The sequence below is a fragment of the Zea mays genome, chromosome 3 (assembly GCF_902167145.1).
Source record: "Zea mays cultivar B73 chromosome 3, Zm-B73-REFERENCE-NAM-5.0, whole genome shotgun sequence".
NCBI lineage: Eukaryota > Viridiplantae > Streptophyta > Magnoliopsida > Poales > Poaceae > Zea > Zea mays.
Window position 1 is genome coordinate 155,765,247 of NC_050098.1, and position 72,089 is coordinate 155,837,335.

The window sequence follows — 72,089 nt, forward strand, 5'->3', positions numbered from 1 at the left end:
CAAAGTTGTAGATCTTTTGTAGTAGAACAACTTTGCTATAGATGTTTGGGCTTGGTACCATAGAAGATTTGGAGAAATCTGGACCTGAACTTGCTCTGTCAGGTCGGCTGATGGTGACTCCCATGGTACAATGCCTGAACAAGATCAGAAAACCAACGCATCTCACCGCCGACGATCCCCCACCGTGATTCGTGCCCTCGTCGGCGTGATTCGCGATTGGATCAACTGGATAACACTTGAAGTCGTGTAAAGATCATCATCGTGGATAAGTTCCGGCCAGTAAAGTATTCCGGCCACCGTACAGAGCTCGTCGCGGTGGAACCCGATAAGCACGCCGGTGACTGCCGCCTTCCGGCCTTGTGCCACGTGTCTAGGCATTTCCACCACATCGCCGTGACCTGCTCTCGCTCTCTGTTGATCACCGGAGTGACTGCCATGGTAATAGGACACCAATCCAGTGCGCCAGTAAGCTCCCCTCCTCCGACCGCCACGCGTCTTCGCTAAATTCACCAGCCACCTTACTTCTCTCTTATAAATTGAGTGTGTCATCGGCTCCGCAAGGTAGTCAAGCAACCCACACACCAACTTGTGCCTTGAATTGTCCCCTAGAGAACTTCAATTTGGGATTACCCCCAAATCGGTCAAGAACACCGTAGAACCAAGGTTGCTGTGGTCAGCGCGATACAGGTCCTCTCATCTTCTCTACTCTCTTGTTTGAGTGTTCTCGTGAACCCGTGATGCTCGTCGATTAACCTGATTGAACTAGACCGCCGCCAATCGCCAGGAACACATGGTCCTTTGGTTCATCCGCGCGGTCACCGTGGCCAGACCAAATTAGATCGCCATTCTTGAAATTAAGTTGGGGGAAATGCTCGGGGGGGGGGGGGGGGACTCAATTCAGTGTCAGTCACTCGGGAGCACCAGTCTTGGCTCCCTCCGGCCAGTCTAGCTCGCCGGAGCTTGGCTCCCTGTGCGGTGCGCCGTCGAGGATTTCAGCGTGTAAAGAAAAGAAGGGTGGAGGGCTTAAGTGAAAAGGTCAGCGACACAAGAAATAGTAGCCAGGATTCTTAATGGAATAATGAATCATTGAGGGCTTTTTTGCAAATCATCAACGCGGGCGCAGACGCGCGCGCTTTCCTGTGCAGGCTGGGCCGCTCGGGCTGCTTTCGGCCCAGTACTGTTTCAGCTTTTCCTTTTTATTTTTTAGTGAAACTTTGGAAATCTGTAGAAAATTGAAGAAAAATCCTAAAAATGTCAAACCAATTTTCTTAGATTCCTAATTTTCCATAGTATTTAATAAAAATAGAATCATGATTTTTAGATCAAATGGGGAATTTTGGAGCATTTAAAATAACCTAAAACATTGTTCCTGGATTTTTTATAAAATAGATGATAATTCAAAAAATCCCCAAACTTTTTATATGAACTCTAAACATTATTTAGAAGCATTAGGTAGAGTTTGATTTGATTTGGACCTTGTTTGATGACTAGAACCCAAAACCCTACCCCCTACCCTTTGAATTCCTTTACTGACTCCGGAAACCCTAGTTTCTCGGAGAACCGTGAAGGAAAATTGTATTCAAGACCTTAGATAATAAACTCTTATTATCTTTGCATTCTCATGAACATTACATGGGCATTCATTATTATGTATGGTTAACTTTAGAAAACGAAGAAGAAGTTGAAGTAGAAGGAGAGAAGACTTCACCACCACCTCAGGAACATCAGGCCGACAGCTGTTTTTATTTTGACATCTGTGGAACTGAGCCTGAATCACCTGTAAACCAAGGCAAGCCCCGGTGCATTTGCCACCTCCTTGACTCTTTTAAAATCTTTCTCACTTGCTTGATGCATTAGGTGATAGGAGTTGATTGATAAAACAATTCCTGCATTACCTTCCTTGAATTTGATTACCTTCCTTTGAATCCCTATTTTATAAAAAGTTTTTACTATGCTTAGTCTTGCTTTAGCAAAGAAAAAGGTTTTGTTTTTAGAAAAGATGATGTGGCAAAGTGGGAGGGATGTTTTTGAAAATAAAATTTGATGGTGGATCCATCATGGCCATGATGGGTTCAACATCGGAAAAGATGTACCTTTGCCAAGTACCAAACTTTGGGATTGGAAATGATTAAGCTAAGACTGGGCGGGTGACTTGCACGAGAAGGAGAGTCTCGGTGTAGTGTCTCTGTCTGAGTCGATTAAGGACTGTCTCGATGTAGGCTTGATGGCCGAGGACCCTTTAACTGGTCACATGCCTCGTCATGGGTAAGCTTTGCCTCGGGCAGACTAAGGCCAGAATAAGATACCACGCAATGGGAGTGGAGAGATGGCGAGAGTAGCGTGTACCCTCCGTGGCAAGAGGCTGGACGGTGGTGTATCTGTGCTCTCGGTTGGCGTGAACCTAATCTGGTCTTAAGAACCCCGATGGCGAGTTGACAGATGCAAGGGTTAAGTGCTACATATGTCGTGTGATTGGAGATCCTCAGCTGAGTATAATCGATTCGGATCGCCGTACCTTCGCGGTTATGAAGACTTGGTCACTGACTTACACGTAGAACTCCAGTAAAGATGAAGGGTTGTTAAGAAATTGGCTAGTGCAGGTCAAGTGATTGAACTAGGGTAGAAAGAACTTTAGTTGCAGGTAGTTTCACTTAACTTGACAAATAAAACTAGACTTTTAAGGATCCACTTTTAGTAAGCATTTCTGCAAACAGAGTCATTGATCATCGATAAGCCTTACCTTGACACCTTTAAAGCCAGCATCCCCTTGAGAGTCTTTTCTCAAGGTTTTATTCCCTGTTGTTTTTAGGTGAAGAAGCGACAAACTTTTGTTGCTTCTGTTCTAAGGTGGTACCGAAGGAAGAACATCAGGAGTGAAACGGCGGGAGGAAAGGATCCTCCATAAAAAATTTTTGTTTGAAACTTATTGGGAGGGGTTTTTGCCTCCCTTGGTTCTGTAATAATAATAATACTCTGCACTTGTTTAATTATATCCTGGTCTGTAATATTATAACTCTATCTTACTTTTAAATAAAGGTAAGTTTATGTAACTACTTCTGCATTTCCGTATCTATGATGATTTGTAATGTCTGTGTGACGGGTGAAACACTCTTGGGAAAGGTAAGAACAGCAGATACCGAACTTGTCAAGTGATTCAGGGGCACCTGTAGGGTTGTCTGAGGTCTGTTGGACAAGGACAACTGTAGGTGGGCCTAATGACTTGGGAGGTTCCGTCACAAATCGCATCAAAGACCCTGTTCAGTCTTTTCTTCCCCCGGCCTCCGAAGGCTGCGGACAAAGCATTATCTTCGGCCTTGGAGTAGGCTCCAAGTAGCTCATCACTAGTAGCTTCAATACACTTCAGCCAGTCGTCGTTTGGCTCATCAAACTTCTCCCTAAATCTGAAGGTATGCTTCAGTCGGACCAGACCACCATCACTAGAATCGGCGGTGGTCTCCTTCGGCATTTCCTAGCTTTCCACAAGTGGCCATACCCTGAAGGATATATGCTCTTGAATTAAATCCCTTGTGCTAATGAAGGCACAAACAGTACTAAAAGCCCTTTGACATGCTTCAATAGCATCATCAATTTCCACCTTCGGCCTTCGGAGGCCGAAGCGAGACCAGATGGGGCGCTGGATGATTTATTTGATGTCTTCCCTTGCCTTTAAATCATTTTTAACATAAAACCACTCCGCCATCCAGGCTCCGGGCCATCTCTTCCGGAATGTTGGCACCGGGTGGCTTGCGTTGGGGAGAGCGATAAATCCATAACAACTGAAGTTGTTGTGGTACTGTTCTTTGCCAGTAGCCTTCGTCTCATATAAAAGCTCGTGCATACTGCAGAAGCACTTCACGCTTGGCTCTAGCCCCTGACTTCTTACAGCCCAGACAAAAATCCCCATCCTAATTATAGCTTCGGGAGTGATCTAATGAAGGAAGATCTGGTATATCTTCAGCACTTCAACCACAAACTTGATTAAAGGGAACCGAAGACCAGCCTTAAAAAAGCTTCGGTAGATAACAACTTCATTTTCGGACGTTGTTGTCTCCGCCAGCTCTCACGATAGATATGTCACAAAAGTACCTTCCTCTCATGTTGTCAAGGTGACTCTGTTTAATAGTCGATTTTCCGAAGACAGTATGGCTTGGTCACCAAGGCCGATCTTCATAATCTTCGTCTCCACTTTCCACATCATAGCTATCATTGTCATCAGTATCTTTAGACAAACCTTCTAGTATCTCTTTAGTAATTTTCTTTGTGTTTGTTTTTGACATAGACTCAATAAACCCGGCGATAAAAGGATCCACAGTTTTCTTTTCTTCAAACAACTTCGTCTCCACAGTCGTCTTCTTTTCCTCAGTCATTTTTCCCCAGACATGGTGAAAACACGTCTTTAAACCGAAGCTCGAAAAGCTTGAAAATCAGGCGAGAGCTAGTGAGCAAGAGCTAATAAGTTTGAGAAAATAACGCGAATGCTAGAAATGACGTATCAAATGTTGCTGATGTGGGTTCATATTTATACGCCCAGTGCGTTGCAACTTGAAGGGCCCCATCTGTCATTGACTATTGCTATTCTACCAAAGGGAAGGTGTTTTTTCGGACCTTTGGCTTAAGGCCTTCGTTCGTGTCGCAGTCTAAATTCGTTGTTATAACAAATTAATACTGCGAGGGGCTACTGTTGGGGACCTTCGTCTTCCGAAGGTCCTCAAAAACACGATTTAACAATGTTTCCCAAGTGTAGTATGTGTACAGGTACCTTCGGACTCAGAATGAAACAGTATACTATATGAAAAGCATGGTCGAGACGAAGGATGACGCAGCTCCGAAGCTACGCGCAAGGGAGCTTCGGCTCAGCGGAAGGAAAAGGAATCGACTTAAAGGGGAAAAGGCCATCTAGTCCTCGTCGAATTGTCCTTACGTCAATAGTAAACATAAAGGGCGTGATTGTAATTTTACACAGGCTGCGCCCTGTGCCTATAAATAGATGAACAGTACCCCCGTACTGTTCACGCTGACTTGTATTCATTCGTGCGTCACGCTTGGACTTTTGCCTTCTGTCAAGCCGAAGGTATAAATGTAATTCAATATTGTTCTTATTTATCCATGATGATATAATAAAGATATATTAATGATGTCGTATGATTATTCATTTTATTTCTCATGTTTCATATGCTTCTTCTTTTATTAACATATACTGTGATGATGAAAGTACGCCATTCATGACCTTCGATCGAAGATCGTTATATCCTAAGGGAGATAATGCTTCAGAGGACGAAGGCCAATAACCTTTAACATTTTGTGTTGCCTTGTTCTTAACTCATAGTGTTGGGGACTTGCTCTCAAATGCTATAAATTGAGAACAAGGCAACACCAAAATAAGTTATTTGTTAATGCCCTTCGTCCTTCGAAGCATTATTTCCCCAAGGATATAATGATCTTCGGACGAAGGTCGTGAAGGACACACCTTCATCATCTCATCATACATATATGTATTAATATTAGCAACGAATGGAGCATGTAAAGCATAAGAAACAATGTAAACAATAACATTATCATATATATATATTTCTCAGTACATAATTGTAAGTTAACATAAGGACAATATTGAATAACATTTGGTACCTTCGGATTGACAAAAAACAAAGGTACGAGCGTGACGCAAAAGCAAATGCCAAGTTAGCGGGAACAGTATGGGGGTACTGTTCATCTATTTATAGGCACAAGACGCAGCCTGTGAGAAATTACATTCATGCCCTTTACATTTATTATTAACTTATGTACAATTCTATGAGGACTAGATAGCCTTTTCCCCTTTAAGTTGGTTCCTTTTTTCGCCATTTAGCCGAAGCTTTTTTGCACATAGCTTCAGGATTGACTCGACCTTCGTCCTGATCATGCTTTCCATATTATGTATGCTTTTGACCCGAGTCCGAAGGTACCTGTTTACATGTCACACTTGGAAAATATTGTTAAATCACATTTTTGAGGACCTTCGGAGGACGAAGGCCCCCAACAGTAGCCCCTCGCAATATTAATTTGTTTAGAATAACGAATTCAGATTGCGACATGGACGAAGGCCCTAAGCCGAAGGTCCGAAAAAACACCTTTTCTTTGCTAGAATAGCAACAGTCAATGATAGACGGGGCCCTCCAACTTGGAGCGTGCTGGGCGTATAAATAGGATCTCACACCGCCTGCATTTTGATACACTGCTTGTGCCATTTGCCTTATTTTCTCAATTTGTTAACTTGTGCTTACTAGCGCTTGATAGCTCTCAAGCTTTTTAGCTTCGGTTTGAAGGACACGTTTTCATCAGTTCGGAAGATAAGATGTCTTAAGACAAGAAGACAGTTGCTGAGACGAAGCTAACCGAAGAGGAGAAGCTTCTTGAGGAGAAGACTGCTGGATTTGTTGAGTCAATAGCGAAAACGAATACAGAGAAGATTACTAAAGAAATTCTGGAAGGCTTGTCTGAAGATACTGATGATAGTGACAGCTATATGTGGAGAGTGGGGGCGAAGACTCTGAAGATCGGCCCTGGTGACCAAGTCATGCAGTCTTTGGGAAATCAACTAACAAACAGAATCATCTTGATAATATGAGAGGAAGGTATTCCCGAGATATGTCTATTGTGAGGGCTGACGCAGACAGAGCCGTTTCTGCTCCCGAAGAAAATGAAGTTGTAATCTATCGAAGCTTCTTCAAAGCTGGACTTCGGTTTCCGTTGAGCAGATTTGTGGTTGAAGTTTTGAAGACGTGTCAGATTTTCCTTCATCAGATCACTCCCGAAGCAGTTATTAGAATGGGGATCTTCGTCTGGGCTGTGAGGATCAAGGTCTAGAGCCAAGTGCAAAATGTTTTTGCAGCATGCACGAACTTTCGTACGAGACGAAGCCCTGGGGTAAAGAACAATATCATAACAATTTTGGGTGCTATAGTTTCGTTGCTCGCTCTGGGGCCAGCTACCCGGTGCCAACGTTTCGGAAGAGGTGGCCTGGGGCCTAGATGGAAGAGTGGTTTTACGTGAAAAATGATTTGAAGGCAAGAGAAGATATTAAAGAAATCATCATGCAACCCATTTGGTCCCGCTTCGGCCTCCGAAAGCCGAAGGTAGAAATTGATGAGGCAGACGAAGCATGCCGAAGGGCCTTCAGCACAGTTTGCTCTTTTATTAGGATAAGAGACTTAGTTCAAGAACATGTAGCCTACAGGATATGGCCACTGATAGACAATTGGGAAATGCCAAAAGAATCCATCACTAACCCTAGCGAAGGTGGTCTGGTTCGATTGAAATATACCTTCAGGTTTGGAGACCAGTTTATTGAACCAGATGATGACTGGCTGAAGTGTGTTGAAAATACTAGTGATGAGCTACTTGGAGCATACTCCAAGTCTGAAGATAATGCACTATCTGCGGCCTTCGGGAGCCGAAAAAAGAAAAGATTAAATAGGGTTTTTGATGCTATTGGATTTGTGTACCCTCTCTATCGCTACCCGCCATGGGGGCAGAAAAGAAAGGGTGCAACTTCTGAAAAGGTTGCTGCTTCGGCTGCTCCAAGCGAGCCTGCGCCGAAGAGAAAAAAGTTGAAGGTCCTTACCCACCGACCGCGCTACATCGAACCGGCCACAGTGCCTGAGTTTGGCGGGGAAACTTCTACGGTTGCTGAAGCAAAAGAACCTGCTCCTCCCACATAGATTAAAGAGTCGGTTGTAATGCTGAAGGCGCCTTCGTCTAAGCTTATTGAAACAAGGGTTAACGAAGATAAGGCTAAAAAATCAAAAACTGAAGAAGCAACAAAGATGCTCGAGATTCTAAGTCCTTCAGCAGAAGCAACAGTGCTGAAGGCAGAAAAAAGTTCTGCGATAACCCCTAGAAGGAAAAGGATGGTAAATGTATTAGACATTTTGGAGAAAACAAACTCTAAACGCCCTTCTTCCATAAAGAAGGTTGCCGAAAGTGCCGAGGCGCAGGCTGAAGCTAATACTAGGCAGATGAAAGATAAAACTGCAACAATTGAGGCTGGAACCAAGGCCGAATCCACAGTGCCAGTTGAGACGAAGCTTGCCACAGCCAAGCAAGGGGACGAAGAAGTACCTCCAAATACTGATATAGCTTTTGAGAGAAATATGGCCAAAGAAGCCGAATCCCTTGCTCCCGAAGCACCTTCCAAATATCTTGATTATATCATTCGACATGTTTCGGGAAAAAGATTATCTAAGGAAGAAATTTTTGAAGCTAAACACTATGCCCGAGAACTGAAGTACCCAAAAGGGGCCCTAGTGTTTAATGGTACGGATGAAGATGACTTCTTGTATTGCCTCCCAGACAACAAAGAATTATCCGTCTGCCGGGAGATAGCCAGAAGTATGGGTTTTCCGAAGCTCGAAGTTGGCCTCTGTACCATGACGAAGGACGATCTTGCGGATAGCCTTGCATACAATAATCTGAAGATACAAAATGTGAATTTTGAAGTTTATGAATTTTGAATTAGTCTTTTGTTCTTATGTTAATCCATTCATTATTTTGTATAGAGCTTAATACTTAGAAACGCCTTAAGGGCACAAAAGAATGCTGAAGATGAGAGCTGCACTATTGCTCTCAACAACCTTCGAACATAGGTTATCAAGCTGAGAAACGAAGCCTTGGAAAAAGACAAAATTCTACTTACATTGGTGGACAAAGCAAAGGGGGATGAAGCTAACTTCGAGCTCAATCTGGAAACCAAAGGAATGAGATTGAAAACCTTCAAAAACAACTGGCTGAAGCCAAATTAAAATGCGCTGTTGCCGAAGCTGAACGAGATGCCAGTGATTACTGGAAAAATTATTTTGAAAAGACAGTTGCAGAACTCCGTGCATCAAAAGAAAAATGTTTTGAGAAATATGTGGAATGCGTTAAAAAGATAAAAACTAGCTTCGCCAACGTGGGCGTGTACTTGAGTAAAGACAACTTCATAAGGGGCGATCCAGAGGGTGTAATTGAGTGGATCAGTGGTGAGGCCGAAGCCTTTGAAGAGATTTTGAGTGATCGTGGGGACGTCTGTGCCTTCTCTGGCGCGAGAGGAGTTGCAGCTATTCTGGAGAAGGCAGGGTGCGAACATGTTAAAATTTTGGCCTAGGCCGAAGCTGCCTTCTCTATCGACGATACGAAGGACCCCTCGGCCGAAGCAAGCTCAATAGGTGGAAATTTTTTTACTGATATCTGGGAAAATGGTGGCCAAGGGATGGCCCATGAAATAATGAAAAAGAGCGAAAAAGACATCCATGACACTCGAGAAGCAGCGAAAGCAGCTGAAAAAGTTGCGGAACTTGAAAGACGAATAGGTATTACTCAACGTCTTTTAACTTTATTGTTGTTTATTTTTGTGACTTCGAATTAATTCATGTCTTCTACCGCAGCTGCACTATCTCCTCCCCTAGAGCCATTCGACCCAATGTATGACCCAAAGACAAAGAAAACAATAGAGATTATTAATATGGCCGAAGCTATTGTAGACGAAGTTGTTACCAAATTGCTGACCGAAGCTGCAGATAAAGTTTTGAAGGAAGAAGAGTAGCTATTGTAAAAACATTTCTAGAATATTATTGTAACATTTGCTGAACTATGCTTGTAATATTTGGTACTTGAATGTAATATATGAATTGTTTGTAATTCAGTTCTTTGCGATGCATGAAACTTTATGTACATACCGTTTTTGAGCCTTCGGCGAAAAAACACCTTTCCTTCTTTTCATGCTTCGTAAAGAAGAGCCTTTATGCTTCGTAAAAATCATCCGTACTTTGTAAAACATCAATGCTTCGAAAAGCTTTTTACGCATCAGAACTGATGAAGTTGTGATTTTCAGCATTGCCCGAAGATCGGCCTTGTTTTCAATTCATATCATTGTTGTGATATGATGTATGATGTGATGCTATGCGATATGATGCAATGAATGATGCTAATGTATCGTGCAAATGAATGCCCAAACACACACATCCGAAGCTTCTTCCATAACCTTCATTCCCTAAGGAATGACTGAAATCTCTTTGTCGTTTACTTTTCGGCTGCACCGTTTATTTTTCGGTGTAAGTTCTGCATTTTCTAAGGAACGTCTTTTGAACTTCTTCGCCTTCTATTTCGGCGGTATTCGCGTTGACTTTTCATGCTTCGCCTTATATTTAGGTGGTATTTGGCTCTGCATTCCCTAAGGAACGACTTTTGAGCAGAAAACTTACGCTGCGCTCCCTTAGGAATGGCTTTTTGAAGCATCGACAAACTTACGATGCATTCTTTAAAAACGACTTTTTGTAGCTTCAGTGAAACTTTTACTGCGATTTTTAGCACTGCATTCCCAAAGGAATATCTCTTTGTAGCTTCGGCATTTTCATGAGTCTGTGACGAAGGTATATTTCATTTTGACATAAACGAAGCTAGTACAGAGAATCAAAAAATAGCAAGAAAACTAGGTTTACATTAATTGTTCCTTATTAAAAAGAAAACGACAACGAATGTAAAACTGTGCCAAAGGTAGGATATCTCTCAATATATGTGTTTTGATTCCAGCACAGTGCTGTTAACTGTGCGAGCTTCAGACCCCTCCCTGAAATCTCGCTGCTGATGGGTCTGTTGGCTCCCTTCTAGCTGCTGACCTCGTGAGTAGGCAGGCTGTAGTGGCGGTGAAGGTGGAAGCTGTGGCCAAGAAACTTGCGGCTGACTAGCCGAAGCAACAGAAGTTGCGGGATGATTACCCACATATTCTGGTATGTAGGGTGAATGACACGAAGCAGTGTGCAAGACCTGCTTCGGTTGATTTTTCTGGGCTTCGGCTTCTGCAATTTCCTTTTGCTTTTGGATGGTGATTTGACACGTTCTTGTATTGTGGCCCTTGTCTTCACCACAAAATAGGCAGTAGATTTTCCTGGGCTGGTCCCCATATCTTCCTTCGAAGCCCCTGGCGCCTCTGCCTCTTGGAGCTGGCGACCGAAAAGAGCTTTGTTGCTGTCCCGAAGCTTGCGAAGAATACTTCGATCTCTGCTGTTGAATTCCTCTATCATCACTCTGGATGGAATTGTGAATGGACCTGACATGCCTCGGGTGGATTCTTCCTTCGAAGCCCCTGGTCATTTTAGAGAAACTATATGCTTCCTCCCTTCTTTGGCGGAAGTCATTGTCGGCCCAGATGTACTCATCCATCTTCTGAAGCAGCTTCTCCAGAGTCTGTGGAGGCTTTCTAGCGAAATACTGAGCAGTAGGTCCTGGACGAAGCCCCTTAATCATGGCTTCAACAACAATTTCATTAGGCACTATAGGTGCTTGTGCCCTGAGACGCAAGAACCTTGGGACATATGCCTGGAGGTAGTCCTCATCATCTTGCGTGCACTGAAACAAGGCCTGAGCTTTGACTGGCTTCGTCTAGAAGCCTTGGAAACTTGTCACCAGCATATCCTTGAGCTTCTGCCACAAAGTAATGGTCCCTGGCCAAAGAGAAGAATACCATGTTTGGGCCACATTCCGAACTGCCATGACGAAGGACTTCGCCATGACAGCTGCATTGCCTCCATATGAAGATATAGTTGCTTCATAACTCATCAAAAACTGCTTTGGATTTGAATGACCATCATCCATGGGAAGCTGAGGTGGCTTGTATGATGGGGGCCATGGGATAGCCTGCAGTTCTGCTGCCAAGGGAGAAGCATCATCAAAAGTAAAGGTATCATGATTAAAATCATCATACCATCCATCGTTGTTGAACAAGCCTTCTTGATGAAGCTCCCTGTGTAGGGGCCTTCGATCTTGTTCGTATTGAACAAGATGGCGTAGTTCTTCGGTGGCTTTGTCGATCTGCCTCTGAAGATGAGCCAGTCGGGTCATCTTCTCCTTCTTCCTTTGCACTTGCTGGTGGATTATCTCCATGTTTCTGATTTCTTGGTCCAACTCCTCCTCCTAGAGTGTTGGACTAGTGGCCTTCCTCTTCTGGCTTCGGGCCTCTCGAAGAGAAAGAGTCTCCTGGTTTTTGGGCCGAGTGGCTGCAGTGCGGCAGCCCCTGTCGCTGAAGCTTTCTTCGGTGGCATGACGAAGGTCAGTGCTTGCCGAAGGTGGTCGAAAAGAGGGTTCACCGGAGGTGGGCGCCAATGTTGGGGACTTGCTCTCAAATGCTATAAATTGAGAACAAGGCAACACCAAAACAAGTTATTTGTTAATGCCCTTCGTCCTTCGAAGCATTATTTCCCCAAGGATATAATGATCTTCGGATGAAGGTCATGAAGGACATACCTTCATCATCTCATCATACATATATGTATTAATATTAGCAATGAATGGAGCATGTAAAGCATAAAAAACAATGTAAACAATAACTTTATCATATATATATTTCTCAGTACATAATTGTAAGTTAACATAAGGACAATATTGAATAACATTTGGTACCTTCGAATTGACAGAAAACAAAGGTACGAGCGTGACGCAAAAGCAAATGCCAAGTCAGCATGAACAGTATGAGGGTACTGTTCATCTATTTATAGGCACAGGACGTAGCCTGTGAGAAATTATATTCATGCCCTTTACATTTATTATTAACTTATGTACAATTCTATGAGGACTAGATAGCCTTTTCCCCTTTAAGTCGGTTCCTTTTTTCGCCATTTAGCCGAAGCTTTTTTGCACATAGCTTCGAGATTGACTCGACCTTCGTCCCGATCATGCTTTCCATATTATGTATGCTTTTGACCCGAGTCCGAAGGTACCTGTTTACATGTCACACTTGGAAAATATTGTTAAATCACATTTTTGAGGACCTTCGGAGGATGAAGGCCCCCAACACATAGCATTTGAGAACAAGTCCCCAACAACTTATGTTTGTGAAAAACTTATGTTTTAGAGTTGTGTGATACTTATGTTGGTGAACCTTGGTATGAACATAGACATGTATGTGAAAAACTTGTGAGATTTGTGTTTTTTTGTGAAATATGTGGTCTTTATCATGTATGTGATGATTATGTGATAATTGTGATGTATATGTGATCATTATGTGATATATCTTTTGTTTGTTTGATGGAATAGAAAAAACAAATAAAAAGGGGGTATAATGGTCACTTTGACGAGTGTAACACTCATCAAAGAGATTCTTTACCGAGTGTCAAGGTCATAGCACTCGATAAAGAACGCACACCTGAACACCGGTAAAGCCTCTTTGCCGAGTGATATGGCCTTGGCACTCGGCAAAGAAGCAAGCTTTGCCGAGTGCTTACAAATGCACTCGGTAAAGGAACTGACAAAGGGGCCTGCGGGTGATCTATTTGTCGAGTGCTAGTTCAGCGGGAACTCGGGAAAGATAGAGCCTTTGCCGAGTGCCACATAATACGCTCGGCAAAGGATGTGGTAAAGGGGCCCATAGGAATCTTCTTTGCCAAGTGTCTGTACAGTGGACACTCGACACAGGCTTCGTCGCCATTACCTGGCGTCGTGACAGCGACTTTTCTTTGCCGAGTACTGGGTGATACTCGGTAAAGACTTTGCCAAGTGCACGATAAAAAGTACTCGACAAAGAAGTCGTAGCTGATGTACAGTTCGCCGAGTTTTTTTTGCCGAGTGTCAGACTTCGCAAAGTCTTTAACGATTGTTTTCGAGTCTTTACCGAGTGCTTGAGATACTCGACAAAGAAGCTGATTCTAATAGTGACTCGCGACCATGGGTCGCCGCAGCTTCCCCTACCACAAGCTCAAGAAGCTCCTCCCCGCTGTCGCCCCCTCTCCTCCCCGTCCTCCTGCCACGATGGCAGGCTCTGCTACCGCCGCCGCCATTAAGGACTCATACCGGTCCTACTACTTTGCGGTGGCGAGGCGGCGGAGCAGGCGCCTGAGGAGGGCGAGAGTCTGGGGTGCCCTGGCGCGCGCGTTGTGGCAGAGGGCGGCGGCGGCCGGGGCCCTGGTGCGCGCGTCGGGCGCCAGGGTGGCGTGCTGGCTGAGGAACGCTCGGCCCTACGTCGGTGACCTCTTCGTCGGGAACTACATGTTCCTGCAGGTGGCGCCGTCGCCGATGACGATCACGGGCGGCGGCACCGTGGTGCCCTTCGCGCAGTACAACTACGGCTGTAAGGCCAGGGCCGTGCATCTGCACCGCTACCCTACTGGGGCGGTGCTCTACGAGACATAGCGACGTGCCACTACAGCTCCGTTGTTCAGCCAACGATGGATGACTTCGTCGCTGGCCTGTGTTGTGTTGAAATATGGGTAAATAAATGTTGTTATTCAGTTTGGATTTGGAATTTTGTCTTTTTGGCGAAATTTTCCTTCGCAATTGCTTGTTTCCCGTCCTGTCTCACTTTGTTGACCCATCAAAACAGCCATGCCATGTCCTGAGATATGTTCGGAACATGCGTTCTACTAGCATGCAAGTCGGCTGTCAGAGGAGGTAGCAATTGAATGAATCGGTAAGTCTTTGTTTGTGTACAAGCGAGATCTGATTCATGGTACAAACTGATGCTGCTGTGCTGCTGCGACGAATCTCCAAGAATGCGAGTGAGCTGAACAGAGAGGAGAGAAAACAATGTGGGCTGCCTAGCTGCATCGCGTTAAATGACCTTTGAACTGAGCTGGGAGACACTTTGTTCAGGGTTCACCCTTCTAATCGTGTTCCGTTGATTAAGGAGGTTGAACCGTATTCTGGAAGGGGCCTTGATTTTGAATAGGGGATATTGACATGTTTGTTTTGGCTTCTCAGCAGCTTCTGGCCACCAGAATCTGCTGCTGACTGTCAAACACCTAATGTTTTAAATAGCTTTTATAAGAATCATTTTGGTAATAACAATATAAAATTATGTGAACAAAAAATCGGTCGAGTCGTTACGAAAATAGAAATCCTTCACTTTCTAGATCCTAAATCGTATAAACATCTTCATCTCCATCCACACGTAATTCGTACGATACTCAGATTCTCTCCACAGCAAAATTCTCAGAAAAGCTCATCAGACAAAAGCTAAAACAAACAGGCTCGAAGGGTACTGCGTAAGTCCATATGTCCATGGTGGCTACACAGGAGATAAAGCACACTACATTAGATTTGAGGCTGGTCACCATTTACGGCAAAAAGATTTTGGAGTTTTAATATATAACACGTACTATTATTTAAGCTGCAAGTTATATGCTTATCAAAGAACAAGCAGGAAGCAATCCAAATACTTAACATTTGACAAATCATATGAACGAGAAGAACAGAAGTTAACAAATCGTATGTTCTGAACAAGGATCGGCGGAGAGAATTTATGAAGAAAGAAACTTGAAAGCAGGGTACCATTAGAAGAGTGCTGCTCTTGGTATAACCATTGAGCGTTTCCTACGATATTGTTGCAAAATGTAAACAAGGCTAAAAGAACAACAGAAGACACCTGATAGCCAAAGCCATTGTATTGAGGCAAATATCCCATCTGTAATAAAGCTCCAAATACCGAAGACTGCTGCATTGGACTTCCATTGCGCATATTAGATGGCTGTAGTTGAGCTTTTTATGCTTTCTGAGCCTTCCTTTCCTTTCTTGTATCGACCCATTTGACAACCAATGGCACAGTAGAACCCTACAAAATGTATCAGAGCTTGTTGGAATATGTAGAAAGAAATGGGTTTCCTAAAGAAATTCAGAAAATTCATATAGTAACTGTCAAATGGGCTATCTGAAAATACAAAAGGGAGATTTAATCCATATTTATCTACAAATTGAATCATAATAATAATAATATAATAGTTAAACGGTCATAAAATTCAGCCTTTACCCAATCCCACCCACATCACTATTTTGTGCTTAGTCTCAAATTGAAAGGGAAATGAAGTTTCAGGCAAAGGAAGCTCTTCCACTCCGTTCGGTATCAACATCCTTTGTTCCAACTCATGTTCTTAATTGCTATATCTTTTTGTCATATTATTAAAAGGGCGAGGAATTATTTGCCCCTATTTTTTTTCCTTAATGCCAAAGGGTGAAAAATTATTCGGCCAAAGCAAAAGGACCGCATCACCTCCTTGTTTTTAAAATTTTTAGTCTTCCAAATTGGTACCTTTTTTATTTGTGAAAACCCTCTTGAAAGCTAAGAGGAGAAAAACTTTTCTATGCCAAAGGGGAGATTTTTTTACTCAGGGGAGCAATTATTTGGCCAAGGCAAAAACATTTGAAAAACGGAGAGAACTTTTCAAACTTAAGAAATGCTTGAGAAAATGCAAATTATAATTCTTTGGGCCAAAAGCAAAAGACTTTTAAAAGGGTCTTATAAAAAGATTGCAAAATCAAAATTCAAGTGGTGCAAATGTGGTATAAAATGTTAATCATTTCAAAACAATTCATATTCACTTAGAAATGCTTCTAACCTAGCATCTTATGAACACTTGAAAGATTGCAAACGAGTTACAATTTACATGTTTCCTATTTTGCTTTGGTTGGTATCAATCACCAAAAAGGGGAAGATTGAAAGGGAAATGGCCCTAAATCCATTTCTATATTTGTTTTGGTGCTTGCTGACCATCACAACCATATGGAATAACCAGCTTGCTAAGTTCTTGGTTCACAGGTTCATAAGATCATCAACAAAGGTTCTAAGTCCATAACAAGCTAAGTTCTAGCCAAAAAGGGGTGAACTTTAGAGAAGACAAACTATCAGTAGTTCACCAATTTGGATAAGTTCTAAACACCCCTTAGCACATATTTGAACCAACCAAAGAAGATAGAAAGCTTAGGATTTAAGTTTCACACTTTTGGAGCCAAGTTGAGCCAAAACGGAATACAAGATAAATAATTCAAAACAACCAAGATCTGTTTCTTAGACTAGTTGGCTAGTCACTAGAAATATATGTCTAAGTCATGTTAACACCCTCAAGTGCAGCCAGATAAATTTGAACAAGAATTGGACAAGCTTACAAAGATTGGGCTAAACTGTGGAGCACCAGACCGGTCTAGTGGTGCACTGAATCGTTTACACGGAGAGCATGATATGAAACACCCTTAAGTTCTCTTGCATTGTGCTTGATTCTAAATCAATTGTGTTGCTCCCAAAGTAAAATTCCATAATAATAAGAGCAACACTTGCAAGAAGAACATCTCTCCCTCACTTTGATAGTTTTGCTTCTTGTTCTAACACCTAATCGGGGTTTTAGTTTTTGTAGTTTGTGATAAATTTTATGTTTTGCCTATTCACCCCCTCCATGCGTATTTCATGAAGGTGAAGGTCATATGGGTTCGTGCCGATGGACCAGGAGCAGCGAAGGTTGAGCAATGAGTCTTGATCGAGGCTCTAGAGAAGCGGAGTGACTGGCACCTAGGGACAGCGACAGGCGCAAGGACATGGCGGAGCGAATCGTGTCATCGACACGGTTGCAAACCGGTAGGACACATGTTAAGACGTGGTGACGCGTTTGAGCACGCTACCCGCGGTGGTTTCGATGGTTGAGGCTCAAAACCACTCAGTGTGATAGTTCGCGGGTTTCATTGAATTTAGGCCTCAAAATCCGGCAGTGTGGTTCCAGAAGGAATCAGAGGAGACATGTGGCCCATTTTGACGCTGACTGAGTGGATATGCACTATGTATCTAGGGGTAGTTTAGGAAAGAGGAATAACTCTCTATACATAGGAGGGGACGACTGAACCGTTTAGCCATCTCTTTTAACATTTCATTACCCCTTTAGCTTATAATCTTCATTCTGCGACTCGCTTGTTTTGTTTGACTTATCTATGTCACATGAACTTCTCATATCTCTTGGGTGTTATTTGGATTTTTTGGAGTTTGGGGTGTGACATTGAGAAACAAGACGGTTGCCCAAGCACAAAGATTTTATTGCCTCCCACTCACTCATATCTAGTCACCTTATTTGATCCTTAATGTTTGAAACAGAGGAAGTATTATTTATATTGATCAAATTTAAAATTATTTTATTATTTCGAGGGCCTAAACTAATCATCTGTTCCTTTCACACAGGATGTGATGTCAAATTACCGCAGGCCAGATCAATCAAGCTGAGGTTGGCAAATTATTTTATTCTTTTGAGTAGAACGAATCCAACGGTGGTGCACACTAAATAGTAGACAATTACAACATGAATGATACTATAGCACACACTAGTAGTTGTGTTTTTTCATTATTTTTTTACTTCAAGCAGTAAAACAGAAGCTCTGTTATATGGACGAAGAAACCAATGACAATAAAACTCGGATAGTATGATGCTCGTGCGTTCCGACGGCATATAAATTATTATCTAATAAAATGTTAGTGCACAATGTGTCTAGAGCATACATGAAGAAAAAAGGAAAGGAAAATTCTGTATGAAGGAAGAGATAAAAGGAAATCTTGAAAGGAATATCAGTATAATCCCAAACTAATAAGCATTCGGTTTGCCTTCTAAAACCGGGTGTGACAGACATGGCGGAGCGGATCGTGTCATCGACACAGTCGCGGACCGGCAGGACACATGTATAAGACGTGGTGACGCGTTTGAGCATGCTACTCGCGGTGGTTTCGATGGTTGAGGCTCAAAACCACTCAGCGTGATAGTTCGTGGGTTTCACTGGATTTAATCCTCCAAATCCGGCGGTGTGGTTCTAGAGGGAACCAGAGGCGACATGTGGCATCATCATAAAGGGTACGTCAAGCTGAAGCAACTTTGTGAAGAGGGTGTGGCCGTCAGATCAACACATCAAGAGTTGGCCCATTTTGACGTTGGTTGAGTGGATATGCACTATGTATCTAGGGGTAGTTTAGGAAAGAGGAGTAACTCTATACATAGGAGGGGAGGACTGAACCGTTTAGCCATCTCTTTTAACATTTCATTACCCCTTTAGCTTATAATCTTCATTTCCCTTTATATTTTGTTAGGAGATCCTTAGATGCTTTGAACCATGATATCTAAGTTCATGCGATCTTGAGGAAATGTGGTCGTAACCACACGTTTCCCTCTGGTTTTTTTTCAATTCATGCAAATCTGGTTTTGTTTTTTAGTTATTTCTTCTCCTCTCTATCCATCTAGTTTTAGTTTTCGAATTCACCTTTGCCTTCACAAGTTTGGGGAATGTTTTTAGGTTAATCTTTGGTTTAGAAGTTGTTCTGGATTCATTGTAACCTTGGGCATGAGATGATCCAACTTATGGAAAGTTTTCTAACAAGTTTGTTCTTTTGAGAAAACACCAACTAAACCTCAAGTAAAGTTCGAGTTTTCTAATATGACATTGAATTTTAAACTCGTTTGAGCTCAAATTTTTTGGACACCTTAGAAACACCTTTCAAAGATGTGTGCCAAATTTTGGCTCAATCGGAGTCTGCTTGGATTGATTTTGTATTCTAGAAGACTAGAACTTTGATTCGAGATGCTAAAAGCAGCATGAGTAAGGGGCACATTGTCGGGTCGTTCTAGACTTTTCGATGGCCATTCAGCGACTCGCTTGTTTTGTTTGACTAGTGTATGTCACATGAACTTTTCATATCTCTTGGCTGTTATTTGGATTTTTGGAGTTTGTGGTGTGACATTGGGAAACAAGACAATTGTCTGAGCGCAAAATTTTATTGGCTCCCACTCACTCATATCTAGTGCCTGTTTGGGAGGGCTCTTGAGCCACTCTAGCTCCAGCTCCTTACTAGGGCCCTCCCAAACGGCGTATGGAAAACAGCTCCGTCCAAGGAGCGCGAGCCGGTTTTCACGTCAGGAGCCAGATCCTAGAATTCTAGCTCCTGCAGTGCTCCACGCCTTCACTCCCACGTGCGTTCTTTGACCAGCGCGTCTCTGGATCAGCGTTGCCGCCAATCACTGGCCACGAGCACCCCGAGTCCCCGAGCAACGAGCATGCCTCCTCTGATCCCAAACCCAAGGCTTTCAACGGGTGTGTTTTGCATCAGAATATTTTGTACATTAACTTTTCAACATGTAATATTTTTTACCATAACTTTTTCTCTCCATACATTAAATCAATAAATACAAGCGGAGCTGTTTTGCCAAACAATTTTTACAAAAGGCACTAGCTCCTGCAGAGGAGCTACTTCTTGTAAGGAGTCAGAGCTAAAGTTGTTTGCAGAGGAGCCAGAGCCCTACCAAACGGGCTCCTAGTCACCTTATTTGATCATTAATGTTTGAAACAGAGGAAGTATTATTTATATTGATCAAATTTAAAATGATTTTATTATTTTTAGGGCCTAAACTAATCATCTGTTCCTTTCACACACAGGATGTGATGTCAAATTATCGAAGGATCAATCAAGCTAGGGGTTGGCAAATTATTTTATTCTTTGGAGTAGAACAAATCCAACAGTGGTGCGTACTAAACAGTAGACAATTACAACATGAACAATAATATAGCACACACTAGTAGACAATTACAACAGAAACTCTGTTATATGGACGAAGAAACCAACGACAATAAAACTTGGATATATATATTAGTATAATGCTCGTACGTTTCGACGACATATAAATTATTATCTTCTAATAAAATGTTAGTGCACAATGTGTCCAGAGCATACATGAAGAAAAATATAAATATACATCCTAAAAGATCGATAAAGATGGAAATGTGTAACGCAACGGTGGAGTAAAGATAGAGAAAGAGAAATAAATATAAATATAAAGTCTTTATTTTCATTATTACTTGTGTTTTATAGTAGAAGAGACATCCTAAAAGATCGATAAAGATAAATGTTGGTGTGCTCATGGCGCTCCACATGCAATTTCATTCTCCCTTGATCAACGATCAATCACATGGCTAGGGATGGTAATCCCTACACATGGCTAGGAATGGTTATTTAACCATACCCGTACCCATTGCCATCCATACCATCGGCATAGTCGAAATTGGTGAAATGGCGCTGCAGCTCGGGCTCCAGATACTTGGCCACGTCGTCTCGGCACAGCGGGCACGTCGACTTGTGGCCGAACCACTCGGAGATGCAGCGGCGATGGAAGGTGTGCGCGCAGGCCGGCAACTCCATGGCCTCGCTCTCGCGCAGCGCGACCAAGCAGACGCTGCACTCAGCCTCGGTGTCACCTCCCACGGCACCGCTGTCCTTGCACGTCATCATGAGCATCTGGACGGCGTCGTAGCACACGTGTAGCTCCACCGCCTGCCAAACCGATACGACGGCGTAGCGGGCCCGCAGAACCGGGTCCACGAGCCAAGACACATTTTGCTGGGACAGGAGGGACTCCCACTCGAGGTCCGTGAGGCCCAGGTGCTGCAGCGGCCGGGTCGACCTCAGCAAGCCGTGGAGCACGTCGCGGACGCCGTTCTCGTCGTCCGGGAGCGCAAGGCAGCTCGTGTCGGCGTCCTGGCGGCGGTACATGAGCACCAGGTTGGGTCGCCCGTTGCCGGTGCTGACGTGCACAGACACGTAGCACCTGAGGTGCAACGTGAACCGGCGATCACCGCTCGTTGTCGACTGTCGCGATAAGAACTCTATGCTTGTCCTGTATGCCTCGACACGGCGTTCTGCTGTCAGGGACGAGCTGATCCCGATCGTTCCTTGAGGCGAAGCCAGAAAATGGATCCACCGGGGTCGGCTCCATGAATTATTAGGGTCAAATACATTGCTGAACAGTGTTAAACAGTATTTTACACTGGATTTAACAAATTCCATCGGGTCCGGTGACCCCTGTGCCTTAAGGCAGCTTCGCCCCTGATTCGTCTACCACCAGGCAGCAGCGAGCTACTTGCAACAAGGAAGTTCCGAGTTGATCGTACGTTGAAGGAGAGTTGCGGTAGCTTCCGTCGATAGCCTCCCATTTATATAGGGTCCTCGTGGCTAGCAAAACCATGCATGTCCGATTCAGTTAGGAATCTGAGATTATCTACTAGTTTGTTAAGATTTTGCATGTCCGAGTCCGATCGAGAATTAATAGTCCGATCCTGCCAGGCATATGAACGTTCAGAGCAAAACAAACCTCCCATATTTCTTTCTTTTCTCTACAAAAAAAAAATCACTCACAAGCACACAGCAGGTCACAATCACAACACCAGGGGCGCAGCACAGGGGAGAAAGGAAAGAAAAAAAAAAGAACACTAGCAAGCAAGCAGAACGTAGCGCAGCAGGCAGGCAATCGATCTCAAAGCCGGCTCGTCAGTTCTTGACGAACTGGAGGCCGTTGGCCTGAGAGTACCGCTCCATGAAGCGCATGAAGCGGTCCCAGTCCCGGGGCGTGCGCATGACGTACTTGGCCTCGATCCGCGCCGGCTTGCCGTTGACGAACTTGGCGCTCACGTCCACGGACTGCAGCACGCCCTCGTCGTCGATCATGTAGAAGCCCGTGATGTCCCCGAGCTCCGCCGACGAGTCGAACACCGACGGCTGCTCGAACGTGAAGATGGCCACGCCGTTCGTGCCGTCCCGGGACTTGGTCAGCCGCACGTCCGGGATCGTCTGCTCGTCCGTGCCCTGGATGAACTGGATCGCCGGCCGGACCGCCGCCGCCGCCACCACCACCTGCGGCCCCCGCCGGGGCGTCGCCCGCCGCGGTCGCCCAGGGCACTGCACCGATTTTAGGCATCATGGGAAACCAGGTACGATGAAGCAAAAAAATCTAGATTTTAGGCATGTTACACATCTTGTCCAAAAACAAGATTTACATAAGCTGGGGTCAACATAATAAAAACCGAAGGTTGAAATTACCTTCCTTCACCATCTCTCATGCCCTCTAGCTATTCTGCAAAATCCCCAAGGACTGAAGATGAGTTTTAGAATAACAGTCAGGGAAGCAGATGCACAAATACACATTTCCACCTGAACTTGAAACAATTGGCCATATACTAACAGCCGAGTGCTAAAATGTGATGCAGTAATAGCCATGACTTGCTTACTGCTGGTCCTACTGATGACACTGAAGAACATGATATTTGATTCAGTCCAATCCATGCCCAGGAAGCACCGGCTCAACGGTATCGACCAGGTGGGCAACTACGTGCCTGGCCTGACATTTGCTAATCAACAATGGCATGGACAGCTAAAACCAGAAACGATAGCTAGTTTTCCACTCCCATACCAACACTAATCGCCTTAACTTGTTAGCTAGTTTTGAATGCAGCGGCAACAACAAGTAAGAAAACATGACAAAACTTTTATCCTAGTGAAAATTGTATAGAAAACTACTGCAATATAGATAAGTGTAGAAAACAAATAAGCCTTAGAAAGCTTATCCCAATAACATATAGATACATATATATAAAATGGTGAATGAGTGTGTGCACCGTTTAATAGAGAGCTGATTTCATATGTAATAGAAAGTATGAAACTGAAGTACCACCAAGGATCAAAAGATAAAAATTACTTGCCCCAAAAATAAAAACAGAGAATAAGGTGTTTTGCCCTCGGGACCTGAGGTGTAAGATAGTTCCCAAAGATATGTGCACATGCACATGATTAAGCACGAAAGGGGTCATTATATGGATCGAGTCAAATTTTTAGTACTGACATATATAAAGAAATCATCATGATGTGAGGCATTTATTGATAAAATCTTCAACATGCAAGTCATACTTATTAACTACATAACATGATTTCAACAAGAAATAGTGAAATGAATATGAAATACACATGTGCAAATACAATATTCTAGAAAAACAATGGAAATCTTCGGAACTAAGTTACAATTTCACAGAGAAAATACAACAGAGTGGAGGGACATTCAATTAAAACTTTTTTAATGTAGATCAGACTTAGAAATAAGTAGAAGAGTATCATTAGATTTACAAACATAAAACGATGATAAAGATCTATGGTCCCGCCTGCTTGCATGGAATCCCTTTAAGCGCTTCTACTCGCTTTGGTCAAAATATGGTTCTCCCCACTTCGCTATGACCACAAGATATTGATGAATTATCACCATAGGTGAAAACCTATTTAGACAAAATCCTTCAGAACACCAAGGCAAGGAAAATCAGTAATACAGCGATAGGCATAACTGGCTTTAATTAAGGAATCATAAATTACTTCCCCAAACTATGTAACAAAACCGACATGGTTGCCAAAAGTAGATATGTTTAAATTATACGCTAGATCGATTCCAATCATCACACCTGCAACAGATGTCAATGGACATAGCTATACTTAATGCAAATCAAACAAATAAAAGGATAAGAAATTGGCAGTTCATACCGGTTGGCGATGGGTATATGGACATATTGTCTGTTGTGTAATCCATGAACTTGGCTCTTGTATAACGTTCTATGTCATGTGAATCATAAGTCTCCCCAATGCAGTTGCACATCGATCCAATACTTGTTACTTGCTTTCTGATCCAAGACATGCTTTGACTCAGAATCCACTCACGTATAACACCATATATTTATACATCTTTTAGTTGAGTAAAACATGCAATCATCAATATAGATAAACCCCCTGCTTATAATGAATCAGGCTTATAACAACAAATGATAATATGAAGGATTTAATTAACTTTAGTTTTCTTCAAACTTGTAGCTGACCATATATTTATATATCTTTTAGTTGAGTAAAACATGCAATCATCAATGAAGATAAACCCCTTGCTTTATAATGAATCAGGCTTATTTTTTATAATGGAAACAAAAAATGTTCCAGCCTTTTATAGTTTCCTACATAGGACATTACAGTTTGAAAACTAATAAAACATGCATCATTAAAAAAAGAACATTCTTGAAAATAACTTGTTCTCGAATCAAGCGTCCTTTAATCTGGCATTAGACCTCCAACCATGTTTTGCAATGATCTCCATTGCCACCGTCTCTAAGGATTGATATACCACACGAATCTCTTGGTGAGCTTCTTGTTTCTGCAATAATCTTCAAAGTCTGAGCCAATACGTCCCCCTGAAAGGAACCTGCAAAATTGATGGTATTGGTTTAAAATTAAAGGCCACATCATTGCGGCACAACCAAATAGACCAAAACATTGTCGTCACTCCAATTATGATTTTTTTCCGATGAGCTATTCCCTTGTTAGTAGCCCAATTCTCAACTATATGATTACTATTGATGGGTCTCTCTGTATTTAAAGCAAAGTAAATAATACTCCAAATGTTTCTGATAAGGTAACGATAAAAAAATATGTTGAATAGTCTCATTCTCATTAAAAAACAACATTTCATACTCCCTGTCCACCCACGTTTAGCTAAATTGACTTTAGTGGGAGTAACTCCTCTCCCTAAGTACTACAAGAACATTTTAATTTTGAGAGGGAGTTTTAGTTTCCAAAGCAACATATTATGGATTAAAGTGGAAGTATTCATTAAAAGCGGTACATTGACTAGACTGAGAAAACTCCATTTCAATGTGGTCCCCATAAGAATTTATCCTTCGAATGACCCAAAAGAATAGATGCGAGTAAAATTGATAAATTATGCCACTCAACCCTCGTCGTCCTTGCCGTTGACGAACTTGGCGCTCACGTCCACGGACTGCAGCACGCCCTCGTCGTTGATCATGTAGAAGCCCGTGATGTCCCGAGCTCCGCCGAAGAGTCGAACACTGACGGCTGCTCGAACGTGAAGATGGCCACACTGTTCGTGCCATCCCAGGACTTGGTCAGTCGCACGTCCGGGATCGTCTGCTCGTCCGTGCCCTGGATGAACTGGATTGCTGGCCAGACCGCTGCCACCTGTGTCCACCACCGCCACTTGTGTCCCCTGCCAGGGCGTCGCCCGTCGCGATCGCCCAGGGCACTGCACCGACACGCCGTGGAACAGCGACTGCAGCCGCCGGCTAACGCCACCTGGATGAACCAGCGAACACGTGCAGCTAGTCTGAAAAGCGAGCGCGGACCGGAGGACATAGATATGCAGAGTGTGTGTGTGACGTACCTGCGACATACCGACGGGGCTGCTGTGCTATCTGTGCCGACACCGGCGAGGCGGCGACCGCGAGAGCCTTCATCGCTGCGACTGCAGCCATCCTCCAGCTTTGCCCTGCTGGTGGACTGGTGGTTGTGGCTCTCGAGCGATCAAGGCAGCTGCGGCTTGGGCGTGGCGGGCGGGGAAGCTGCTGCCTGCGGGGATTGGTGTGGTTTCTGGAAAGGAAGAAGAGATATCACAATTGTTTAGGTTAGCATCTATAACCAATTACCTGATATCTTCACCAATCATTTAGATGAAAAGATTTTTATTTTAGCAAGCTTAGAAATGAACTAAATGTCTTAGATTCTCAGAACTTTGATTAAAATTTTGCACACATTGCTCATTTTATACCGTTGATTATGATATGTCTCTTTCATTTGGTACAAATAAATATTTCTTATTTTTCTTGTGCCAAAGCTAAGACTAATATGCTTCCATGTGTATTTCTATACTCAATCTTAGATTGAAAAGAAAATGGAGTTATAGGCAAAGGTAAGGCTTCCACTACATCTTCGTCAGCATTATATACCCATTGCCCTACTTATGTATTTACATTCATATCTTTCTTGTAATAGGTCTCCAGATTTCTTATTTTTTGGCGCTTAATACAAAGGGGGAGAAATTAATAGGCCAAAGCAAAAGGACCGCACTACCACCCTGTTTTCTGAAAACTTTTTCCAAATTGAAACTATTGCATTTGTAAAAACCCTCTTGACAACTAAGTGAAGAACTTTTTCAGGGGAGCTTTTATTTAGCCAAAGGAAAAGCATTTGAAGAAGTGGATAATCTTTCAAAACTTGAAAATGTCTTTAGAAATTATATTCTTATACCATTGGCTAATTGTAAAAGAATTTGAAAATATTTTTCCAAAAGATTTGCAAAAACAAGCTAAGTGGTGCAAATGTGGTCCAATTTTTTTGACTATATATCTAAACCCTCTTATACTTAGAACTGCTTTCATTCTCAAAAAGTAATTTATGCACATATGTCAAAATGCAAAATAGCTATATTTATATACTTTGTATTTGCTTTGGTTTGTGTTGACTTCAATCACCAAAAGGGGGAGATTGAAAAGGAAATGGCCTCAACCATTTCCTATAATCGATTTTGGTCTTTGATGTCCACCACAAATCTCATGGACTAACTAGTTTGCCTAGTTGATCATTTCTCAGGTGCATAAAGTTCATATACATCATATCTAAGTCGACTGTCTAGAGTACCGTAGATTATTCTGGACATGGGAAGTGTTTTAGAAATTCATCTGTGCGTGGACCGTCCGGGCCCTCGCGGCGGACCGTCCGTGACAACAGGGTGAGCCTCGGACAGGAACACTGCAAAAACACGTGTTAACACTACTGACTGTCCGAAGGAGAAGCGAGCACCGTTTGGGACCAAGCTCGAACCGTCCGGCCTCAGGCGCAGACCGTTTGGTCGTTGAAAAACCAGAAAAACTCGAAGGTGACGGGTTCGATAAAATACATTTTTAGCGTCCTCGCGGACCGTCCCGGGTGCATGACCGGACCGTCCGTGATTGCTCTGCTTGACATCTAACGACGCATTTAATGCACTATAGCCGTTGATATAGCCGTTACTGCTGACCGTTGCGATTTGAGCCGTTGATGTGCAGGGGCGGATCATCCGAACTAGGGGCGCGGCCCGTCTGCGGTCGGTAGAAAAGGAGCAACGACTAGGAAGTGGTTAGTGGTTATAAATACAGCCCCAACAGCTGTAACACCCTAGGTGTTAAGCGCCACTAAAAAATGGAACATGGCATCATCTTGAGCATCATTATCACATGAGATCATCCAAGCATTTGATACCTGTTGCATTCACCTTAAAATAGTATAACTTATTATGCTTATGCCTGGTTGGGATGAAAGTATGGGTCGATTTGGTAAAAGCCCTATTTAAGAATCAAATTTGGTAATTTTATTTTCTGCTCTCACGTAAAATAAAATTTGGGTAAAACTTTATTTTATTTCTTGGTAGAAAAAGTTTATTTTGTTACGAAATAGGTTATTTGGTCGAGTAGCAAGGGGCTAGTCACTAAATAATTACCAACATAGGGTAACAATAAATTTTAAGAATTAGTATTAGGTTTCTGTGACTCGTATCACATTAGTTCTAATCGATGTAAATTTGGTTAAAACAGGGTTCAAATTTTAGTCTGATCTGGTAATTCAAAGATTTTGGAGACGTCAACTCCAATAAATTTTAAAGACGTCAACTCATGTTGGATTGAGCTCTATGGGTAATTAGAGGCAATAGACTTTGAACGGTGAGAAATAATTATATTGTATTATGGTTTAATAAAAAACATGCATGAAAATCATTTTTTCCTTCTCTATCCGCTGCCACCTTATGGCCTTATCTGCTCCACGCAAACTCCAGCCATCTCTATTTTCTCCCTCCATCGCACAAGCCGACATCTAGTATTCATTGTTATCAAGCGCTTAGCTCTAGAATTTTCTTTACCGCCTCCTTATCCTATGCACTCGGCTCCCTAGGATATTCTTCACCTTGATTCTCCCAACCTTCCTGTACGTATTCTACTGCTCCACCGATCGGCTCCCTCTGACCTCCGTGCTACTGGTCGCCAGCACTCGGCACTCAGGCCGTTGGACACCGGCGTCGTGAGTCGCGCTCGTCTCTACCTCTACATATACTAGCGCCCAGCGCCCAGCGCCCTACACCTGCTCACCCGCTCCCCATCGCGCTCGACACCGCCCCAGCCTCAAGCTGCACTCGCCGGACAGCATCCTCCTCATCGCGCTCGAAAGCAGCCACTCTTAAAATTATAGGCATTTTCCGTATCATTTTAATTCCATAAATTAATATTATGATGATGACATATAAAAGATAATTAATCATGACATCAAATATATCCATAACAATATGGATCATGAGAACATAAAGCATATGAGTTATATAAATCATATAAATACGATAAACATGTAAACTGACTGGACGATTGAAAATAAACAGATAGAAACACAAACAGCATGACTGTAAAATTAAAACAGACAGATTTATCATATTACAATAAGACAGAACAGATAAGATAAAATCATCCCTAAATATGAAACAGCATAGATGAATATATGAAACATATAAAATATCCAGAACACAAATCAGTAAGTAAATAAAACGATCATACCCTCCGATGCACTCTTATGATCCAGATCCTTGGCCAGCTTCTTTTGTCATGTTGGAGATGTTTTGGGCAGTCGCGTAGACGCTCCCCAAAAACCTAATTGCCGATCCCCCGTGCAAGGTCTCGAACGGCACCGGCTTCGGAGGCACCTGCCCTCTCGCTTCTCTGTGCGCGCAGAGTCACGAGATGGAAATACCCTCACTCGGCGGCTGGACTGTGATTCTGAAAGTGTTCTCTCGTGTACCGAGTGACAGGGGTACTCCTCTATTTAACCTCTCGCAGAGGGAAGCTGAAGGAGAAAGGTCGCCGAGTCACGCCAAGAGTCGGCCAGCTCTAGCCGAGTTATGCCATGAGTCAGCCAGCTCTTGCCGAGTCACGCCATAAGTCGGCAGCTGAAGGAGAAGGGTCACTCGGCTGGCTGACGAAGAGACAGGGTCACTCGGCAGACGAAGAGACAGGGTCACTCGGCTTACGTACGCGGTTAGTGAGTGCTAAAAATTAACACAACCACACCACGCCCGCTCGCCTGCCTGCCTGCCTGCCTGCCTCGCCTCGCCTCGCCACGCCCGGCCCGGCCCGGCCCGGCCGGCGGCGGCGGCGGCGCGCGCGCGCGCGTGTGGCACGCCCTTGTCCATTTCTTGACTTCTCAAGTTAAGTGGAATAAATCCCACCATATAAGTCAAGGCAAAAGACCCTTGGACTTCCAATGTGGTACTATTGGTATTCTCCACCATTACACACCATAGAGTTTATTCAATAAATGGGCCAAGCCCATAAAAGATCCAACAATCCCCACCAAACTCTAGGGTTTGTAATGATGAAGTATTAGAATCACAATCCTTTGATATACCAGTGTTTCGATGGAGACTGTTAAGTTGAACATCCATCTAGAATAAGAGTTTCACTCATTCACAACTGAACAATGGACTATGCCTTGAATTGACAGTTTTGTGCGAAAAAAGATTCACTCAAATCCTTTGCTGATACTAGGCTGCAAAAGGGTATTCCCGCTGTTTAGAAGCATATAAGTCACACTTCAGTGCCTTTCATGAGTATTTAGGGATTACCCAAGTCCCATAGACTGTGACTAGCAGTCTGACTCATATAGGTATATTCCTCAGAAGATGTTCTGTAGGACAACATCTCACCTTTATAAGACTCTTGGAATACATTAAGGTAAAAACCATCCTGCCTTACAGATAGGAAAGATGTGCATCAGAAATGAGTTAAAGAAGGGATCTTTCCTCACAATCTACTCCTAGCTTGTTTCTCCACTCTACTTCACGGGATCTCCGATCACATAGAGCAGGTTACCACTAGAGTAGATCTCACATGGGTCTCATACCCATTTCCCTCGATGCACTTTCTATCACATTGCGTGATAGACCCTTAGTGAATTGATCTGCCAGATTATTTGATGTGTGGACATAATCCACAGTTATAACTCCGGAGTTTTTCAACTTTCTGACAGATTTCAATCTCCTCTTAACATGCCTTGTAGACTTCATGTTATTCCTAGAACTGTTAACCTTTGTAATCACCGTTTGGTTGTCACAGTTCATGGAAATAGCCGGTATCGGTTTTTCAACTACCGGTAAGTCCAATAGGAAATCATGAAGCCACTCGGCCTCAGCCCCAGCAGTGTCTAATGCTGCGAGTTCTGCTTCCATTGTAGACTTCGTTAAGATAGTCTGCTTGCAAGACTTCCAGGAAACAGCACCACCTCCAAACAGAAACACATATCCGCTTGTGGCATAAAGCTCATCAGCATCAGAAATCCAGTTGGCATCACAATAGCCTTCCAGCACTTTTGGGTTTCCGGTATAATGAATACCGTATGTCATGGTACCTTTCAAATACCGCAACACTCTCTCAAGAGCACGCCAGTGATCATCTCCTGGTTTTGACACAAACCGACTTAGCTTACTCACAGCATAAGAGATGTCTGGCCTTGTTGCACTTGCAAGGTACATGAGCGAGCCAATGATCTGGGAGTATGTCAGTTGATCCCTTGCTATTCTCCGATTCTTTCTTAATAGCACACTGGGGTCATAAGGTGTAAGAGCAGGATCACAGTCACTAAAACCAAAGCGACTCAATACCTTTTCCACATAATGGGATTGTAACAAAGTTACCCCACCATCAGCTTCTCTAACAAGCTTGATGTTTAGAATGACATCAGCCTCTCCCAAATCTTTCATTTCGAAATTGCTCGATAGAAGACTTTTAACTTCCTCAATCACATTGAGATTTGATCCAAAGATCAAAATGTCATTAACATAAAGGCACAGCATAACAGACTCACCCCCACCATACCGATAGTATACACACGTGTCAGATTCATTTACAACAAAGCCAGCTGCTGTAAGAGTATTATCAAACTTTTCATGCCATTGCTTAGGTGCTTGTTTTAGGCCATACAATGATTTTATCAACCTGCACACCTTGTTCTCTTGACCATCCGCAATGAACCCTTCTGGCTGATCCATATAGATCTCCTCATCCAACTCTCCATTTAGGAAAGCTGTCTTAACATCCATCTGATGAATGATGAGACCATAAGAGGCTGCCACGGCTATTAATGTGCGAATTGTAGTCAATCGAGCCACTGGCGAGTAGGTGTCAAAGAAATCTTCACCCTCCTTTTGGGTATATCCTTTGGCCACAAGCCTTGCCTTGTACCTCTCAATTGTACCATCAGGCCTAAGCTTTTTCTTGAAGATCCATTTGCAACCTATAGGTTGACAACCATAAGGACGGTCAACGACCTCCCAAGTTCCATTAGACATAATAGATTCCATCTCACTCCTTACTGCTTCCTTCCATAAGTCAGCATCAGGAGAGGAATATGCCTCACTAATGGTAGTTGGTGTGTCTTCCACAAGGTACACTATAAAGACATTACTAAAGGATTTTGCAACCCTCTGTCTCTTGCTCTTTCGAGTGACCATAGTGTCATCCTCCTCAGGGATGTGCACGTGAGAATCCTCAGCATGATCTATAGGAATCGACAGTTCGTGCTCATGGGAAATTATAGTCTCATGACTTGTATCACTAGGTGTATTCTTCATGGGAAACTCATTCTCAAAAAATGTTGCATCTCTTGATTCCATGATAGTATCAACATACATATCAGGCACATCAGATTTTATAATTAAGAACCTATACCCAGTGCTGTGAAAAGAGTACCCAAGGAATATACAGTCAACAGTTTTAGGCCCAAGTTTACGCTTTTTGTTGATTGGCACATTCACTTTAGCCAAGCAACCCCAAGTGCGCAAATACGAGAGATTCACTCTTCTCTTTTCCCATTCCTCAAATGGAGTGATCTCTTTGTTCTTTTTTGGAACTCTATTCAGGACATGACATGTTGTCAAAATCGCCTCACCCCACCATACCTTGGATAATCCCGCTGTACTCAACATGGCATTCACCAAATCTGTTAGAGTGCGGTTTTTCCTTTCAGCAATCCCATTGGATTGTGGTGAGAATGGCGGTGTCCTCTCATGAATAATACCATGTTCCACGCAGAACTCATCAAACATATTAGAGAAATATTCTCCACCTCGGTCGGACCTTAAACGTTTTATTTTCCTCTAAAGTTGGTTCTCAACTTCAGCTTTATAGGCCTTAAAATAATTGAACGCTTCATCTTTTGTTTTTAAGAGATACACATAACAAAATCTAGTGGAGTCATCTATAAAAGTGAGAAAGTATCTTTTACCACCTTTGGTCAAAATTCCATTCATCTCGCACAGATCAGAATGAACAAGTTCTAGAGGTGCCAAACACCTCGCCTCAGCAGCCTTGTGAGGCTTGCGGGGTTGTTTTGATTCAACACACACATGGAACTTAGACTTTTTGACCAAGTTAAATTTAGGAATTAAATTTATATTTGCTAACCGCATAAGACAGCCAAAGCTTGCATGACAAAAACGTGAATGCCATAAATCTGACTCATCAGAAAAATGAACAGAATTCACCAGTTTATTACACACATCATGCAGAGATAAGCGGAACAAGCCTCCGCAGTCATATCCTTTACCAACAAAAGTACCATGTTTTGACACAACACATTTATTAGACCCAAGAACAACTTTGTATCCATCTCGACATAGCATAGAAGCGCTAACGAGATTCTTCTTGATAGAGGGCACATGCTGCACGCTCTTCAATGGCACCGTCTTTCCCGAAGTAAACTTCAGAATGACCGTACCAACACCAAGAACATGAGCACGCGACCCATTTCCCATCAACAAGGCGCCAGACCTCCCGACCTGATAGGAAGTGAACATAGAGGCATCAGCACCCACATGAATGTTTGCACCACTGTCCATCCACCACTCAGGTGAATTACAGACTGAGAGAACAAATGGTAAAGAATTACCATACCCAGATGTTCCTTCTTCAGTTTCAGTGGTTACAACATTAGCTGATTTCTTGTCTTGAGTGAACTTGCGATCAGGGCACTCTCTTGCCCAATATTGATCACTGCCACAGACAAAGCATCCTCCCTTTCCCTTGTTATTGTTGTTCTTCTTTTTAAACTTTGCTGGTTGAACAGGTTTATTCGCGTTCTCTGGTTTGTTCTGGTTTTTCTTCTTGTTAAACTTGCGGAAGTTTCTCTTCTGCACCACATTAGCAGTAGAGGTCTCCACACCTTTTCCATTGTCCTTTGATCTAGCTCTTTCCTCAACATCAAGAGTACCAATGAGCTCCTCCACATTGAACTCTTGTCTCTTATGTTTGAGAGAGGTAGCAAAGTCCTTCCAAGAAGGTGGTAACTTGGCGATTATACCGCCAGCCACAAACTTGTCAGGCAAAGGACAAGGAAAAAGTTCGAGTTCCTTAGCTAGTGCCTGAAACTCATGAGCCTGTTCCACTACAGATCGGTTCTCAACCATCTTGTAGTCATACAGCTGCTCCATGAGGTACAGCTCGCTACCAGCGTCAGTTACTCCAAACTTTCCGACAAGTGCATCCCACAGCTCTTTCCCTGTGGGAAGGATGATATAGCTTTTCTGGAATTTTGTGTCCAGTGCACTAATTATTGCTCCTCGAAAGAGGTTGTCTTCAGCCTTAAACTTAGCCTCATCCTCAAGAGGTAAGTTGGCAGGCTTGCCCTCAGCGGCATGAAAACAAGACATTGCAGTTAGCCACAATTCCATCTTAGCTTTCCATATCAAGAAGTTTTTACCATCAAAAGGATCAGGCTTTAGCACAGCAGCAAAACCTCTGACAGAAAAATGCCTAACATTAGGTTTTTGGAATGTTAGAATTATAGGCATTTTCCGTATCATTTTAATTCCATAAATTAATATTATGATGATGACATATAAAAGATAATTAATCATGACATCAAATATATCCATAACAATATGGATCATGAGAACATAAAGCATATGAGTTATATAAATCATATAAATACGATAAACATGTAAATTGACTGGACGATTGAAAATAAACAGATAGAAACACAAACAACATGACTGTAAAATTAAAACAGACAGATCTATCATATTACAATAAGACAGAACAGATAAGATAAAATCATTCCTAAATATGAAACAACATAGATGAATATATGAAACATATAAAATATCCAGAACACAAATTAGTAAGTAAATAAAACGATCATACCCTCCGATGCGCTCTAATGATCCAGATCCTTGGCCAGCTTCTTTTGTCATGTTAGAGATGTTTTGGACAGTCGCGTAGACGCTCCCCAAAAACCTAATTGTCGATCCCCCGTGCAAGGTCTCAAACGGCACCGGCTTCGAAGGCACCTGCCCTCTCGCTTCTCTGTGCGCGCAGAGTCACGAGATGGAAATACCCTCACTCGGTGGTTAGTGAGTGCTAAAAATTAACACAACCACACCACGCCCGCTCGCCTGCCTGCCTGCCACGCCCGGCCCGGCCCGGCCCGGCCGGCGGCGGCGGCGGCGCGCGCGCGCGTGTGGCACGCCCTTGTCCATTTCTTGACTTCTCAAGTTAAGTGGAATAAATCCCACCATATAAGTCAAGGCAAAAGACCCTTGGACTTCCAATGTGGTACTATTGGTATTCTCCACCATTACACACCATAGAGTTTATTCAATAAAATGGGCCAAGCCCATAAAAGATCCAACAGCCACTTGACTCATTTTTCCTTGCTCTGATACGTCATCGCGTGGAGCTGCTGAACGCCGCTGTCTGCAGCTCCTGTATCACCGTGCCGGCGCTCGGCTCCCCAACGCCTACTGCTCACTCTACAGCAGCTCGCTGGCTCCCTAAAAATTCCCCAGTCATCTTTTGACTTCCTACCTCGCCGGTTCGTCGTCGTTGTCGTTATTTGTTTAAAATTGCCGATCGAAATTCTTAGCTTTGTTCGGCATCACCTCATGCAGTTCGTCGTGTCGTCATCCATGCTGTCTCGCGACGTCGTACTCCTCACACTTTGTTTCCTCCATGTTGGCGATGCTTGCTGAAAGCCTGAGTAAGTGCTTCAATGTCTGAAATTATGGTGGGTGCCAAAAGTTTGTCTGATATATGACATCGTTCGGTAGTTGTTGTCTGGTGGATGGTGTAGCTGTATGTGTCTCGACGCCCTAGCTGTTCGCTCAGTACGTCACTTCTTGCGACTATGATTTTAATATCGTAGATTTATGCTTGCGTCGGTGAGGATGGTTGTGTGTTTTGATTATAGGAGAGCGTGGTCCGAGAAAATTGTTTCATATGTGTTATTGGTCGACTGGTGGTCTGCGCCATCGGTCTATATCTTGTGCAGATGAATCGCAGTAGTGCGATTAGTGGTCGGAAGGAATTAGATAGTGAATAAAAGTGAATTTCAGTACGTCGCTCGCTAGATATCCAAAAAATGACTTGAGTTAGGTTCACCACCATTTGGCGAATCTCCACTTGACGTTGGTATTGCGTAGGCTTAGATTCTCTTGTAGTACATTTTGATTTAATTGGGGTGTATTCCGTTAGTCGCCAATTATCTATGTTATTAGAAATACATTTTCCGTCAGTTGTCAATTATTCGCTTAATTAGAAGTATCTTACTGTTGTGAAATAAATCACCAATGGAAATAATAAAAATAACTAATTTATACTTTGAATTTTGCGAATTGTATGAATATTATGCGTGAAGTGCAACTTTTCTGTGTGGGGATATTATGCTCGGGGGTTTATCTTTAAATTTTTATATTGCATCTGTGTCCATTTCATCATCACATCATGATCATAGCATACATCTTTACTTTACGTGTAGATCACGTTACTGGTGGATCAATCGCTTGGTGAAACAATTTCCTAGAGACTGGTCATCACCCTGAAGACTTATGACATTTTATTTTCTTAGTCTTCTGCTCTTCTCGGCAGCAAAGATAAGCCCCGGTGCATTCACCACTTTCCTTGTTGTTTACAAAACTTTTATCACTGTATATGATGCATTAGGTGCTAGGAGTTGCGTGATCAAACAATTGATGCATTACCATCCTTGAGAATTTGAATAATCATTCTTTGATACCTATTTTATGAAAAACTAGTGCTGCTTAGCCCTGCTTAAAGTGATAAGATTTTGAAATTTATTTTGATTACTGGTTATTGTTATGTGTGAATGAACTTGAGTTAGATAATTAATATGAGACCGGGTGGGTGGCTTGCATCGTGAAATGAGTCAGTGTAGTGCTCCGCCTGTGTCGATTAAGGACCATTCGATGTAGGCTTGATGAGGTGAGACTTTGCAACTAGCCACATGCTCTGGTAAGTCTGAACCCGACTATTTCATACGTGAAAAGACAACCACGCACTGGGCGTGGGAGATGGTGGGAGTAGCGTGTACCCTCCTGGCTAGAGGCTGGACGGAGGAGTACTGTGCTCCCGGGTAGCACAGACCGGTTCACGTTGTGGAGGATCTGTGGGTACGATTGACATATGCAAGGGTTAAGTGCTACATATGTCGTGTGGTTAGGAATCCCCAGCTGGGTATAATCGGTTGGAATCGTCGTTGCTCCTTGGTTATAGAGACTCGACTCACTGACCACTCATCGTAGTTAATAAGTGAAACATGAATTGGCTAAAAGAAAGCTAGATATGACAAGTGAATGCTCTCGATCAGGAAAATATAGAATCAGGTAAGAACTGAAATTGATAATTAAAAGATGGCTTAAGGATCTACTATTAGTAAGTTTTTCTGCAAAATGAGTACTTGATTATTGCTTAGACTTACCTTGATTCCTAAAAGCCAACATATCCTTGGAGGCTTTTTCTTTAGTCGGGTAAGACTTGCGAAAGTACACTTCGTACTCAGAGTTTTCGAACTCATGTTGCTGCAGGTAATAGATTTGTGCTGCTGTTGATGGTGCTAAGTGTCGGTGGGCTCGGCCTCCCTATATAAGTAATCTTTACCTTCTTTTTGAGGATTGTCAATTATGCTAGCATGTAATCCAAACTTACAAATATTTTATAACATTTCAAAGTATAATATTTTAATCACATTTGTAATCACTCCGATAATGTAAACTTATTGTAATTTGAAAGCTTTGTAATAAAAATTCCGCTGCAAAAACTTTGGTATGTGATTTGTGTTTACTTAATCTTGCGATCTAGGTGGTAAGTGGTTTATCCGAGGTCCCCTAGGACACTCGGACAGATCCTATTAAGTTATCGGGCACACATGTATAGCTGTTTGAGGTCTTTGAGACAAGGAGATGTACATGTGGGTCATATAATTTGGGAGGATCCGCCACACCAACCACCTCCATTCAAGATACCCAAGCCTCTCATTCAATACAAGAGCATTCACTTCAACCAAAGACACATTCAAGCTTGCAAATCTCTCCAAGTTCCATAATTGTGACTAGTGATCATTAGTGATTAGTGACTTGAGAGAGTGTGATTTTGTGTCTTTTCTTGTTGCTCTTATTGCTTGGCTTTTAATCGTTCTTTCTTCATCTCCTTCTAAACTCTCTAGTGGCTTGTAAAGCTAGCAAGAGACACCTAAATGTGTGGTGATCCTTGCAGGTCTTTGTGATCCTTGAGATTAAGAAGAAGCACTCAATCGGTCTGAGTGATCGATTGAGAGAGGGAAATGGTTGAAAAGACCCGGCCGTCGTGGCCTCCTCATCGGGGAGTAGGTTCATTGGAACCGAACCTCGAGAAACAAATCATCATGTTCATTTGTGATTGATCATTACTCTACAATTTGATTCTTTCTCTCCCTGTCTCTAAGTTCTCTTGCTCACAATCTTTTGAGTTAGCTCCCAAAGTTATCTGTATTGATTGAGCAACTCATAGCAATAGCAACTCTCTTCCGCACTCCATATTCATTATAATTTGTTTCTAATCCTAACCCCGGGTGAAGTTCGTGTTCAAAGTCTATAATTTACAGGGTTCAGGGTTTATAGGTTTCGCCTCTATGCGACTTTCAATGCAGCGCAAGAGGACGATGATGACGCTTAGCAGGATGGCTTAGGTTCTAGCGCCTCAGGTTAGAGGAACGTCTACCTGCAAGGTCCCGCGAGTCTCACTCAGCGTCCCATACTTCAAGACGGGCGACCGCTGATTCGGCCGGATGGAGAGAGGCATGTAACTTTATGTTCTCCCTGCTTGTTCAAAATATGTGTTCAAATTCATAATATAAACTTATACTTTTTATTTATCACTTGGACAGGTCTTGGAAGGTTGTGGAGAATACAGGGGGTCACGGCTGCAACCCCAATGGCATCCTCAGCCGTCTGTGTAGGGAAGACTTCCTTGACTGGTTGAGTACGCCGGAGTGACTATAACGCCCTGAATTCGGGCGTATAAATTTTCGTCTCCAATATTCACTAAATTCAGACGTTAATTTCTTTTCTCTTCCCGTTTCTCTCCTTCCTCCCATTTTCAAAGCAATATAGAGACTAGTGTTTGTCTAATGTTGTGCCTAGTCGTGCGTTCATCTAGTTTCGGTTTTCCATTCACGGATTAATCTCGATTAGAAGTAGGAGAGAGTGAGTAGAGGGTAGTCGGCCCGGCCCGTGGCCCAGCCTGGCCCATGGCACGACCTACCCTAGCCTAGGCACGCGCGCCCAGGCCCCTCCCCTATGTGCCCCCTCAATCTCTCTTTTCCGCACAGTAACCTCCTTCTCCCCCCTCTTCCACCTCTCCCCTTGCCCTAGGTTGGATCCCGGTGAGTGGTTGCTACCGTCCGTCGAGCCTTGAGGTGAGCTTCCCCTCTCCTCTCTCTCCTCTCCCTCTTCTCCCCCTCTCCCTGCGCACATGGCCCTCCCTAGTGAGCCCCTGCTCGGCGCGCAGTTGTCACACCTAGGTTCTAGGGGTCCAAAACCCGGGCACGAAATAATCACCAAGTGTGCTAGGATCAAGTCTCACACATATGATGACTCATGGTACAGAAACGAATGTCACATCATTAATATATAACAAAATTCTGTACAAAATAGATAAATAATTACATCATACAAAGACAACGATCCAGCAACCATAGTTGACTAGGAGATGACGACCTAGACCACTCACAAACTCATCACAACATCCTTCATGTGCCTCATCTTGTGGTACCTATTCTTGACCTGGGGGGAATATGAGCAGAACAAGGGTGAGCTCAGATACATTCATCGCTCAACAAGTTGTGGGGAATAATGTGCATGAACTCACCAAAGGTGGGAGCTCATGTGAAGTGTAAGGCTTACCAAAGGAGATGGTTGAAGCTGAGCATTTCTTTTAAAGTTGATCAAAATTTTATTAGTAGTTACTAAGTATAAATAGATACTGACCCAAACTTTATTAGCAGTTACTCTTGCCTACCGAGGCTTGACCCTGCTTCATCGGAGCCGGAGTAGTATAAGCAGCCCTATTGGGACAATAGTTGGCATAGTGTCCAGTCTGTCCACACTTGAAGCATGACCTGTTTGCAGAAGTATTAGGAGCAACAGGTCCAGCTGGAGTGCTTGCTTGAGGAGTAGCTTGCGTCTACTGAGTTTGTTGCCCGGAACTGCCACAAGCAGGTGTACTTTGAGGAGTAGCATAACGGGGATGGGAACTACTTCCAGCTTGTCCCTGGTTAGTGGTCCTTCTCTTCTCTCCAAGTTCAACCCTCATGTTTTCCAGAGCAATAGCTTTGTCTAGTAGTCTCTAGAAGGATGGGAATGTGTGTGATATCAGCTGGTATTGTAGTGGCCGGATCAAACCTTCCAAAAATAGCTCCTGCTTTTTCTCATCATCATCGACTTCACCAGAAGCATATCAGGATAACTTGATGAACTTGTCCCTGTATTCGCTTACTGACATCCCTCCATGTTTGAGGGATTGGAACTCCTTTTTTTAATCTTCATAAGGCCAGCAAAAATATGGTAATTCCTGAATTGAGTGGGGAATTCTGCCCAGGTGATGGTATTGGCAGCAGCGTGAGCAGCGCAATATGCATCCCACCAATCCGCAGTGGGGCCAGTAAGTGACCTGATGCATAGAGTACTTTCTCCCGGTCGGAGCACTGAGCTACGTTGAGCATGTTGTCCATGGACTTTAACCAGTCATCAGCTTGTAGTGGGTCCAAGGAGTTAGAGAATGTCGGTGGCTTGTGACTCATAAACTCCCAGTGCTTATCCTTGGGTGGAGCTGGTGGTGGTGGAGGTGGTAGTTGCTACCGTTCCTGCCGTTCTTAGCGCATTTCTTGGCGTTCTTGCCTCATTTCCTATCGTATTTCCTACCGCTCCTGGCACATCTCCTGTCGTTCTTGACGCATTTGCTCTTGCATTTCCGTCATGGTGTTTGCTAATTGTTGCAGCAGCTACATCTGAGCGGCAGCAACGAGATCTGTTCTAGCCGGTGAAGGAGGATTCATCTCTGGTTATGGTTGGTTAACAATCCACCTAGACGGCTGTTAGCAGGTAGATCGATACCGCTTCCCTTCCTGGTATTGACCATCTGGGTTAGAAATATATGGTAAGATAGTTTTGCAAGGGGAATAATTTAGTAGGCAGAATAGATAGCCTAGTAGTTGATCATAAACTGGAGGATCTTAGGCAGAGCTTGATTCTGTTGTTTTGTGCCTATGTCGGGTTGACTATGCTTATAAGATGAATCTCCAAGGATAAGATAGAATCTGCTAAGATAAGATAGATATGTGATACTAGATATATTTTAATGGGAGATAATATAGTTTGTCTAGTTATTTTATAAACATTTTTTATGCCTAGGTGTATATGCAGATGCAATTGTGGACATTACTCCACAACTCATCACACTCAATCAAAGAACTGAATCAAGCAGTTATAATAAGAATAAACAGTCAAGCATATACATACTTACAAAAATAGTTTGTTTTTGTTCCTAAGAGTAGGTCTCTTATTCCTAGAGGTCACTTTAGATACATGATTTCAAAGTGTGAAATCCACTTTTGTCTTTAGAAGTGAAAAGGTAAGAATAATCAGAGTAAAGCAGCAATAGATGAGAAAAGATTAAGAGAAGTTTAGAAAGAATCAGAGTAGCAAAGGTAAGTAGGTAAGGTTTGTCCAGTTCTATCTAGGTTACGTCCTACAGTCAATATTCCTCTGATACCCCTTCTATCACACCCGGGTTCTAGGGGTCCAAAACCCGGGCGCAAAATATTCACCAAGTGTGCTAGGATCAAGTCTCACACATATGATGACTCATGGTACAGAAACGAATGTCACATCATTAATATATAATAGAGTTATGTACAAAATATATAAATAATTATGTCATACGAAGACAATGATCTAGCAACCATAGTTGACTAGGAGACAATGGCCTAGACCACTCACGAACTCATCACAACATCCTTCATGCGCCTCATCCTATGGTATCTGTTCTTGACCTGGGGGATGTGAGCATAGCAACGGTGAGCTCACATACGTTCATCGCTCAACAAGTTGTGGTGAATAATGTGCATGAACTCAACAAAGGTGGGAGCTCATGTAAAGTGTAAGGCTTACCAAAGGAGATGGTTGAAGCTGAGCATTGCTTTTAAAGTTGGTTAAAATTTTATTAACAGTTACTAAGTATAAGTAGATACCGACCCAAATAAGTAAGAGATCAAATTAATAACAACACCCACAATGCAATGCATATGACAAATTAAGTTTAGTCTGTAAATTTATCATGCGAGAGTCCTGAGCTACTCATGACCACGAGCACGGCTAATATACCAGTTTTACACTCGGCAGAGGTACACCTTTACCCACAAGTTGTGTATCCCGTCTAACCAGGGTTAGCTAGACTCTTAGACACTTCCGAGGTGAATGGCTAGGGATCCACTATGAGGCCTTTACAAAGTTCCACTAGCTTCAGAAAACCCGCTACGGTTTCTGAGAAGGGCAATATAGGAATCCCTCGTTCGAAAAGCCGTCGCAGCATGATCGACCTGAGAACCTGCCTATATGCAGCTCCTCTACCGCCCTTGCCCATTTCGGGTAAGGAAGTCCTCCACTAGCTTTCCTAATTAGTCAGCTAAGGGCGTCCCATTCCATCCTTATGGTATCACAGATATCTCAAGTTAAGCTCCATGTTCCAATTAACACAATGATCTTGTCATGAACCATAATTAAAACAACAGTATAAATGGAACATGATCATAATGTAATATTAATACCAAAACCAGGTAGAGCAATAGCAAAACTACCCAAAAGTTCAGTGGTAAACAAGGTGTGGGATAAACAAGTATAGGGAAACCTATTAGGTCCCATCAGATTAACCTGAGCATGTCACAGTGATTAACAGGAACATTATTGGGTAAAGAAAAGTGATCAAGGGCAAAACTTGCCTGAGACTCGAGATTCCAGGTACCAACTTGCTCTTCAAGAATCTCGTAAATTCGAAGTTACGGTTAAAGAGTTATGATTTTCTAAAGATTTAGGAGTGGGGTACAAAAGAAATTAAGTACATAATTTTAATTTAGGTTTCATAACAAAATAAAGTTACTAGATGATAAACAATATTAATATGAATTTAATGCAACGGGAATGGATAAAAAAGGAGCTAAAATGAATTACTTATAAACTAAATAAGTTCTAAAATTATTTTTATACTAAAAATCATTTCCGTTATTAATTTTACCCATTTTATTAACCTTTGGGCCACGACCACAATTTTCCAGAAGCGTAGGGTTACTTTTACAAATGTTTGGACTGTTATGTAATGATCCTAATATAGGGATGGACTGCAGGTTGATACGAAGAGAGGACAGGGGCTCTTCTGCATTTTGATGGGGTCGAAGGGGTATGGAGGTTTTCTATCGCGCGATCATAAATCGACGGCCCTGATTAAAAAGGGCCATCCCAGAACCGGTATGGAACAGAGGCCACCAGATCCAGATTTGATGGTCAAAAGCGAACCATCGAAACGACATGCTCACTGAAATCAGGACCACACCCTCAAGATCTAACGACCCGGATCAATCCTGGCCGAAGGGGTACGCGTCATTCTAATCTCCACCGTTCACTTGGATCCGATGACCAGGACCCAGTCCACAACCCCCGATGGCCAGAGGCGGTGGTGGTGTCCGCACGGCAGAGACCATGGCCGGGCCACAACATTCATGGCTTCCCAGTTCTAAACTCCAGTCCGAGGTGTGCAATACGTAGCAGAGACATAGGTGAGCCAAATTAGGGATTTCTTACCGGTAATTGCGCCACGCAGCGCCCTGGTGACAAAGGATGGCGGTACGGTGGGGATTTCCTCGATCCAGCGAGCAATTGTGATGGCTCTGGGACCACACCCCACCAATTGATGAAGCGGACGCTCCCCTCCTGCCCTAGCGCACACACGAGAAGCTCGACGAGGTCCCTGCGCCAACCCCCATAGGTTCGATGGCGGCGGTAGATTCCCTCACACCGATCTCTCTCTGTTAGCACTTGATTTGCTCTGAGACTTGCGGGCTAGGTTGGGGTGAACAGAGTGCGGTAGCTTGAATTTTGTAGGCATAGGTATGCGAGTTCGGCCAACATAATCCTTGATCTTCACCAGCGTATCCGCTTGGTTTGTTACGGCGTTCGCAGTCAACTAGGGAGAAGAACCTACACGGCGGGGCCCGGACGTCATTGGAGTAGCAGCACGCGCATGATGGAAGTGTGAGGCTGAGCAGGGGGCACTATGAGCGACTCCATGGATTTCCACAAACAAGGAGAAAGCGCGGGGGGGGGGGGGGGGAGATAACGGGCCGCACGACTTGGGTGGGTCGAGCCGAGGTCAGGTTTTGGTCCACAACGATTCTATTTTTTTCTTATTCCTTTTCTATTTCATGCTTTCCTCCTTTTAGTCTTAAATCCAAGTTGAATTCAAATCTAAGTTTATAATTTGAGATAAATGTTTAGTCAAAACACCAGAATGTAATGCAATAATATTGTACTATTTTATTTATTTATATATTTATTGTTCCTATATAAGCATTTGTGTATGTGAGTGAATTTTTATGCCATACATACATACAAAGTAAAATAGTATTTTCAAGAGTAGGTGATTCCTAGTGAATGCCCTATGTTAAAGAAGAATTTAAATCAAATAAATATATTGATAAAGAAGGACTTAATTAATTTAAGTTCCTCTTATTTTATCTTTTATTAGACAACACATTCATTTTGGGAGAAGTAAATTTTAAGCAAGACAATTATTGCTAGAAGGTATTTCAAATTCAAATTCTTTAGGATGTTTTACTAGATTCCAACATTAGGATTCTTGAGGTCTTACAGTAGCCCTAGGGGCGCGGCCCCCGATGGCTTGGCTACCCGGCGGTGCAGCCTGCCGTGGTGTGGCCCACCCCGGCGCGCGTAGCCCTAACCCCGTGCACACAGCTATTGGGGCAAAGGCGAACATGCCTCCCCCTCGCTCTAAGATTTCTACATCGACGTTCCACAGATCAAAGGCCGTGTCAGCAAGCTCTAACAGCCTGGCCATGGACGTCGCCCATGCGAAGGCCTGATCGCCCCCTTCGCTTCGACGAGCCGTGGCGAAGACCATCAAGGACCTCAGGGACTGGATGACCGAGGCCGCGAAGACCACATGGCTTTGTATCCATCTATGTAAGAAAGGGCCCGTGTGCATCCGGCCCATGTTGTAAGGCCCCGCCCGCGGGTTGCCATGTCAGCAGAGCGGGTTGGGCCACGTCTGTAATAAAGTGTGATGTAATGACACGCTGTAACCCCCTATGAGGGAATATTCTGGGGATAAACTAGGTAACTGGGGGCCTAATTGTCCTTGACAGGGTCGGGTGGTCCCTCAGTTACCTATAAATACCCTGCACTGTGCCAAATCAATGGACGGAAAAAAGGAACACTATTTCCCTAACGCCTTGCGCTTAGAAGCATCAAACTACTCCCTCTTACTTCCCGTTGGATTCTACTATTCCTGTATTGGCAAGTTCCAACATTTGGCGCCCACCGTTCGTGCGACGAGAAAACATCCCGCGATGGCCCCCAAGAGAGCAAGTTCGAAGGCCACCGCTTCCATCGACGACGCGGCGAAGGTAGCGCTCCTAGCGGAGAAGAAAGGCAAAGCCCTCGCGGACAACACCCTTCAAGAGGCCTTCAAAGATGACGCCGTCAACAGTAAAAGGCAATGCTAGGACAACCCCACCCCCGACGGCACTGTGCGCACTTGCAGTTCTGAGGGCGCACCGCGATCACCCCCACCAGGCTTCGCTCCTCCAGAAGGCAAAGACACCATAGAAGATGGCGAGATCATAGGCATCTCGGCCGAAGACCAGCTAAAGCTGCGAGCCCTGCACATCAAGAACAACCACCTTCAGAAGCAAAAAGAGATACTCGAAGCCAAGCACCAACGAGTCACCATGCAAGCCAAAGTGCGACAGATGATACTAGATGAGGAACAAAAGGCTCGGGAGCTAGAGCAAGAAATCGCACTCATACAAGGCGAAGGCCCGTACAACCTGCAGCGTGGCCCCCTCGTGGCCCTGGTGGCTTTCCAACAAAACATACAAGGTGGAGACCCATTCCACCCACAGCGTGGCCCCATCCCCCCAGCAGCCGCTTTCCAGGGAATCAACTACCTCGACGAGCGAAGTTCGCTAGCTCCGTAGCTCCAAGCGTCACCCTAGCTAGCCAACTTTAGGGCCGGCACTTACCCCAAATACAACGGCAGCACCAAACCGGCCCAGTACATCATGAGCTACCATGTCGCCGTTGCATCATCCAGAGGGGACGACGCCACCATGGCCAAATCCTTCATATTCGCACTCGAAGGCCCGGCCTTAACCTGGTATACCAGGCTACCGCCACTATCAATCGAGTCATGGAAGGGACTTCGCGACAAGTTCCTATTGAATTTCCAAGGATACATGCCAAACATAGATGCATTGGCCGAGCTATCACTCTGCAAGCAGCAGAAGAAAAAGACTCTTTGAGATTACTACAAAAAGTTCCTCACGCTCAAGTCGCAACTGCCATCTGTTGATGATCACATAGCAATCCATTATACAATCAGCGGTCTTCGAGCTGACGTCTTGTACAGTCATTGTATCAGAGACCCGCCCAAACACCTGCAAGAGCTCTACCAATTGTTCGAAAAATATGCCAGGTCCGAGGAGCTACACCAACACAAGGTCGAATCTCAGAGGAAACCCAAGAACCATCCGCAGTCTAGCAGAAATTTGGTTAGGCCGGTGCAGTCTGACTCCGGCAGGGACAATCGCAACCAGCAACAGGTCCACATCAAAGCCAACCAACATCCCGCTAGAGACATAGCTCGCTGTCAGTAGTACCCCCTTCAGAACCGCGGCAACAGCACAAGAGGAAGAGGCAGACGCCGAGCCCAGCAGCCGCGAAGATTTTACTGCCTGTTTCACAGTGAAGACTACGCACACCCCACCAGGGACTGCCCGGAGACCAAGGCCACCAAGGACAGAATGGCTAGAGCCCAACCAGCCGACAACCAACGAGTCATCACGCACACCTACCACCCCCAACAATACCACCAGCAACCATACCACAACGAGCAAATCCACCACCAACCCAATCACGTATACCATCACCATCAAGAGGTGCTGGTTCTCCCCCCACTACCTCCACACCATCCAAATCCTCCACATCAAAACCGCCACCACCAGCACCCAAACAAGAAGACTTCGTCGAACAACCTTATCGCGGGGTCATCCACATGATCACTCGGGGATCCAGTGTAGACTTCGACACCAAGCAACAGAAAAAGGACCACTACCGCAGTGTCAACCACGTCGCTCTCACCGGCCCAGTGGTACAAACAAAGTGGTCCCATGTACCGCTCACTTTCGATGCCAGGGACATTGATTTGCGCAGTGCACCACATGCAGATGCCATGGTAATCAATTGTAGGGTAGCAGGCTGGGATTTGCACAAAGTATTGGTCAACAATGGCAGTCAGGCCGATATCATCTTCTTGCATGCCTTTGATCGCATGGGCATCAGCCATAGCCTCCTTAAGCCCGCAGACAACCCTTTATATGGTTTCAGAGGCAAAGGCATGTTCCCTATTGGCAAAATAGAGCTACCATTTTCATTCGGCACGACGCCCAGCGCGTGAAGCGAGCAAGTCACCTTTGACATAGTCGACATGGTCTACCCATACAACACCATAATGGGGCACAGTTTAATCAACAAGTTTGAGGTAGCCATTCATGGGATTTATCTCTACATGAAGATCCCAAACCCACAGGGCATGATCACAGTCTACGGAGACCAATAGACAGCACAGAACATCGAGAGAGACTTCATTCTAGGGCAGCGTAATGTTCACTGCCTAACAGCAGAGTGCGAAAGCAGCTATAGTCATCGCTCAGCCAAAAGCAAAAAGATCAATGCCTAGCTGTAGAGCAACGACGAGACGAAGATAGTACCCCTCGATCCCGCAACCCCAAAACAAACAGTCATGATCAGCGAAGACCTGACACCACACGATGAGGGAAGGCTTCTTTCTTGTCTAAGCCGCAACAAGATGTCTTCTCCTGGTCCGCCCTCGACCTAGTAGGGGTTAGCCACGCCATCATCGAACACAGTTTGGGCATCGACCCCTCGGTGCGCCCAAAAAAGCAGCGGCTAAGAAAAATATTCGACGAAAAAACAGAGGCAACCAAAGCCGAGGTACATCGCCTATTGGAAGCCAAATTCATCGAGCCAATCGCCTACCCAACATGGCTCGCCAACGTCATGATGGTGCAGAAGAAGAGCGAAAAATGGCGCATGTGCATTGATTTTACAAGCCTTAACAAAGCATGCCCCAAGGACACTTCCCCCTACCACGAATCGACAAGATTGTCGATTGCGCAGCAGGCTGCGAAGTCATGTCCCTCTTAGATTGCTTCTCGGGTTACCACCAGATCCATATGAAAGAGGAAGACAAGCCAGCACCAGCTTCATCACCCCCCCTTCGGCACGTACTGCTTCGTACGAATGCCCGAGGGACTCAAGAACGTCGGCTCGAATTTTTCCCACCTCACCAAGAAGGTCCTCAATAACCAAGTAGGCCGCAACGTCTTCACTTATGTGGACGACGTCATCGTTGCAAGTAAAAGCAAGGAGGCCACCTGTCTGACCTCGCAGAAACATTTGCCAACATGCACGAAGCAAGGCTCCAACTGAACTCAGAGAAGTGTATCTTTGGGGGTACGTCAAGGAAAAATCCTTGGCTACCTAGTATCTCACCGAGGAATCGAAGCCAATCCAACTAAAATCCAAGCAATCATGGACATGGCACCGCTGCAATCCACCAAGGACATCCAGCAGCTAACAGGAAGACTAGCGGCTCTGAATAGATTCATCTCCAAATTCGCCGAGCGAAGCCTCCCATTCCTCAAAACATTGCGAGGCGCGAAAGACTTCGTTTGGGGCCTAGAGCAAGCAGCGGCCTTCGAGTCCCTCAAACAACATCTGTCTGACCTGGCGACCCTGACAAGTCCAGACCTAGCACTCCCCCTCCAACTTTACATTGCGGCCTCGCACAGCACAGTCAGCGCTGGTCCAAGAAAAGGAAAGGGACGTCAAGACTCAGCAATGCCCAGTGTACTATGTCTCTGAAGTCCTTACGAGTTCTAAATGCAACATGACTGAACTTGAGAAAATCTCATACGCAGTCATGATGGCTTCGTGCAAGCTGCGACATTACTTTGAGGCATTCAAAATACGAGTCACTTCAGACAGGGGCCTTGGGGAAATGCTCAAAAATCCGAAAGCATCCGCAAGAATAGCAAAGTGGGCAGCGGAACTCTTAGGGTACAACATCACTTTCAAGCCCAGAGCAGCAATCAAATCACAAGTCCTGGCAGATTTCATCGTAGACTGGACAGGACCTGTAGGGCCACAATAGGACCATGCAGAAACAGTCTGGACTATCCACTACGATGCGCATGGTGTCACGCAGGTGCAGGCGCTGCGGCGATCATCACATCACCTGCCGAAGTCAAATACAGATACGCCGCGCGCCTTAGCTTTGCACTACAGTCTGACAGATGCACAAACAACATAGCTGAGTATGAAGCGGTCATCCTCGGACTTCGCAAGCTACGAGCCCTCGGCGTGACCACATGCATCATTAAAACGGACTCCAAGGTCATCGTCGGCCAAATCGAAAAGGAATATTCAGCCGAAGAGCCCATACTAATACAGTATCTCGTCGATGTTTGAAGCCTCGAGAAACAATTCAGGGGTTTCACTCTACAACATGTTGAGAGAAACAAGAACGAAGATGTCGATACATTAGCTAAAGCAGCAGCAAAAGGTGAAGCCCTGCCCTCCGATGTATACTATCACGTCATCGGTACACTAGTCGTCTAAAATCCTAAAGGCCTACAAATAACACAGGACGCCGACGGGCACCGGATTGTCAACCTTATAATGGCCGAAGTCTAGCGAGCCCCAATAACCCTATACCTCCAAGGACACTACCACCCATCCGATCGCAATGAGGCCAAAAGGCTTAAACACAGAAGCAGAGACTTCACAATCATCAATGGCCAGCTATACAAGAAAGGAATCAACCAACCTATGTTGAAAGGCATAACTGAAACCGAAGGCTTAGAGCTTCTCTGTGGAATCCACAATGGTACTTGCGGATCACACTCAGGACTAAGGGCCCTTGTAGCCAAGGTCATTCGTCAGGGATTCTATTGGCCCGCAGTCATATGTACGGCCAACCGAGTAACCCGATCGTGCGAAGCATGCCAGAAATTCTCGCTCCGAATAGGCGCCCCTTCGCAACTCACCAAGCTCATTGCCCACACCTGGCCGCTCAAGCGGTGGGGGCTCGACATTGTCGGACCACTACCCACAGCTCAAGGAAATCTCAAATTCACCTTCATCGCTGTCGAATACTTCACCAAGTAGATCGAGGGCAGAGTAGTCTCCACAATAACATCCAATACAACACAAAAAATTTTCTGGCAGAATATCGTATGTCGGTTCGGAGTCCCATCTGAATTGACAGTCGATAACGACAAGCAGTTCGACAACCAATACTTTCGAGAATTATGCAATTCCATCGGCACGAAGGCAGTGTTCGCCTCTATCTACCACCCACAGTCCAACGGCGTAGTAGAGCGCGCCAACGGCAAGATCTTTAGCTCTATCAAGAAGAGACTACTTCATGACAAAAAGGGAAAATGGGCGGACCAACTACCCAAAGTCATATGGGCATTGAACACGACAAAAACCAGAGCAACGGGATTCACACCATTCCGCTTGATGTACGGATCCGAAGCAATGACACCACAAGAGCTAAAGCAAGGATCCCCACGAACAAGCCCAACAGCCACCCCTGACGTCGATGAGCTAACCTCCAAAGACCTTATCGACGGAGATCGTCTCCTCGCTCTGGAAACACTGAACAAATATCAAGCACATACTAAGGCATGGCGCGACAACACAGACATCCAAATAGAGTTCAAAGAAGGAGACTTAGTACTCACAAGAACCATCAGAACAGAGTCTCGGGGCAAGCTTGAACCCAAGTGGGAGGGGCCCTACATCATCAAAACCAAGACATCGCCGAATGCTTATAGGCTCACCTCACCATCCGGCGAAGACCTAGAGCATTCGTGGAAGATAGATAACCTGCGCAAATTCTTCGTCTAAGTCCCAAGGCCCGAGTGCCATTGTAATTCTTGAAACAATGTCAATTAGGCCCGCACTCTTTTCCTCCCAGGGGGTGAGTTTTTTAACAAGGCGGAGCCATGTAATATAATACCGCAAAGCCACCAAACAAAAGCAGTCAAACTGGCACCACAGCCACGGGTGTTGAAAAAGACCGCGACAACAGCCTTCGACATTCGACGCACAAAACAGTCACCCACAATTGGTAGCCTCGACTACCCTCGCGTGCGACACATCCGAGCAAAAGTCGCCTAAGGGTGCAGCCAGACAAAAGCACAATATATGCGCGACATCACCCACAGGGTGCGAAGTCTTCATGGAAAGACACGTCCGAGCAAAAGTCGCCTAAGGGTGCAGCTGGACGAAAGCACAATAAGTGCGCAACATCACCCACATGGTGCGAAGTCTTCACAGAAAGACACGTACGAGCAAAAGCCGTCTAAGGGTGCAGCTGGACAAAAGTGTAAGTGCGTGTCACCACCGCAGGGTGTGAAGTCCCCTACAAAAGCAACTTCCAAAACAGATATCGCCTAGGGGCGCAACCGATAACTAAAGTGTTGCATAGTCATCCCTACGACACGAACACGATTACAAATCGAAGCCAACTCGCAATAAGCACAACATACAAGCGCGCAATCTCAAATATACAACAAACAAAGGGCTCAACGGCACCATCACGCAATAATACAAATCACAACTGTAACCCTCACAACTCTATTGCGAAGAGGGGGAGGGCACCGTTTTCACTCACTATCACAACAAGAGCAGTTAGGGCAACTAAAATGTCACATAGGCTCCGCCTTCAGAATAAGACCCGCCTCCTGGAAATTGAACAACATCATCCTCAACTCTTCCCCCTCAAATAGGTCCCACAAGTCCCCCTCTCCAATGCACGTCCCGGACGTCGAGGAAAGTAGCTCGCGCTGACCACCCTGATCCAGTCGAAGACGAGACCTTTCCATACCCATTCGGCGACGTCTTCCACTTCGTGAAGTCTCGCTGGTGCTCTGTTTTGACACAACCACCCTCCGCCTCCACGAGTCTTCAGCCCTCGCTTCGGCCGAGGTCGCCAGCGCTTCGCGAGGAGCAGATCGCGATGGAGACCCCAACACAACCAAATCCAATGCAGCTAAGTAATCTAAGTCCTCCTCAGAATATTCCTCAACCCATGAGAAAGGACTCCCAAATTCCTCCCCGTCTGAGGACCACGACCTAAGCTCAGACCCCTCAGACACATTTCCATTAAGAGACATCACATTTGCAGCCGTCAAAACATTATTATCAACATCATCAGGGTTTGCTTGCGCAGGCCCGGACATCGGAACCAGCGCAGCAACCGACCCAAAGTATCACAAAAAGTAAAGCACCTAAAACCTAAAATCCTTAGCGCATCTCTTCAACCTGTGCTGGAGCAGACGCTGTCGCAGGGTCTTCTCCGGAGCCATCTTGAGGTGCTGATTGCCCTTCAGCTCCTGCCTCCTCCGCGCTACCCATCCGAGTCATCGAGCTCTCAAGATGGTGAGGTCGTCAATGTCTTCTTCATTCATCATCTGCGAAAGCAACAAAACAATTCACAATCAGGAAAAAAACCTGCGCCAGTGCTCGATCGGCCCTCTCCCGGACAGTGCCAGGACCATGAGGACCCCACATCCTATCATAAAGCGCCCCAACAGACCACTTTAACACATCATCTTCAACCTAGCAAATTCTGCGGTCGAAGTCCTCGCTCGCCCGGTCGAAGACTTCGAAGTGCCTACATCCTTCGTGGGACAAGGCATTCGCCGCCCCTCACAAGTGACAAGAGATGCATAGGACATGAGGCTCATCACGATGGACGTGAGTGACTCTAGCTCCTTGTAACACCCTGATTTTGGGGGGTATAAAATTTCTTTCTAATTATCACCCAAAATCATGTGTTACTCTTCTTTTTCTCACTCTAGGCTTTCTCTCTCTCTAGATTCTTTCTCCCTTTTTCCATTTTGATTAGAAATAGCTTAAACTAGTGGGGGTTAATTATTTATTTTTGCCAAAACCTTATGAGTCATGACATGTTGCATCATGCTGAGCTTAAAATATTCTTTGAAGTGTTGCACAAGTTTGAATTTATTTGAGTTTGAAACCTAATTTGAATTTGGATTTGAAAACCCTATAGAAAAGAAATAGAAAAGGAATTAGAAAATCCAGAGAAAAGGAAAAGGAGAAAGCAGCCTAGCCAGGCCACGCGCCCACGCCGCCTGACAGGCGGACCCCGCCTGTCAGCGGCAGTTCTCCCTCGCACGCCCTCCCTCTCTCGCTCGCTGCCCAGTGGGGCTGATCTGTCAGCGCCGGTTTTCTTCACCGGCGCACTCCCTCTCTCTCTGTCTCACTGGCCCGGATCGCCAGTGCCGAGCCGTTGCCCCCGCGCGTCCCCTTTTCTCTCTCTGCGCCGTGGGCCTGCCCTGTCAGTTCCGCCCCCTCCGCGCTCGCCGTGGACTGGTGCGTGCGCACTCGCGCACGTCGCCGGATTTCTCGGCCACGACGCCCGCCCACGCGCCCAGCTCCCTTCTTAGAGCCCCGCTGGTGCCCCGTGCACACCCCTCGCCTCATTTCGCTCAGCTTCACCCTCTCTCGTGCTCTGCCCTCATCGCCAAACGCCGCCGGAGACCCGCGCCCGCGTTCTCGGCCATCCAACTCGCTGGAGACCGCTCCAAGCCTCCCCGAGCTCCGCCCTGAGGTGAGACACCCGTCCCCATGCCCAATTTTCCCTATTGCGCCCTGTGTTCGGCCAATTTCACCTTCGCCGGTGCTCGGCCGCGGTGGTCCTCCGTGCTCATGCGGTGGCCAGCCGATTTAGCCCGGTCTAGTTCACCGGAGTAGGTCCCTGTGTCACCCCTGCCTCTGCTGAAGTTAGCCAAGGCCTTAGCGCGCCTTAAGTCCCCTCCCCGTGGCCGGAATGGCTCACTGGAGTTACTCCGGCCCGCCCGAGGCTTTCTCACCGCCGTTCTTCCCTCTCTGCCCATGGATTCATGGCCCCTTCCCCGCCATTGAGTTCGTCGTGGCACCCTCTTCCTCTCTTCCCAACTCCGGCGACCCCGGAGCCACCCTAGCCCGTGCCAGCCTCAACTCCGGCGACCTCACCGCCGCAGAGAGGAACAGCGCCGCCTGCAGCCGTCCGTTTCCCCCTGTTCTGATCCCCTCCGACCGATTCAGAACGCACGGCCCGGACCCCGGGTACCGCTTCGCGCACGCGTGCCTGCCGCCCTGGCCCGCCTGTCAGCGTCGCCCGCAGCCGTCTGCCCCCTTGGTCTGATCCCCTCTGTCTGATTTAGATCGCACGGCCCGGACCGCAGGTACCGCTTCGTGCCCGCACGCCCTGACTCCCTGGCCCGCCTGTCAGCGCCCAAGCCCCCTGGCGCTGGGCCCGCTCGGTCAACGTGCTCTCCCCCTCTGTCGCTGGCACTCCCTGGCCCGCCTGTCAGCGCTCACCCGCAGATCTAATCTCGGCCATTAGTTTTAAATCTGACGGTTAGATTCACCCGATACCCCTTCGCGCGGTAGTTTTCTTAAAGAGACCCTCGGTTTACTGGAAATCAACCCATCGTCCCTGGTTTTTGCGCGTAGACCCCTGTAATCTTGCAGACTGGACTTTTAAATATTCACAGAATTAGCCCTAAATTCATATTTTGAATTCCCAAACTTGTTTATTTCATAACTTTTGCATATGAACTCCAAATTTAGTGATTCAAATTGCAAAATGTTGATAGAGTTATTCTCTGTTTAAATAAAATAGGTTCACTTACTGATTGCACACTCTAATTTTTAGGATTGAATATGAACTAATGTAGATGCATTTCTATTTATGCAATAAAATAAATAAAAGGAGAAACCTTAGAGATTTAAACTTGTTTAAGCTTGTGAGATTAATAATATGTATTACATAAGTTCATCCCTGTTCTAAATTTTAGGTCACAATAAAATAAATTAATCTATGTTTATGCACTTGTAAGTAACACTTAGGGAAATAATAATCTACTAGGTGAATGCCCGTGCGTTGCGACGGGATTAAAAAAATTGTATGAAACATATAAACGGAACGACAAAAATCGTGTGATAAATACATAACATATCTTTATAATCATAGTAATGTAATGCTGCACAAGTATACATTTTTGAAAGGAATAAGGACAAGCTTTTGCATTAGTCAATAACAACTAATACAAGTAAACAGAGGCAATAGGGCGTGACATTTTATTATTGAATACACATCGCAGTTTAGAGCACATAGTATAAGAAAAAAAATTATAGCACTCATAACAACACAAGTGTACCTCGGATAATTTAAATGTAGAGAACATAAGATGTCCACAACCTACATGATCCAGGTCATATTCTACCACAGTCCCTATGGCAACATTTCCTTCACGGATATTTGTAATTTGATAGAAATAAATGTAGAGTACATATGAATTTGTCGAAGTCACGATAATGGAAGATGGAAATCGCACAGAGCATCTCCTTTTCCAGCGCGCCCTGCACTATCAAATAAAGGAGTTCTATCAAATTACAAATTCATAGTACCATTAGTTTGGTTGACAAAATATTTGTTAAACATTGACATTTAACTATTTTTAGATTAATGTCATATTAATTCAATCTAAACTAAATTATGTGAAAGCAAAGGACCTTGATACCAATCCCTATTACATTAAAAACAGTAAACTTTGTTACTGACGTCATTATCAACTATCTAAGGGGTATAACCACATAACCAAATTTGAAGTATAAGTTCAATACTAACCTCACCAGATGTTATGTGACCAACAAACTTGTCCTCAAATTCTCGGCACAACTCCAAAGCAACTGCTGGGGTTCCTTCGGCACTTTGTACCATAGATTCTCCCAACCTTGCCAGTTCATCTTGCACGATTTGAGACCCACGGCTGAAATTGCAGCACAACAAGTGGGTTTCATTTTAGCAAAATATAAATTAACACCATCATAGTGAGAAGAATTTGTGTCCCAATATATAGCATTTATATCTAAGTATTAGATAGCAGATACAATGTTATTGAAGAACAAGACATAATTCTTACCCATTCAATAGGTTAGGAACCCGCACTTTCATTAAAACCACGGATTTGCTTAGCAATTCTATCTACCAAAGCAATTCTACCAAGCTAATTATGAGGAAATCCAGTTAACATGTTTTTCAAGCTTTTAGCTTCAACTCTCCAGGCTGTCACTAAGTACTGTATACAAAAATCAAGTATATGTAACTGTTTAATTCACCATGAGGAGATTCAGTTCAGATGTGTTTGTACAAGTTAAAAACACAAGTTGGATGCTCATGGTTTCCAAAAGCGCACGATGAAATCCGGAGCAATTATTAAATGGACATAAAATAGTAAGCAATTACTCCACTCATGGTGAATTAAGCTGGTTGTTACCTTGCCGAGTTAAGTTAGTCGTTTATAAAGGTCGTGTTGAATACAAAGCCTGAGGGTTCCTTTTCACGTCGATCTATCTATATAGTTGGATTGAAGAGGGAAAGTAATTGCCTGCACCTATCACAGTGAAAAGATAGTTACTTAAAAACTGAATTTACATATATAGATAGATACAACAATCTGGGATGAGAAGGAACAATTGATACAAGCATGCACAGAGAATAGGTCAGGAATTTTTGAATTTTAAAAGATCACAATAAGAATACAAAGCATAACTAACAGACAGATGTGTGATAGACAGATAGACAATTATAGGATCAGAGTTTGTGTTCCCTAGATAGATAGACAGACAAATGTGTGAATAAATCACATTTGGGACTGAATTCGGAGCTAGCACGTTTTGCTTCCTACATTTGTGAATCAATATCTGTAATCGTGATGAATTGAATAGCTAGCTTGTCCTTCCAAACTAATATCTGTAAACGTTTTGCTTCAGGTTTCATATTTGACTTGGGATTTGGAAAATAGGTAGGGATGCAAGGGACAGGTGGTAGTGGGTGTTCTCAGTTCAGTTTCTTCTCGCCCAGCAGAAAAAGAACATAATGCAAAAAAAAATTTAAAATTATTTTAAACAAAGCTATAGTTTCTATCGAAGCACTGCTCTGTTGTCAATGTCCTTCTACAGACAGATTAATATCATATTAATTCAATCTAAACTAAATTATGTGAAAGCAAAGGACCTTGCAACCAATCCCTATTACATTAAAAACAGTAAACTTTGTTACTGACGTCATTATTAACTATCTAAGGAGGTATAACCAAATTTGAAGTATAAGTTCATTACTAACCCCACCAGATGTTTTGTGACCAAGAAACTTTTCCTCAAATTCTCGGCACAACTCCAAAGCAACTGCTGGGGTTCCTTCGGCACTTCGTACCATATATTCTCCCAACCTTGCCAGTTCATCTTGCACCATTTGAGACTTACGACTAGAATTGCAGCACAACAAGTGGGTTTCATTTTAGCAAAATATGAATTAACACCATCATAGTGAGAAGAATTTGTGTCCCAATATATAGCATTTAGATAGCAGATACAATGTTATTGAAGAACAAGACATAATTCTTACCCACTCAATTGGTTAGGAACCCGCACTTTCATTAAAACTACGGATTTGCTTAGCAAATCTGTCCACCAAAGCAATTCTACCAAGCTAATTATGAGGAAATCCAGTTAAGATGTTTTTCAGGCTTTCAGCTTCAGCTCTCCAGGCTGTCACTAAGTACTGCATACAAAATCAAGTATATGTAACTGTTTAAGTCACCATGAGGAGATTCAGTTCAGATGTGTTTGTACAAGTTAAAAAAACACAAGTTGGATGCTCATGGTTTTTTGGACGAAGATGGAAATAATAAGAAAACTCACTTCTTTTCCCCCACTGATGGGCGCGTGCGCACTGCGGCCCTAGCGGAGGCAGCGGTCTTCTCCTTGAGCTGGACAAGGGTTTGCACCAGTGTACCCACCAGGAAGATGAGCATGGGGATGGGGTGGCGGGGGCCAGCGGCGTCGCTAGGGCTGGAGAAGAAGGCCAACTCGTGCTGGCCACCAAAGTGTAACACATATAACAATATTAGGCCATATGCTTATTAAAAAACAAAGGAGTTATATATAGTACTGACACATACCAACTTGAGGATCACCATTGTTTGTATCAATATTTACAAGCATCCCCTTAATTCAACCAACAGGAGGACGCTGATGAGTTGCTACAGATTCTAGAACAAAAACAAGAAGAGGAGACAAACGGAAAAATCAGTAACAATCTAAAAAACTCACTATGAGGGATTGCCCTCTCGATCCTCTCCTCCTTCACCAGCAGGAGGACGCTGAGGGTTGTGCTTCTAGACATTCTCGTGACCCTGCTTGAAGTGGCGGCGCTGTGTGTGCCCACGCTTCAGCCCACCACTCATCTTACCCCTCTGTAGCATGAGTGCGCGCTCCTTCTCCTCACCGGCCTCGCCATGTTCGGCTAAGCGTGGTGCTGGGTCTGTGGAGTCGTCGGAGGTGTCGCACGCTCGCCCCGCCTCCCTTGCGGGTCTGGGAGGTGTCGCACGCTCGTCGCCACCATGCCTTGACCGATCTTGGCGTAGGCAATCTTCTGTTCTCCTTAGCCTTGATGACGATGCCATCTCCGAGCTTCTTGAGGGGGGGGGGTGGGGGGTTGTCTCAGCGAGCGCGCATCTAGGGGTGGTGTTGGGCAAGGGCATGGCCTTGACTGGTGTGGTGATCCCCTCGGGCGCTGATGGAAGGGGATGGTGGGGGGAGGTAAAGTGAGTTCGTCGGTTGGGGTTTCCGCCTTAGGGTTTGAGGCGTTGCTTCGGCGCTTTGAGTGTCGGCAAGGTTACATGATGGAGTAGGGACGCGGGGTAAGAAAGCCTTACGGTGAGAGAAGCTCCAGGCGGCAGCGGTTGAGATATCTAGGTGGCGACCTCTCTGGACTCCAGGCTTTCCTCCGGCCCCCTCCGAGCTCCACCTGCGCCCGTGCTTCTTCCCTCCAGCGGCGGCCCGCTCGCGTTAGGTCCCCTCTGTCTTGCCCCTGTGAACTCCCCTCCGCCCTACGAGGATTTGGTGGCGCTGATGGCGTGGTGTCGACCGAGGATTTGGTGGCGCTGATGGCGAGGCAGGTTTGGGCCATGAGCAAGGGCGCGTGGGGGAGGACGCAATAACAACAGAACTCTATCACAATGCAACACTCTGCATGATGATGATATAATGTAATTATGTAAACCATTCAGAATTATAACTATTAGAGTTATGGTGGTTGAATTGTAATGGAGTCTTTGTGTAATGGGCTTAGGCCCAACAACTCTGTTACAAATATATCACCCAACCCTGATTAAGGTTAGGTTTTCAGTCTCCAACTATAACAAATATATTACAACTATCCTCTAAAATAAAACAACTACAAATAGAAATGTGATTGAATGCCAGTATTCCTGACAACATAACAGAAAAAATGTTGTTACATAGCAGTGCTACTGTGTCTAGGTGCCACCAACCTGTTATACTTGAGCAGCTAGTAGGGAATGTAGTCAAAGCTACCACGAACTCTTTTCAAACATAAGAATTGCCCATAATCATTATTTATATATCATTTGTACCTATTCCTATCCCCCATCCCCCCATAATATATCACAATTTAAACCAGAGAATGATAAAAAACATTTATTTTATAGGAAGAGACAAAAAACATGAAAATTAACTGTAGGAAGTAGCAACAGTAAGAGATATAAGAAACAACTGCCAATACAATGTATAAAAGATCCATGTTTAGCAGGTAGATCATGTCGAGAAAAGGAGTACCTGAACTTGAAGCTCCCTGGCAGAAAAATCAAGCAAGTCACCCAACAATCTCCTTTTAAAAATAGGTAATGATTCTTCATGCCTTAAAAAGAACAGAAAGTATAAGGTTGTAACAAAACTGTAGAGCGAAAAACACCAGTAACCGAAAAGGGTAATGGTAAACATAGTGCAGAGAAAACAAATAGTGTTGCCTAAGAAATTTTTGAAGTAAATCTAAAGATTTTAGTGCAGATATCTTATAGTGAAGTTCTGAAATTATTTCTTGAACAAGTACCCGAATATCTAGCTAACCTACAGATTTTTAAGAGTGAATGGACCACCTGATCCAAACGCAGCGAACGAATCCAGCCTGGTGGATCAGGAGCATCCATGCTAGAATCAAGTACTCGTCGAATTCAGGATTCGGACGTAATGCTTCTCCTTCTTCGGTTCAGTACCTATCAAAACATCATTTGTCATCTCCGTGGGCAGCGCAAAAAGAGCATCAGTACCCCATCAAGGGCCGCGCATCCTCCGAAGACGGGCAACTTCTTATCTAGAAAAAAAATCATACCAAAGAGTAGTAGAGAAGAGATTTCTGCATTTCAAAGGGGAGCGGAGTGTTTGACGTCTTGACAGCTCATGCTTGGAGTGCCAAACACGCAGACGCAGCAGCTCCGAAGCAAACTCCATGACTCGGCCTCCTCTTCCTAGAACCATCCGGTCCATCCAGCCGTCGCCGCCTCACATCCTCCACCTCCCCGGATCCCACCGCGATGGAGGAAGACGATGAGTTCGGTGACCTCTACACGGACATCCTCATCCCCACTCATACCCCCAATCCACCTCTTCCTAGCACCATCCGGTCCATCCAGCTGCCGCTGCCTCGCATCCTTCACCTCCCTAGATCCCGTCGCGATGGAGGAAGACGATGAGTTCGACGACCTCTACACGGACATCCTCATCCCCACTCATACCCCCCAATCCACCTCCACGCTATCCAACCCTGTTCTAGTCGAAACCCTACACCACCCGCCTCCACACCCTAATCCTACCTCCATGGCGGCAGCAGCAGAGGAGGTCGACGATGACTGGCTCCTAGGAGGGAGCGAATCCATACCTAGGGTCGACCCGACCAGCGATTGGGCCGACGAGGACGACGATGGAGGGGAGCCTGCACCTCCCCCGAAGCGGTCCACCTCTGCGGATGATATCGATCCGCTCATGGGGGTGGTGCTGGGGATTCCGGGCCAGTCAACCCTGGGCTCTCGTCATCATCGGCAGATGGTGCGGCCGGGAGCGACGAATGGGACAAAGGGGTAGGAGATCCTCGGATCCGTGGGTGAGGGCTCGACGTGGGCATAGCTGGGGCTGGGTTAACGCGTGGGCGTGCGCGAGATCTAGCGGCGAGGGCACGACGAGATTGTGGGCGTGCCGAGATCTGGGGGCGAGGGCATGACGGACATCCATGCGTGGGCGTGGGAGGGAGCGGTGGGAATGAGCGGAGCGAAGGATGTCGCGGGAGGCAGAACCGTGGTGTGTGGACGCCTACACTATGTCCTTAACAGGGTGTTTGGATCCCTTCATTTTAGAGGAATTGGAATTCACTCAATAAAGTAACTTATTTAGTTTGGAATTTGACATTCCACCACTTTCCAAAGTTCAGATATAAGCCTATCTCAAATTCATGAGGCGTGGGATGGGAAATGATTTTATGCATTAGTAGAATTTGTTTCTACTCTGTAATTTACATGACACTCTTTGTCTCACTCTTCTATAGTAAAAATGTAGCATATAAATACCTCCAACATCTTGCTAATAATAGTATATAAATATATTTTACATAAACCAGAATTAGCTTAATTGATATATGCCTAAATTACTATTATTAGAATGGAATTCAATTCCAATGATCCAAACGAGACGTAGGAGATAGCAGAGAATACTCCCTTAATCTAAAAATATAATTTAATAATCTCGGTGATACTTATCTTCTACTACAGATTGTGCAAGGGTAGCAGGTGGGTTTCGGGAAAGATGTAGTATATGTTTTTACTATAATAGATATAGACATAAACACACATGTGGTGTAGTGGTAGCAATGAGTACATTTGCTTGAGAGGTCATGGGTTCAAATCCCCTTGGGGCCTGTTTTTTTAATTTAATTTTAGCTAGGCGTGGGATGTACGTGGGAATGGAAATGAGCTTTGTGGGAGGGGAGAATGAGAAAGGAAACGAGGAGGGGTAATTGAAAAGGTAGAACAGGGAATGGGAATGGCAGAACACGGAATGACAGCCTACCCCTTACTGCCTTAATAAGTAGTAGAGATTTCCAAAAAAAAGTTAATGTATATTATAGTTTATGATTATACTTTGATTCATTATCCCTTATGTAGTATTGTGTCCTTTTAAGATGTGTTCCAATGTTTGTACATGTTTGGTGTGGTGTTCATTTGTACTTTCCAAACGTATTGAATGCATGCTCGCTTTATTTAGACAACGAGCAGTCCAAGGTTCCTGAGTGTGTTGTTGGAGACCTCCCTGAGCAGCAACCTGGTGAAGGCAAGTGTCCTCTGACCTATTATGTCCTACATACTTTATGATTCACTGTCTCGCATTACTTTATAAAACCAAAGGATTGACTAGTCTATATTCACTTATCCTTGTTTACCTTTTGGGTTACCATGGTTAGCATGTTGCTATTGCCTTAACTTAATCAATGAACATGATGTGAACATTTATGATACGACACTGTTATCTTGATTATGTGGATGATTCTGTGATACCTTAGGGGGCTCAGGCCTTTTTCCTGAGTACCTCTCCGTAAGGACCTGTTCGTGGAGTGACCACCCGGGATAACACTACAACCATGAGGGTGGAATGGGACGCCCTGAGCTGATTAATTAGATGAACCTGGGGTGTAGTTGGCTTTGCCAGATGGCCGTCAATGAGGGCAAGGGCGTAGTGCTCGCTCTGCTAAGGTTGGGGTGCAAAGGTTCTTTCGATTTGGTTTTGTTAGTCACCCACCTTGGGGAGGTGTACTGCGTTTGTATGACTGGCGAAACCTAATGAGCAGCTATGCACCAGGGGAGTCTTTGTAAAGGCTATGTAGTGTATCCCTGGCCATTCACCTTGGTAGTGAAGATCGGGTCTGTACAACCCAGGCTGGAAAGGGATCACGACTTGTGGGTAAAGTGTACAACCTCTGCAGAGTGTTAAAAACTGGTATATCAGTCGAGCTCACGGTTAAGAGCAGCCTTGGGATCCTCTTTGATTAGAAGAACTTTGGATACTTTTATGATGATGGTTAATAATGATGTTATAAAATCTGATCTCTGGTATTTCCTCTTTTGAGGGAGTACTACTGGGTAATAACTGGGTTTATTACTAAAACTTGGCTCTACTACTAATAATAAATATTTGACCAACTAAAAGCAACTGCTTGACCTCAAACTCCATATACAGCTAGTCCACTTTAGCCAAACGAGACATTTGCTGAGTACGTTGATGTGTACTCACCCTTGCTTTACACACCACCCCCACCCCAGGTTGTCCCCAGTGTACCCAATGCTCAGGAGGTGATGCTGGCAACATGGATGACTTCAAGGAGTTCCAGGAATATGACGAGTTCTAGTTCTTTCTTAGTGGCAAACCCCCAATCAGCTGCCTGTGTAGGCTTAGCATCTACGTTTCATATTTCCGTACTTTGATAATTATGTTTAACAATGGTTATGTAATAGACTATGTGGATGTCTTGGACATCTTGATGTAATTAAGTACCTTTCTGTTATTTAATTCGAGCATTGTGTGATGATGTCCAATTATGTAATCACTGTGTACGTGAGTTTCTGATCCTGGCACATACATGGTTCGCATTCGGTTTGCCTTCCAAAACCGGATGTGACATAAGTGGTATCAAAGCCTTGCTGATTGTAGGACCGCTAACCTAGACTTGAATGGTCGCCCTAAGGACTATAGACACTTACTCTTACCTTGACCTTAGAGTTCTTTCAAAAGTTGGTCATCTTGACCAACTCTATGTTATTTACTCATCTCAAAAGGTTTTATCTCACTTTTCTTTCTGTTTACTTTCTGGTCTCATAGTTGTACTCTTACTCTTGTGCTTATGATGTACTTTGTAGATGGCCCGTATCAGGTGCACTGCACGTAAGTCTGTGATCCCCTTTTTGCCTTCTCGCCTAGCGGAGCGTCCACTGCGTCGCACGGTGCCAGGTCAGTCCAGCCAGCTGGAGAGACTGCATCGTCGCCTGCACGAGGAGCAGGAGCGCCGACGCCAGGAGCAGGAGTAGCAGGACTCTTCCACCTCGCCTTAGCAGGAGGTGGAGTCTGAGACGTCGCCTTCCCCTGCACCTCAGCCAGAGATGCCCCCTGCACCACCCTAGGGCATCTCGGCTACTGGATGAGACCCTGACGGAGACGGAGATGACGACGCTGGTGGCAGTTGGAGCCACGGCACGGAGCTCTCGGAGGAGCCGGAGCCAGAGGGATGGATCGCTAGACCCATCACTCGTGACGCCGCTCGCGGGTGTCACTTCCACGACGCTCTCGATACCCTATTGTGTCGGGCCTTCGACTGACACACCTGGTCTATCGAGTACCGTTGTGTAGTCTACCACCATCGCCACGGTCTATACCCGGACCAGTGGGAGGCTACTTGCTTGGTGCGCTGTCCGTACGATGATCTCCGGGGTGCAGAGGCCTTCTCAGAGCACTATTCTATTACTGAGAGGGATACTGCCGAGGCAGCCAAGCAAGATGCAGCACGATGGGCGCTTTCTCAGTATTGCTCGTTGTTCAGCAGGGCAGCTGATGACCTCGACCTGAAGTACTACCCTCGTCGTTCGACCGGCAGTGCTGGAGGTGTGATTGCCTCGCCAGTTGGTGAGGGCAATCCTAGGCTGAACAGCATGGTCAACTTGGTCGCCGTGCTCAACACAGAGTTGGACCACGCCCTTGACGAGTTGGGCAAGGTTTGGGCGGAGGTTGAGGAATTGCGTGCTGAGTGCGTAGCATGCCACTATTTGGATGGTGGTTCTCCCGCCCCTGTCGGGATTCAGCACCCTTACCATTCGCCGCCCCGTGGTCGCTTCGACTATGGTACCCCAGACTGCAGTACCCGGATAGATTTGGATCCCTAGATCGACAGAGTCGGAGCCTGTAATAATTCTTAGTTAAGTGTCTCAGTCTAGTCAGTCTAGTTAGAGTTAGTTTGCTTATTTTATGTTGGATGTTTGTTATGATGAACATATACTGAAGTTGGATCTTTGTAATGATTGTCACCAAGGTGTGGGTATCCCCTACAACTTGGTGTAGTTATTAATAAAGTCAGTTATTTAGTTGGGTAATCCATTTATTTCCACTTTCCTCTTTATCTGAGAAGCTGTCAGTGAAGATGGTCAATTGTTCAGTGCTACGAAGATTTTCTATACATCTTTTCTTATGCTGAAAGACTGCAGAGTCAGATTTGAAATATATGTGTGTGATTTCTACAGATGTCTGAGAACAGGCGCAGAGGTGCGAGGCGTGCTCAGCCTGAACAGCAGGCACCCCAAGAGGAAGCAGCCCCGCAACAGCATTTGCCACCGCCACCCCTGATGACTATCGAGCAAATGTTCTTGATGCAGACCCAAGCAGTCCAGGCAATTGGTCAGACCTTAACAGCTATGCACCAGGTGCAGCAGCAGCCAACACCGCCTCAGCCTCCAGTGCAAGTCCAGATGCCTCAAGTGCCTAGAGACAAGCGGGCAGAGTTCATGAGGGGCCATCCCCCAGTCTTTGCTCACTCTGCTGATCCCATGGACGTCGAAGATTGGCTACGTACCGTGGAGCGTGAGTTGCACACTGCCCAATGCAACGATCGTGAGAAGGTGTTGTATGGTCCCTGACAGCTGAGGGGAGCAGCACAGTCTTAGTGGGAGTCTTACCTCGCCACCCATGCCAACCTGAAGCCATCACTTGGGAGGAGTTCAGGGATAAATTCCATCGCTACCATGTGCCCGAGGGACTGATGATAGTGAGGAAGGATGAGTTTCTCGCCTTGAAGCAAGGTCCCCTGTCCGTCAGTGAGTACAGGGACAAGTTTCTGCAGCTATCGCGTTATGCCCGAGAGGATGTCAACACGGATGCCAAGAGACAGTACTGCTTCTTGAGAGGATTGGTTGATCCCCTCCACTATCAACTGATGAACCACATCTTCCCTACCTTCTAGCATCTGATCGACAGAGTAATTATGACAGAAAGGAAGCATCAGGAGATGGAGGACAGGAAACACAAGATTGGTGAACCTCAGGTTGGGAGTAGCAGTGGTCCTCGCTACTCAAGCAACCCACCTCAGCAATTCAAACAAAGTCACCAGCACCAGCATTAGCGTCAGAACCAGCCATAGCAGTACCAGAGGCAGTTTCCTCAGTAGCAGCAGTACCATCAGAATAACCAGGCAGCCCGTATTCCCGCCCCAGCATCCAACCAGAGCAACCAATCAGCGCCAGCGCAAGGAGGAAGTCGTGCGTGTTTCCACTGTGGGGAATAAGGTCATTGGGCGAATTATTGCCCAAAGAAAGCAGCTCAACAGCAGCCAGCTCCCAATGCCCTAGTCAGGCAGAATGCAATGCAGCAAGGAGGCAACAACCGTGGGTAACCTCGTGTCCAGTATGGAAAGGTGAACCACCTGGCGGCCGACACAGTCCAGGAGACTCCAGGAGTGGCACTAGGTACGTTTTCAGTCGAGTACTATTCCGTAAATGTCTTATTTGATACTGGAGCAACGCATTCTTTTGTGACTGCATCATGGGTAGAATCACATAATATACCAGTAGCACCTATGAGAGTTAGTTCAGTTGGTGGAAGGACCCAAACTGATAGATTTTGCCCTAGTGCAAAGGTTCAAATAAGGGGGATAGAGTTCCCCGTCGATTTGATAGTTATGGGTAACCAGGATACAACTATAGATGCCATCCTAGGGATGAATTGGCTAACCAAGTATCAAGCTAGTCTTAGTTGCGATGAGAGAACAGTGAAGTTAGTGTCCCTATCAGGAGAAGAAGTGTTAGTGGAATTGGTCTTGTCTGGATCAAGGAAAGGGAGTTGTCACCAAGTTACCGCTCATATTGAAATGATTAAACCATCAGAGGCTATTAGTGTAGTGTCAGAATTCCCAGATGTGTTTCCCGAGGAGTTACCAGGTATGCCATCCGAAAGGAAGGTTGAATTTGCCATAGAGCTTATACCAGGCACCGCCCCTATTTCCATGAGAGCCTATCGAGTGTCTAGACCGGAATTGGTGGAACTCAAGAAGCAGATTGATGAGTTGTCGGAGAAAGGTTATATCAGACCGAGTACCTCGCCTTGGGCAGCCCCAGTGCTATTTGTGGAGACGAAGGATGGCACGAAGAGGATGTGCATCGACTACAGATCCTTGAATGAAGTTACTATCAAGAACAAGTACCCCCTGCCCAGAATTGAGGATTTATTCGATCAGTTGAGAGGAGCTAGTGTGTTCTCAAAGATAGATCTGAGGTCAGGCTACCATCAGCTCAGAATTCGACCCTCAGACATACCGAAGACAGCATTCATCACCAAGTATGGACTATATGAGTTCACGGTCATGTCATTCGGTTTGATGAATGCGCCAGCTTACTTCATGTACCTGATGAACAGTGTGTTCATGGACTACCTCGACAAATTCGTAGTAGTGTTCATTGATGATATTCTTATATATTCCCAGAATGAGCAAGAGCATGAGGAGCATTTGAGGAAAGTACTTCAGAGGCTACGAGATTGTCAGCTGTATGCCAAGCTTAGCAAGTGCGAGTTTTGGTTCAGTGAAGTCCTATTCTTGGGTCACATTATAAACCGAGAAGGATTAGATGTAGATCCGAAGAAGGTAGCAGCTATCTTGGACTAAAAAGCACCAAAAGATGTCCGAGGAATCAAGAGTTTCATCGGAATGGCCGGTTATTATCAGTGTTTCATTGAAGGTTTCTCCAAGATTGTCAGGCCAATGACAGCTTTGTTGGCAAAGAAGGTTGAGTTCAATTGGACCCCAGCATGCCAGAAGTCCTTTGAGACATTGAAGGAGAAGTTGACAACGGCACCAGTACTAATTTTGCCAGATGTTCACAAGCCATTCTCAGTATATTGTGATGCTTCGTATATAGGACTAGGATGTGTGTTGATGCAGGAAGGGAGAGTAGTGGCATACTCGTCCCAACAGTTGAAGATTCATGAGAAGAATTATCCTACTCATGATCTGGAATTAGTAGCCGTGGTTCATGCATTGAAGACCTAGAGACATTATCTTTATGGGCAGAAGTGTGATATCTACACGGACCACAAGAGCCTCAAGTACATATTCACTCAGTCAGAGTTAAACATGAGGCAGCAAAGATGGCTAGAGTTGATCAAAGGTTATGAGCTGGAGATTCATTATCACCCAGGCAAAGCAAATGTGGTTGCAGATGCTCTTAGCAGAAAGAGTCAAGTTAATATGTTGGCCGCTTACCCGATGCCGTATGAGCTAGCGAAGGAATTTGACAGATTGAGCCTCGGATTTCTGAACAACACCCAAGGAGTGACAATTGAGTTGGAACCCACTCTAGAGCAAGATATCAGGAAAGATCAGAAGGGTGATGAGAAGATCAATGAGATCCGGTAGCTGATCATAGATGGGAAAGGCAAGGATTTCCGTGAAGACACAGAAGGAGTGGTATGGTTCAAGGACAGATTGTGTGTTCCCGATATCAAATCGATCCGGGAACTGATTCTCAAGGAAGCTCATGAGACAGCATACTCCATACACCCTGGTAGTGAGAAGATGTACCTAGACCTGAAGAAAAGATTCTGGTGGTACGATATGAAAAATGGAGATAGCAGAGTATGTGGCTGTGTGTGACAGTTGTCAGAGGATTAAAGCAGAACATCAGAGACCTGCAGGTTTGTTGCAACCATTGCAGATTCCTCAGTGGAAGTGGGATGAGATCGAAATGGATTTTATAGTCGGTTTGCCCCGCACTAGTACTGGTTACGACTCCATCTGGGTAGTAGTGGACCGTTTGACAAAGGTGGCCCATTTCATACCAGTCAAGACCACCTACAACAGTGCGGTGTTAGTCGAACTATATATGGCTCGGATTGTGTGCTTGCATGGCGTTCCAAAGAAGATAGTATCAGATAGAGGCACCCAGTTCACCTCTCATTTTTGGCAGCAGTTGCATGAAGCTTTGGGCACACACTTAAAGTTCAGCTCAACTTACCACCCACAGACAGATGGTCAAACAGAGAGAACCAATCAGATTCTGGAGGATATGTTGAGGGCTTGTGCTTTGCAAGACAAGATAGGTTGGGACAAGAGATTACCGTATGCAGAATTCTCTTATAACAACAGCTATCAAGCCAATCTGAAGATGTCACCATTCAAAGCGCTCTATGGGAGGAATTGCAGAACTCCATTGCATTGGGACCAACCTGGTGAAAGATAGGTGTTCATTCCAGATATTCTGCTCGAAGCCAAAGAGAACACAGAATGGTCCGAGAGAATTTAAAGGCAGCACAGTCCAGACAGTGAAGCTATGCTGACACCCGAAGAAGAGAACTCAGTTTTGAAGTGGGAGACTATGTCTACTTAAAGGTGTCACCCATCAGAGGAACCAAGAGGTTTGGAGTCAAAGGCAAGCTAGCGCCTCGTTATATTGGGCCGTATCAGATTCAAGCAAGACGTGGAGAACTGGCTTATCAACTCAGCTTACCAGAGAATCTGTCAGTTGTGCATGATGTGTTCCATGTGTCACAGTTGAAGAAATGCTTGAGAGTGCCAGAAGAGCAGTTGCCAGCAGAGGATTTTGAAGTTCAAGAAGATCTGACTTATATTGAGAAGCCAACTCAAATTCTAGAGACAGCAGACCGGGTCACTCGAAGAAGTACCATCAGGATGTGCAAAGTTAAATGGGGTCACCACTCAGAAGAAGAAGCAACCTAGGAAAGAGAAGATGATTTGAAAGCCAAGTACCCTGAGCTCTTTTCTAGCCAGCCTTGATCTCGAGGGCAAGATTCTTTTAAGGGGGATAGGTCTGTAACACCCTGATTTTGGGGGGTATAAAATTTCTTTCTAATTATCACCCAAAATCATGTGTTACTCTTCTTTTTCTCACTCTAGGCTTTCTCTCTCTCTAGATTCTTTCTCCCTTTTTCCTTTTTGATTAGAAATAGCTTAAACTAGTGGGGGTTAATTATTTATTTTTGCCAAAACCTTATGAGTCATGACATGTTGCATCATGCTGAGCTTAAAATATTCTTTGAAGTGTTGCACAAGTTTGAATTTATTTGAGTTTGAAACCTAGTTTGAATTTGGATTTGAAAACCCTATAGAAAAAGAAATAGAAAAGGAATTAGAAAATCCAGAGAAAAGGAAAAGGAGAAAGCAGCCCAGCCAGGCCGCGTGCCCGCACCGCCTGACAGGCAGACCCCACCTGTCAGCGGCAGTTCTCCCCCGCGCGCGCCCTCCCTCTCTCGCTTGTTGCCCAGTGGGGCTGATCTGTCGGTGCCGGTTTTCTTCACCGGCGCACTCCCTCTCTCTCTCTCTCTATCTCGCAGGCCCGGATCGCTAGTGTCGAGCCATTGCCCTCGCGCGTCCCCTTTTCTCTCTACGCCGTGGGCCTGCCCTGTCAGTTCCGCCCCCTCCGCGCTCGCCGTGGACCAGCGCGTGCGCAGTCGCACACGTCGCCGGATTTCTCGCCCACGACGCCCACCCACGCACCTAGCTCCCTTCTTAGAGCCCCGTCGGTGGCCCACGCACACCCCTCGCCTCATTTCGCTCAGCTTCACCCTCTCTCGCGCTCTGCCCTCATCGCCAGACATCGCTAGAGACCCGCGTTCCCGGCCATCCAGCTCGCCGGAGACCGCTCCAAGCCTCCTTGAGCTCTGCCCCGAGGTGAGACACCCGTCCCCGTGCCCAATTTCCCCTATTGCGCCCTGTGTTCGGCAAATTTCACCTTCGCCGGTGCTCGGTCGTGGTGGTCCACCGTGCTCGCGCTGTGGCCAGCCGATTTAGCCTGGTCTAGTTCACCGGAGTAGGTCCCAGTGTCACCCCTGCCTCTACTGAAGTTAGCCAAGGCCTTAGCGCGCCTTAAGTCCCGTCCCCGTGGCCAGAATGGCTCACCAGAGTTACTCTGGCCCACCCGAGGCTTTCTCACCGCCGTTCTCCCCTCTCTGCCCGTGGATTCATGGCCCCTTCCCCGCCATTGAGTTCGCCGTGGCGCCCTCTTCCTCTATGCCCAACTTTGGCGACCCCGGAGCCACCCTAGCCCACGCCAGCCTCAACTCCGGCGACCTCACCGCCGCGGAGAGGAACAGCGCCGCCCGCAGCCGTCTGTTCCCCCTGGTCTGATCCCCTCCGTCAGATTCAGATCGCACGGCCCGGACCGCGGGTACCGCTTCGCGCCCGCGCGCCCTAACTCCCTGGCCCGCCTGTCAACGCCCAAGCCCCCTGGAGCTGGGCCCGCTCGGTCAGCGCGCTCTCCCCCTCTGTCGCTGGCACTCCCTGGCCCGCCTGTTAGCGCTCCCCCGCTTGCACGCGCATGCCCTCGGCCGCAGATCTAATCTCGACCGTTGGTTTTAGATCTGACAGTTAGATTCACCCGATACCCCTTCGCGCGGTAGTTTTCTAAAGAGACCCTCGGTTTACTGGAAATCAAACTGTTGTCCCTGGTTTTCGCGTGTAGACCCCTGTAATCTTGCAGATTTAGCTCTGGACTTTTAAATATTCACAGAATTAGACCTAAATTCATATTTTGAATTCCCAAACTTGTTTATTTCATAACTTTTGCATATGAACTCCAAATTTAGTGATTCAAATTTCAAAATGTTCATAGAATTATTCTCTATTTAAATAAAATAGGTTCACTTACTGACTGCACACTCTAATTTTTAGGATTGAATATGAAATAATGTAGATGCATTTCTATTTATGCAATAAAATAAATAAAAGGAGAACCATAAGATTTAAACTTGTTTAAGCTTGTGAGATTAATAATATGTATTACATAAGTTCATCCCTATTCTAAAATTTAGGTCACAATAAAATAAATTAATCTATGTTTATGCACTTGTAAGTAACACTTAGGGAAATAATAATCGATTTCCAAATAAAGTTAATGTATGTTATAGTTTATGATTATACTTTGAATTCATTATCCCTTATGTAGTATTGTGTCCTTTTAAGATGTGTTCCAATGTTTGTACATGTTTGGTGTGGTGTTCATTTGTACTTTCCAAATGTAT

The 72,089-nt window shown here is 45.0% G+C and overlaps 2 protein-coding genes and 1 pseudogene across 2 annotated transcripts; 1 reads left to right on the plus strand and 2 right to left on the minus strand.

The window, feature by feature from the left end:
* Positions 1–13,655: 13,655 nt before the first annotated feature.
* On the plus strand, positions 13,656–14,432 carry LOC103650784 (uncharacterized). The gene has a single exon (XM_008676351.3). The coding sequence runs from the start codon at positions 13,672–13,674 to the stop codon at positions 14,134–14,136; it is 465 nt and encodes a 154-aa protein (XP_008674573.1). The 5' UTR covers positions 13,656–13,671; the 3' UTR covers positions 14,137–14,432.
* Positions 14,433–21,827: 7,395 nt separating this feature from the next.
* On the minus strand, positions 21,828–22,474 carry LOC109945128 (photosystem II reaction center PSB28 protein, chloroplastic; the record flags this gene model as incomplete). The annotated part of the gene is made up of 1 exon (XM_020550942.1): positions 21,828–22,474. A coding segment is annotated over one exon (420 nt), but the record flags the coding sequence as incomplete, so codon positions are not given.
* Positions 22,475–25,222: 2,748 nt separating this feature from the next.
* On the minus strand, positions 25,223–25,857 carry LOC103650785 (photosystem II reaction center PSB28 protein, chloroplastic-like; annotated as a pseudogene).
* Positions 25,858–72,089: the final 46,232 nt, after the last annotated feature.

Excerpts from the sequence above, each read along its gene's own strand:
- LOC103650784 (XM_008676351.3), top strand. The coding sequence starts at position 13,672 with ATGGGTCGCCGCAGCTTCCCCTACCACAAGCTCAAGAAGCTCCTCCCC.